This window comes from Macaca mulatta, chromosome 11 (genome assembly GCF_049350105.2).
Source record: "Macaca mulatta isolate MMU2019108-1 chromosome 11, T2T-MMU8v2.0, whole genome shotgun sequence".
In the NCBI taxonomy this organism is placed as follows: Eukaryota; Metazoa; Chordata; class Mammalia; order Primates; family Cercopithecidae; genus Macaca; species Macaca mulatta.
Window position 1 is genome coordinate 52,628,352 of NC_133416.1, and position 72,089 is coordinate 52,700,440.

Sequence of the window (72,089 nt, forward strand, 5' to 3'; positions counted from 1 at the left end):
CGAAGGTCAAACTTAATGTGGTTATCATCAGTTTTCTTGACTTCTCTAAGACTCAGTTTTTCATTTGTAAGATGAAAGATAATTGTGGTGACTACTTCACAGGGCTACTTAAAGAAGACAAAGTGTTATCCACAAAGCATAGTAAGCATTCAATTAATGCTAGCTTTCACGATAAGTCTTTTAGAATTTTGGTGACTAAGGTGTGGTCAAGTTGACCATGATGGTGTGATAAATGCTAAAGTATGATAAAAAAATAAGGTGGTCCAGGAACAAAGAGAAGGGAACTTCTCTTTCTCAGTCAACCAGGAGGAGCAGGGAAGATTTACCAGAGGAGGTGATACTTAAACTGCATCTCGAAGGATGACCAGAAATTCATTGGGCTGAAAGGCTAAGGTTGGGATGTTTCTGCTGGAGAAACGGCATGTATAATGTTACAAAAGCTTGAGAGAACTCCTGGCACTAAGATAAATGGATCTCGTTTGGGAACAAGGTAAAGAATAGAGATTATTAGGAGCTGAGGCTATGAACATTTGTTGAAGCCAAACTATAAGCCTGAGTGCCCTGCCAAAGATTTTATCAAGATTTGAGGTAGGAACCCCATTGCAATAGTTTGGGTGAGCGCTGAGCAAAATGCTGATGAGGAAGTGAAGAATTGTCTACACTCACCACCTCCAATATGTCTTCTCCCATTTGCTCTTGAACCCACTGTATCAACCACCAAAGCTAGTGATCTTCCTATTGCTATGCATTGTGAACCATGTAGGTCTTCATCTTTCTTGACCTGATAGCATCATCTCACACAGCTGATCACTCTCTTCCCTTGAAACACTTTCTTCACTTGGCTTCCAGAAGATCACACTTTCTCCTAGTTCATTGGATATTCCTTCTAAGTCTCCTTTGCTTATTTCTCCTCATTTCCACAACACTGAACATTGGAAGTACCAGTGCTCAATCCTTTGGGACTCTGGGCTTTCTTATGACTCCAAAGAGTTCAATATCATGGCTTTATGTATACACTACATGCTGATCACATCAAAACATTCAGCCCACTTCTCTAGCCTGAACTCCATATTTGTCTACCCAATAGCCCACTCATCATGTTTACTTGGATCTCTAAAGGGCTTGCTCACTTAACTTGTTCAAACCAAAATTTTTGATCTTCCATCATAAACCTCCCCGCTCTGCAGTCACCCTCATTTGAGTCATCTAGACTCCTTGGAGTCATCCATTTATTCCCTCTCTCTCACATCCCACATCCAACCTATCAGTCAATATCCTGTTGACTTTACCTTCACAGTAAGCTCAGAATACCTCCACTTCTCACCATCTCACCTGCTACCATCTTGTTTGAGCAACCACCATTTCTTTCAAGTCTCCCAACTGCCTTCTCTGCTTCCACCCAATTCCCCACAGTGCCCCACCTCCCACCCCCATCTATTCTCAAAACAACAGAGACATTCTGTTTTACACGTGAGTTAGATCAGGTCACTCAATTCAATTGTCCAGCACCTTTCCATCTTCAAGTAAAAACCAGAGACATTAAAAGTGCCTAAGTGTCCCTATGTAATCTTCCCTGTCCCTCTCCTCACCTCCTTCTCCCCTTGCTCACTCCACTACAGCCACAGTGGCTCTCTTTCCACTTCTTGAATGTGATAAGTATGCTTCTGCCTCAGGCCCTTCATACTTGCTGTTCTCACAGCCAAACATGCTTTTCCTCCCCTAGTCCCCAGTTTCTACATGGCTCACCTACTTGCCTCTCCCAGTCGTTAGTCAAATGTCACTTTCTCAGTGGAGCCTTCCCTGACCTATTTAAAATCGAACACTGTGCCCAACACACTCCCTGTCCCTTTACTTACTCATTTTTTCCCCATGGTTAACATCATTATTTAAAATTTGGTAAATATTACTCTATTTGGTCTATTATCTGTCTCCTCTCACTAGAATTTAAACTCCACGAGGTCAGGGATTTTTGTCTGCTTTTGTGCACTGCTGTATCCCCACAAGCTTCATGTACCTGGCCCATCAGAACTCAATAAACCTTTGTCAAGCAAATTAATGCACATGTTTGCTTCTTCAAGGGGGGTGAGGAAGATGGAGAAGGTGAAAAGTCATTCACATATTTATAATATTTAGTGCACATCTCCCATATGCCACATACTGTGCTAGATACTAAAGATCCAGGTGACTTAGGCAGTTGGGTATGTAGTGATGCCAGCAACCAAGACAGAGAATCTGGCAAAGGAACAGGAATGCTGAGAACACTTGTTGAGTTCCGAGGCCTATGGGACATCCAGGTGTAGATTCCAATCATAAGCTGGAACCAATTCCAAAATCCACACTGATCCACCATGCAGGAGCCAGACTGAAAGGGGAGGTTAGAGGGCCTCCCTGGAGCGTTGAGCCACAGTGCACACCTGGGTAGTAATTCCATCCTCCTCACTGTCTTCAACTACAAAGAATAAAGTAAACATTCATAATACTTGCTTCTTAGCATTAATTGACCTCATATGTGTAGAGCCCTCAGCTTCCCAGATGAAAGGTGTTACAGAACTACAAAGTTAATCTTGCTGACTCAGTGGGAAGGCTGGCGCCCCGAGTTATCATGGCCCTGACTAGAGGCATCTGGGTATCTGTCTTGATGTTCCTCTCCAAGAGTTGACCCAGCCTCTGCCTAATCTCCCTGTGAGATCTAAAATACTCTCAGAAAGGAAACCAAGCATGCTTAATAAAGAATAAGAATTTGATATAACTATGAACCTCTGGGGGAGAAAAATTACTTCGAATACATTAGTCAAGAAAGAAAGTTCTTTTATTAAAAAAAAAAAGTTTTGGATGATTTCCAGCAATGCAAGACTTCAAAAAAGGAGTAAGGGAGAGGGCAAGGAAGCCTGTTTTCTCCCATTCCAGTGGGCATTGTGGTGAAGGAGGTGAATAGTTCTCACAGAGGACTAAGGATAGCTTGTCAACAGATGGCTTACCTACTCAAAGAAAGACTTATCTTCGAGGAGCAAATATAAAAGAAGCAAATGTGTTGACTCATCCATACTGACAAAGAATGTAACTTTGAGGATATGTTTCTCAGACCTTAAAGGCTATTTGCAGCAGGGAAGCTTATTGCAGAGGGGTGGGGTTGCACTGAGGGTGGGTGTAGGGAAGAGAAGGTGTCTAAATTCTGGAACCTTTTATTAAAGCTTGTTTTCCTTGTCTGAATCTTTTGGTTCCTGTATCTGTGACAGTATTCATAACTCAGCCCCAGTGTGCCAACAAACCCCATATGTTTCAGTTCTCTCCTTATCTTTTAAGCCAAGATAAGGTTGAAATGAGTGTATTGCAAGAGATTTGTGACAGAATACACACACAAACACACACGGTGGCGGAGGGTGCGGACCGTGTCTTACTCATCTTTGTTTCCTTCACTGCAAATAACTCAAGACTTACACAAAGAAAACACTCAATAAATTTCTCAATTAAATGTGCATATTCTTAAGACAAAAAAAGAAGAGAGTTCTCTGTGGAGAAGGTCTTTCTTTATAGTTTGAGGGAAGTAGCTGTGGGTCAGATAACAAGACTCAGTGAGCACAAAAACCAACTCTAGCCATATTCAGAAAGAACGTATTCTGTCCCCACTCCACTTCTCATTCATTTACTCATCTAACAGCCTTTCAATCAATATATACACTTGAGTGGCTACCATCTGCCAGGCTTTGAATGCTGGGAACATAACGATGAACAAGACAAGGTCCTGCCACTAAATCAATAGCGTAGTGGGGAGAAAGAGATTAACAGAAACAATATTCAATATCAGGTACTACAATGAACTCTTTTGCCAGGATTGTTTCATTCAGTCTACTTCTTCTCACATTTTAACATACCTGCAAGTCATCTGGAAATTTCTTAAAAATGCAGATTCTGTTTCAGTCTTTCTGGGATAGGGCCTGGGATTCTGCATTTCTACCAAGCTACCAGGTGATACCTATGCCAAAGGTTCTAAAACCACGCGTTGAGTATTAAGGATTTAAACATTCCAGCAATTCTGTGTGGAAGGAGCTATCATTCTCTCCATTAAAGAGAAGAAAACCAGGGCTTGGTGAAATTACATGATTCATTTATAGCATCATGAACAAGGTGTTATGTGACCCACCAAGCCAAGAAGCCGGGCATGCACAGCAGCACTCCATCATCAGATAGAAGTGGTATATGTGCAATCAGGCCCAAGCAGGTCCTTAAGGCAAAAGTGAGCTACATGAAGTGGTCCAAATGCTCATTGTCCCCTCTTCTGCAATGCTGCCTTCTCTCTCCCAGCCTGCATCTATGGCCTCATGGAGCATTCCCTATGATCAGCTGACAGAGGAATAGAAAACATGGGCTTTGTTTTTAGATCTGCATGATATGCAGGCACCGCCCAAAAGTGTACAGCTGCAGTACTAAAGTCCCTCTCTGGGACATCCCTGAAAGACAATAGTGAAGGAAAAATCTTCTAATTGGGCAGAACTTTGGGTAGTGTACCTACCTGTGCACTTTCCTTGAAAGTAGAAATGGCCAAGTGTGAAATTATAAATCAATTTGTGGGCTCTAGCCAATGGTTGGTCAAGATGGTCAGGAACTTGGAAGGAATGTGATAGGAAAATTTGTGATGAAGAAATTTGAGGAAAAGATATGTGGACAGACTCTCTGAATGAGCAAAAAAATGTGAAGATATTTGTGTCTCATGTGAATGTTCGCCAAAGGCTGACCTCAGTAAAGGAGAATTTTAATAATCAAGTGGATACGCTGACTTGTTCTGTGGATACCAGTCAGCCTGTTTCTGCAGCCATCTGAGTCATCCCCCAATGGGCTCATGAACAAAGTGGCCACGGTGGCAGTGATGGAGGTTACACATGGGCTCAGCAATATGCACTTCACTCACTAAGGCTGATCTGGCTATGACCACCACTAAGTGTCCAATCTGACAGCAGCAGAAACCACCACTAAGCCTCCATATGCAACCATTCCCCAGGGTAATCAGCTGGGTACCTGGTGGCAGATTGATTACACTGGACCACTTTCATCATGGAAAGGGCAGCATTTTGTCCCTACTGGAATAGACGCTTACTGTGGATATGGATTTGCCTTCCCTGAATGCAACACTTCTGCCAAGACTACCATGTGTGGACTTACGGAAGCCTATCCACTGTCGTGCTATTCCATGCAGCATTGCTTCTGATCAAGGAACTCACTTCACAGTGACAGAAGTATGGCAATAAGCCCATGCTCATGGATTCACGGTTCTTACCATGTTCCCCACCATCCTGAAGCAGCCTTCTTGATAGAACAGTGAATGGCCTTTTAAAGACTTGGTTATAGCGCCTGCTAGGTGGCAGATATCTTGCAGGTATCTGGGGCACATATCTCCATAAAGCTGTGTATGCTCTGAATCAGCATCCAGCTATATGGTACTGTTTCTCTCAAAGCCATAATTCATGGGTCCAGGAATCAAGGGATGAAAGTGAGAGTGGCGTCACTCAGTATTACCCCCAGTGATTCACAAGCAAGATTCTTGCTTCCTGTTCCTAAGATTCTATGCTCTGCTGGTCTAAAGGTCTTAGTTCCAGAGAGAGAAATGCTTTCACCAGTAATACCACAACAAGGATTCGACTGAACTGGAAGTTAAGGTTGCCACCCAGTCACTGTGGACTTCATGTGCCTCTGAGTCAATAGGCCAAGAGGGCAGTTCTGGTGTTGGCTGGGATGATTGATCCAAATTACTAAGGGGAAATTCAACTGCTATTTCACAATGCAAATAAGGAAGAATATGTCTAAAATACAGGAGATCCCTTAGGGTGTCTCTTAATATTATTAATACTGTGCTCTTTGATTAAGGTCAATGGGAAACTACAATAATCTAACCCAGGCATACTATGAATGGCCCAGACCCTTCAGGAATAAAGGTTGGGTCCCACCCCACCAGGTAAAGACCTATGACTAGCTGAAGTGCTACTGAAGGCAAAGGGAATACAGAATGGGTAGTAGAAGAAAGTGGTTATAAATACCAGGTATGACCATGTGACCAGTTACAGAAACAAGGACTGTAATTGTCATGAGTATTTCCTCCCTATTGTGTTATGAATATGTTCGTGTGTGTGTGTGTGTGTGTGTATATATATATATATACACACACACATAGATATACACGTATATTAAGTAAATATCTTTCTTTTCTTTCCTCTTTCATTCTCTTATCGTGTAACAGCATAAGATGTATTGAGTCTATATCGACATTTAAGTATTATTAATTTTACATCACAGTATTTAAGTTACAGGATATCAAAGAGAAAGTAAACATCATTCAAGAACTTCACTTTCTCTTCAGGGGAAGAGATTAATGCATTTCTTGGTTGTATGCAGGAGAGTTGTCTCATATTCGATGGAATCATGACCTTGTCTTTATTTGGAGATTAAGTTTGGTTTAAGGAGATGTGCTTGTGTGGCAAGTTGACAAGAGGTGGATTTGCAATGGTTAATTTTAGGTGTCAACTTGACTGGGTTAAGGGTTGCTCAGATAGCTGGTAAAACATGATTTGTGGGTGTGTTTGTGAGGGTGCTTCTGGAAGAGACTGGCATTTGAATCAGTGGACTGAGTAAAGAAGATTCATGCTTACCAGTGTGGGTGGGTAACATACAATCTGTTGAGGGCCTGGATAGAACTAAAAGGCAGAGGAAGGGCTCTCTTCATTCTCTATTCTGGAACTAGAATATCCATCTTCTGTCTGCGGGCCTCAGCACTCCAGGTTCTTGGGCCTTTGGACTCTGGAACTTATACCAGAGGGTACCCCTGCCACCCAGTTCTCAGGCCCTTGGCCTCAGATTGAGTTACAACACCAGCTTTCTGGCTCTCCAGTGGTCAGACAGCATATCCTGGGACTTCTTGGCCTCCACAATCACATGAGCCAATTCCCATAAAAATTCTCCTCTTATGTATCTCTATAGATCCTGTTGGTTCTGTTTATCTGGAGAACTCTGACTAGTACAGTCACACAGCTAGTAAATGCTGGAAACGGGTACAAATGCAAATCTATTATATTAACCACCTCTCCCCATACTGCCTCTAAGACAACTAGTAGAATGGGCCATGGGACTGGAAAAGCTACTCCTTATACACAGGGATAAAAGTGAATGGGGGGTTCAGAGAAGACCTCCTAAAGGAGAAGACAGAAACAACATGGGACTTAATTATGTAATATGGAGTCTAGTGCAGTGTTGCTTCCCTTATTTTTGAGTATTGCTCTCCTTCCAGCCTTTTTAGACTTTTTTCCCTCATCTCTACCTTCCATGAAATTTTAATACCGCAGATATGCTGTCTATTTGTTTATGTACTCTGGTCCTTTGGAGAGCCACAAATAACTGCAATATCTAAGGTTTTCTTCACCTTCTTCTCTTCCAACCACCTCTCCAGAACCCATTTTTATGTCACTGGGGGCTATATTGCCCCAGTGAGAATGCATGATCGGCATACTTTGCTCACCTTGTAGGATGTATCACTGATTTCACAGAATCACAAAATGTCAGGGTTGAAAATAACTTGAAGTCCATTTACTCTTTTGCAAGAACCTTAACAAGCGACAATCTATCCTGTGCTTGGACACTTATAGCAATGGAGAACTCACTACTTGACATGGCAGCCCCATTCATCTCTGAAGGGCTCCTTATTAGAAGCGTTCTCTTATTTTGAGCCCAAATCTAGCATGTCAAACTCTACTTCACTAGTCAGTTATTTCCTTTGTTGCTGAACAGAAAGTGCAAAGTTAGGTACAACAGACGGTAGAAACATGCCGAATATTTGGTTTCTAGGGATCAGATGGTAATTGTATGTGTTTGTATTACGGAAATTCTCTTGTGGTTCACCTATTTCAAACCTTATGTCTCTAGACTTTGTATCTCTGATAATACAGTGTGAAGTTTCTCTAGCATTTTGAAGGAGCCATATCATACTTTGTCATCTTACTATCAACAAAAATTTCTCAGTATTGGTATTTAGAGATGATAGAACTGGTACAATAAAAAGGAATGGAATAGAGGTAAGAAGATCAGGTTATAATTTTTAAAATGGGGGGCTACATTTTTTTATTTAAAATAACAGTGGTAATCAGTTGTAGAACTAAAAGTGCTAATATAACTATAAAACACGAGTGGAGAGGAGAGAACATGAGATGAGTGACAGTGAGCTGAGGATGAGCTAAGCCCTCATCTTTCACAATGGGAGTCAATAGCACTGTCTAAAAGTGATAAATTGAGAAGTAGAGAAACAGACATATTTTGAGTAATGAAAATAGCTATGAAACTCTAAAGCCAGAAGCAGAAAGAGGAGTGGGATAGAGGACGGTTGAAAGATTCTTGTTTTTCTTTATACCTTCTTTTAAACCATCTGACTTTTAACCAAACACATATACACATTAATTAAAATTAAGAACAATTAAAAACCACAGTAGTGCTCTGTCACCGTCTGTTGGCCTGATTGGAATAAGTCACTTAATCCTGGATTTAAATTTCTCATCTGTAAAGTGAGAAATGGGCTACATCAGTGGTTTTTCAATGTTTTGAAAATAAAATATTAGGCCAGGTGTGGTGGCTGACGCCTGTAATCTCAACACTTTGGAAGGCCAAGGCAGGTGGATCACTGGGGCTTAAGAGTACGAGACCAGTCTGCACAACACGGCAAAACCCCATCTCTACGAAAAATGCAAAAATTAGCCAAACATGGTGGCACACACCTCTAGTCTCAGCTACTCAGGAGGCTGAGGTGGGAGAATCACTGGAGCCCAGGAGGCAAATGTTGCAATGAGCCAAGATTGTGCCACTGCACTCCAGTCTGGGTGACAGAGGGAGACCCTATCTCAAAACAAATAAACAAAAAAATAAAAATAATATTACACAGAACCCCAATATATTAAAACAATTTTAAGGAGGCTGTTCTGATTGGGATGGGAGAACACCAGGAGTTTAACCCACTGTGCCTCTCTCCCTTAGCCCTTCCTTCCCTTCACTTCCTCACCCTCACCCCTATCACAGGCAACCTTATGACACTTCATCACAGAATTCCAAGAATTAAGTTTGAAAACCACAAGCCTACATCAATTTTTCAAATTATGATTGTAACCCATAAATGTAATGGCTTTGGACTAGTACAGTATTTTTTGAATTGAATAGAAAAACCAGAATGCAGTCCATTGTACTGATGTGTATAACTCTTATTTCCATGGTATATGTGTGTGTGTGTGTATGTGTGTGTGTGTACTGAATAAAGACAGAAAGTGTGTTTCTTGTTATCAGTCACAATGGAAACACTGACATTTTTTCCAACTCTAACATTCTCTGATTCTGTCACTTCTCTGAATCATCTACTCTCTCTCTTAGGATCCTTTTATATAGCAGCCCAAATTGTAATAGAGTTTTTACTTTCTGCTAGAAAATCTTTATATTTTCACAAGGCATCAAAAAGACTGCTGACTGGTCTGGAACTCTGAGTCCCATTAGGAGAATTCTTGTATACTCAGGTCTTGGGTGGAAGAACAAGAGAAGGCATAAATGAAAATCCCTCTGGGTGATTCTAATACATACTCCTCTCCTCCCACCCACTCATCCACAAGACAAAGAGTAGAAACAAGCTGGCAATGCAAATAGTAACATATATTTGGGAGGAATCTAAATTACTAAGCCTCATTTATTGAAAAGAATGGCCAATGGTTCTTCTTAATTAGTGAATTTTTAGGCAGCAGAGTTCCAAAGTGGTAAAAAATGTTCTAGACATTTTTCATTTTCATGAATGCCAAAATAAATATGGTATTCTATATCATATTACCACCTGCTCAGGCAAGGACTGCATTCTCATAATTGGAAGAAAACTAGAATAGATCCATAGGGGAGAGGAAAGGGTTGGGTCTTCCTATCCCTGGAGCTTCATGAACTCCTTGAAACTGTACAAAATTTTGTTTGAATTTTGTTTGTTTTCTAGGATAAAAGGTCAATAACTTTTGGCAGCTTCTCAAAAGAATGTGATCACTAAAAATGGTTAAAAATCACGGGGTTAGAGGATCACGTTCATGACAAAGGCAATAGGAACCACCATCTCCAGGTGAAAAAAAAAAAAATTTTGACTTTACCCTAGTCAATAGAAGCCTTTGTTGTTGTTTTTTTTTCCTTTTGAAGGGGACTTTAAAAAAAAGTGCATATCTGCTTTCACTGAGGATTCATCAGTTCAAAGGCAGACAGCCTTAGATGACATATGGCCAGCACAGGGAGGCCTCAGCAATCGGTTACACTTGTACCGCCTGGCAGTGAGCCCCCAAATGGGTACCTATGACAACACCCTCCACAGATCATGCACAGACTTGATAGGGGTAGCAGGGCACAGTGAGAGAGCAACAGAGTTACCTTTATGATGCAGGACCATTTGCTGACTATTTCATAGGGAAGGGACATAAAGTTCATACTAAGTATTCCCTTCCCCCAGTTAAGGAAGTATAGATAGTGCATTTATTTTATTTCTTACACTTTACAGTAATGCTGAGACAAAAACGCCTCCATGGTGTAAAACTGACACGCTAGGTTTTTTACTACTGAAAACTTCCAGTGCATCTAGAAATAGACCTCTCCGGAGTGTGGTCAAAGCTTTTTTTCCATCTCAAAGCATTTGATAAAAACACTTTTCTACCACTTATTAGGAAAGATGTTCAATACATCACCTCCTATGGCCAGAAAAGAAGCAGCCTACATTTCAAGAAACAGAGAATTCAAAGGAAGGAAGGATATAAACAACCGTTAGATACTGAGTGCCTTGAAGGTCTGTAATATGGTTTTTGTTTTGTTTTTTATTTTTAAGCATCTGATACAGAACTGCATCTAATATGAAATCAAATAATCCTGTATTCTTTGGAATAATGCAGATGTGAATCTTGGTTCCACAGCATCCTAGCTTACCCAGCCTCTGGGAGTTTCACTGCCTTCATCTGTAAAATAACATAATTATATCCATTGCCTTGTGCAGGCACTGTGAACATTTTTTAAATCAAAAGATATAAAACTCCCAGCAAGCGTCACTGCTCAGTACATGTTGGCCCCTTGCTCCCATCTCTCACAGCCACCTCACTCCTCACAGTGGACTTCTAAATCCCGATTTCCAGGAATGACAAACCTTTGGTCCTTCAGTAAAGTATCCGGAGGATACAGACGGAGGGGTGGGCAATTCCCCTCTAAGATATTCTGTTTTTCTAATACTTTACAGTGTTTCAGGAGCCTCTTGACAAGTATTTCAAGCTTATTTCCATGCTTGCCCCAAAACAGGAGGCAGGCAGGAGGACTCAGGTATGGCCCGTACACTACACCCAAAGGGAAGATGGTACTGGGAACCAGCCTGGCTCACATGAGAGGCGTGATCAGACTGGAGAAGCTTTTGAAGTCTGGTAGCTTCTTTTTAGGCAAATGGTTGGCATAGTAGCCATCACGAAGTAGCTGCCACACCTTTATGATGCACAGAGACTAGGTGCCCAGCATCTATGAGTCTACCCAAGGGCAGTAGAGGGCTCATCTGAAGATGAGGCTTCAAGGATAGCTACAGGGATGGCTTGAGTCCTCATGGCGGAACTGGGCACTGGACTTTAAGAAGCCTGCTTCTCTAAACATGGGTCAGAATGGAGAAGATACCATTCAAGAGGCCTATTGGATGGATCAGGAGCCCTGCAGGGTTTGTAAAGTGAAATATACATCAGGCAGTAAGAGGCAGTGAGGCCTGGGGACTCTCGGGGCACAGTGGTAGAATCCAGCAGTCATTCTGCACACCAGGAGAGTCACATCTGCATTCTGCACACCAGGGAAGGGAGATCGTACTCCCTCCCCTCTGGAAGTGAGAGAGGGGGAAGAAGGGCAAGCTTCATCCCTCCTACCTAGACCTGCAGAGTGGAGGGGGACAGGGCTATAGCTGGAGATTGAGGGGGAGGACAAGTGGGAGGCAGCGCTGCAACGGGGAGGTAGAAGGAGAAGTCTCTCTTCCAGAGCACATTTTCACCAACAGGGATCTTCTGCAGCCCTTTTATTGAAAGGTAACTAGTGGCCATGATGGTTGTCTAGACCGTAATGAGAAGATATTAGAAGAAAGCGTAGAAAATGTACATCATAACACCAGCCAATCAGGAAGGCTATGCATATGTGGGGACATGGGATATATGAGAAATCTCTGTACTTTCCTCTCTATTTTGCTGTGCAAAATAAAGCTCCTCTTTAAAGAAAGTCGATTTAAAAAAAAAAAAACAGTCAACAGACTCTGGGCTCATTGGCTCATTTCCTCACTACCCATGGAGCGGTTCCCTCCCCAGACACACTGCCCAGCCCCTTCCCTTGGGATCTGACCACATCTCCAGTTCAGGTTTCAACTATGCCCCGGTAGACAAAACACCCACAAAACACCCTAAGCACTAAAGTCTGTTCTTGCATTCCAAAAAAGCATCAGCTGTTTCATCCCAGGCACACATCCACAAATTGCAGAATGTCAGAAAGAGAGCGACCTCCAAAGTAATCAGGAGGAAACCATGAAGATTAAATTAGCTTACTTGGGGTTTGAACAAATTTTTCTCACTGACACTTTTTACAAACTAACATTTAGTTATATACTAACATTTAGTTATACACACACACACACACACTCACACACAAACTTAGTTCTAATTGGGGTTCTCTCAAGAAACAGAACCAATTGCATATATATTTGAGAGTAAGATAGAGATATAAAGAGATTTATCATACAGAATTCGCTCATGTGATTATGGAGGCTGAGAAGTCCCAAGATCTGCAAGCAGCAAGCTGGAGACCCAGGAGAGCTGGTGGTGTAGTCCTAGTCCAAGGGCAGGAAAGACTGATGGCCTCGCTCAAGCAAACAGACAGAGTTGCCTGTTATGGAGCCTTTTTATTCTTTAATTGATTGGATGAGACCCACCCACTTTAGGGAATGCTATCTACTTAGTCTAGCAATTTAAAATGTTAATCTCATCCAGAAACACCTCACAGACACATCCAGAGATAATGTTTTAGCTCATGTCTGGGCACCCCATGGCCCAGTCAAGTTGATACATGAAGTTAACCATCACCCAAGGGCTTGAATTGCACCTTAAAAAAATAAATCCTTACTGCCATCATCTGATGTAGGTAACCATGAATAGAAGAAAGGCAAAGTAATATCAGTGGTGGGGGTAGGCAAGCCAGGCTACAGACTTGATCATCCTCCCCAGGAATCCGAGAATTTCCCTATCTGTCCATGTATAAATATACTTTCCTTTTTTGGAGGAGGAAAAGAAAATAACTGGAGTACAGGTTTTAAATGACTAGATTTTATTACTTTAATTTCTTTTGCTCGGTTCAAAAATTTTGTAGAAAATAAATCCCATAAACGTAACACACCAACTATTCACAGCATTCCTTTTCTCTGCTGTACTTGGCCAAGATAGAGATCCACATTTTACAAAGGGTTCTGCTCTGTTTTGCTTAACCTTGTTAAGGTGCCTGGTGAAAGGCATGGACTTGGGGTCAGAGGCCAGGCTCTGAATCCAAACTCTGCCACTGTGCAGCCTTCAACAAATTGTTTTACCATGCCAAGCCTTCATTTTCCCCACTTGCAAAATCAGGAGGAGCATGCATTTTCCCCTTTACAAGATTGCTGTGAGGATCAAATGCACTAATGCATGTTGAAAGTATTTTGTATACTCTAAACCTTTATATAAATGTTGAACCACATACTTGTCATTTTATTGGTGACTCTGACTTCTGTCATAATAATGGGTTCATGGTGTGTGTATTCGTTTCCTAATGCTGCTGTAACAAATTACCATCAACTTAGTGCCTTAAAACAACACAAAAGTATTAACTTACAGTTCTAAAGGTCAAAAGTCTAAAATGGTACTCCTTGGGCAAAAATCAAGCTGTTAACAGGCTATCATTTTTCTGGAGGCTTTAGGGGAGAATCAATTATCTTGCCTTTTTAGCTTCTACGGGAGGTTACCCACATTCTTTAGCTTGTGGCACCATTTCTCCATCTTGCAAGCCAACAATGTCAGGCCAAGTCCTTCTCACATTGCCATTTCTCTGGTTCTCTCTCTCTTCTGCCTCTATCTTCTACTTACAAGGACCCTTGTGATTACACTGGGCCCACCTGGGAAATCCTGGTTAATCTCCCCACCTCAACATCAGCTGATTAGGACACCTTAATTCCATCTGCAACCTTGATTCCCCTTTGCAATGAAACCTTACATATTCACAGGTTCTCAGGATTAGGACATGAACTTCTTTGGAGGGACATTATTATGCCCTCCATACTTTATTTACTCATCCTCCTCAACATAAATTCAGTTTTTTAAATACTGTACCTCTACACATTTATTATATCTACTGTCACCGATGAGTTTGAAGTTAACAGAAAACCTAACAGCCATTTTTCCAGGTCTACTTTCCAGTCCAAAAGTACTCATTCCTATTTTTTTTTTTTAAAAAACTATTTAGAAAATTTTAAAATTCAATTAAAAATTAAAGGAAGAAAAACATATATCATCCAAACACACACAGCAATTGTCATATTTTGGCACGTTTCCTCCAAGCATTGTTTTGCAGTTTTCTTTCACATAATTGAGAGCATACCATATATAAAAATGTTTATGCTGTTTAATACAATTGCATCAACATTTCAAATGTACAAACCCTTTGTGAACATAAATTGTAATGGCTGCATAATATTTCATTGCCTCGAGATAACATAATTTACCTGTATGTTATTGTTAAGCATTTAGTTTCTTTACTATTTTAATTATTGAAGATAATAAATGTTAAGTCTCTTTTATATTCATATTTATTTACATGTACAGTTATATTCTTCTTAGGTGAGATTTTCAGAATTTATGGACCAAAAGGAATGAATATATTTTAAGCTCTTGATAAATATTGTCAAATCACTTTCTTCAAATAATAGTCTATTTACACTCCTTCCAGCACTATGCCAGGTCAACACACCCTGACCAATAGTAGGCATTGTCATTCTTCTTAATCTTGGCTAGTTGAAATGGACATCTCATTGCATATGTATCTCCTTTGATCATGTGTGAGTCTGAACCTTTTTTCATGTGTTTATTTAGCACTTGTTTTTCTCCATTTGTGTTTCGTCTACATATGAAGGTCATTTATTCTTTTCTAACCTTGTTATGCTTGCAGGGGTTCACGGCAAGAATGCATCACTTCAACAGTAACTTGGAAATTCTTTCTCTGTCCTTACTCTGCTTGAAGGATCTGAGCCCTAATCAGATTCTCTGAGGACTACTATTGCCAGTTTTCCTCAGAACAGGCTTTCTTTACTCGTCTCAAGCTGCTCTGTAGGTTTCTGATGGTATTTCTTCACTGCTCAGTTGTCAGGTCTGGCTTTAGCTGGCAAACCTTCCAAGAAATCCAGATGTTTCTCTCCTGTCTGTTACCTTCCCACCTCAACCTCATCTTCCTGTTTTCCTTCCAGCACCTTCCTAATGCCCTAATACCTGATATTCTAGTTCAGTTCCTGGAAAAAACAAATCTCCAGTCACCTGCCAGGGTAGGGAAGAGGTAGCTGACCAGCTAAACCAGGTAGAAAACAGGAACAGGGGTCTCATTACTTCTTAGGTAAACATTCACCACTCCTCCTGGTTCAGTCTTACGCTTCACCTCCATTTCCACGGTATCTGGTGCCTCAGGTTCCAAGACTTGCCCTGGTTCTATGATGTGAACTGCCCATTTCTTTCAGTTATCCCCCTCGAGGAAAAGGTAGGTTTCAGTTATCCCTCATCTGCTAAATTAGTTACAACATGTCTACTTACTTTTCAAACTCTAAAATTTTATTGATAAATCTGATCTGCTCTTGTCTCCTCTTCTGTTCTCTTTGTCCTCATGGGTTTACACATTTTGTAATTCCTTTACTGACATTTTGACGGGGCTTGGGGAGCATGTGCTCAATACACTGTGTATTTCTTTACTCTCTGCCCTGGAGACTGTGTTCTTTGTTACCTCTATCCTCAAAAATACTCATTTTCTTATCTTTTTGCCCTCCAAAGCATCTTGTCTCTCTCCTCTTCATCCAGTATTTCCAGAACAATGTCTTAAATAAGCTTAGACTTTTACAAAAGATGAGAAGTAGCATGACTCCAGGCAGTGTCCACGTTATCCTGTCCTATCCCACTTCTGCCTATCCTACAACAATCACTGAAGTTAGATAACCCTGAGGGCCAGGCTGCCCATTGAAAGCAGGGGACAAGGACAATATTGGAGATCAAGAAATGTAAATTTATATTTAAGTATGGAGATAGGCTTTATTTACTTACTGCCCATTTTCTAAACACAATAAAATCTACAGAGCACCTGGTTGCACTGGAATGTGAAGCTTCAGCTAGGCTCCTAATGCTGGCATTGCAAAAAGTCTCACTGCACTTCTTATATCCCAGAGTATGGTTCATTTTATTTGCTAGGGATAGGACATGGCATCTTAATAAGAAAACCCTTCATTTATAATTCACAGGTGATTGGTTCAGATCATAGTTAAGAAACATCAGGCCGGGCGCGGTGGCTCACGCCTGTAATCCCAGCACTTTGGGAGGCTGAGGCAGGTGGATCACAAGGTCAGGGGTTTGAGACCAACCTGGCCAATATGGTGAAACGCCATCTCTACTAAAAATACAAAAATTACCTGGGCGTGGTGGCGGACCCCTGTAGTCCCAGCTACTCAGGAGGCTGAGGCAGGAGAATTGCTTGAACCCAGGAGGCAGAAGTTGCAGTCAGCCAAGATCGTGCCATTGCACTCCAGTCTGGGAGACAGAGCGAGACTCTGTCTCAAAAACAAAGAAAAAAGAAACATCAAAGATACCCAAAATCTGCTTCCCAGACTGCATGTCACTTACAGAGCATTTCAGTCCCACAACTGTGCTGACCTCAATTATTAACCATTACTGTTTTTTTCTAAAATACTTATCTTGATTATTAAGTTATTGTGTTTAAGGGTTAGAAGTAGGTGCCAAGAAAGAAGATTACAACTAGTATCTTGACATTTCAGATAATTTAATCTCAAAAAGGGGATACTTAAACTGATTTTCCCATTTCCAGATTAACTGTTGACATCAAATCAGAGACATCTCAACTTTCTTAGAGGCTCCTAGTCCCAGTGTTAACATAAACAACAATAAAATCACTCTGCTTGCAGAGTCTAAAATAACCTCAGCAGAGTTTTCATTTCAAACTTTTCTTTTTTTTTTTTTTTTTTTTTTTTTTTGGAGACAGGGTCTCGCTCTCGCTCTGTCACCCAGGCTGGAATACAATGGCGTGATCATGGTTCACTGAAGCCTTGACCTTCAGGTTCAAGTGATCTTTGCGCCTCAGCCTCCCAAGTAGCTGGGACCACAGTCATATGCTACCACCCCCAGCTAATTTTTAATTTTTCTGTAGAGATGAGGTCTCACTATGTTGCCCGGGCTTGTCTTAAGCATCTGGGCTCAAGTGACACTCTCACTTTAGCCTCTCAAAGTTCTGGAATTATAGGCATGAGACACTGCGCCCAATCTATTCTAACCATTATAAGCCACCTTGTGAGATGTTGAATACAGTCAAGGAATGTGCCCAGATTGTTCCCATGTATCCTACAAATTTACTTTAAAGAATAAAATTTGGAGTTAAGGTCACACAAATCAGCTTAAAAATGACCAAAACTCTTTGATCTTGGAAGGAAGTAAATAACTGAAAAAAAAAAAAAAAAATACTATATATGGCATGATGGGAGACAAAGCCATATAAATGAGGGAAGGAAATCCTAAAACTCATGCATGTGTTAGAGAATCACATTAGAAAGTATATTAGAATATATGCCAGGCACGGTGGCTCACACCTGTAATCCTAACACTTTGGGAGGCCCAGGTGGGAGGACCGCTTGAGTCCGGGAGTTTAAGTCAAGCCTGGGCAACATAGTGAGGCCCTGTCTCTAGAAAAAATTTAAAAATTATCTGGGTGTGGTGGCATGTGCCTTTGGTCCCAGCTACACAGAAAGCTGAGGCATCAGGATCACTTGAGCCTGAAGGTCAAGGCTGCAGCGAGCCACGATCATGCCATTGCACTCCAGCCTGGGCGACAGAGCAAGACCCTGTTCCAAAAAAAAAAAAAAAAATCATTCATATATATATATATATATATATATGATTACCTCCAACATTAGTCACAAGCACAAAATATAAATACAGTTCTTCCTTGTTCTTGTAACCTGATGGTTTCTCAGTCTATATAGTCACCTTTTCAGTCAAGTTTCAAAATGTAAAAAAATTCATTCAAGAGGAAAAGAAAAGGAGGTTGTTACTATCACCAGTACAGGCAATATGAACAACTTCATATAACTGTCATAATTTCTAAACTGAACATAATTTCTAAAGTCTAAACCTTAATGCTGTTCATAACTGTTTACGTAAATTGAGTCTGACTATATTTTAAAATACCTCCCTCACAATTCCACTTGCAAGTAGTAAAAATAAATCTCACTAGCATCTGAATTTCTCACCAGGGCTCCATCTGTTTCCTCCAACATAGACCTGTTTTCTTCCCATTGAACCTCAGAAGCTGATCCCCAAACCACCTCTTGCAGAATGGGATACAAGTTTAAAAACCAGTATTATTTTCATCCTTTTTCTTATAAAACTTATAAAATAGATATGCTAAGGCTGATGATGAACCCCTCCATCTGGGTACCAAGCTGTTTCCTTCCATTTCATTTGAATGGAATAATGTAAAACTGCATAATCTCTAAAGTTCTTTAAAGCTGAGAAATCGAATATATCTATGATATCACTTATCATGAACAGATTTAAGTAGAGTTGGTAGGTATGTATCTCCTAGCCATCAAAATTATCTGACATCTCACCTTAAATGTTAAACATCCTAATTGATCTAGTATCGAGGCATGAGGCTGAGTTTATCAGTGGCTCTCCGTCACTGTGTAATAGCTCAGTGAAAAAATATTAGCTCTATTATTAATGATGATTGTTAAAGTGTCCCTTGAGAAAAACAAGCTGCTGGCAAGGTCTATACAACCAGCAGTAGGAACCCTTGCTCTCAAGTTTGTGAATGGCAATACAGTAGGTGTGCCTGCCTACTGCCTCCCAAAATGCACATCAAGAAGAGAAAGGAAGAGAAGAAAAGAGATTTCCATTCAGTTTTTACCTCTAAAAGCATTGCCAGCTTTGAAGGACTAACCAATGGCAGAGGAGTTTGTTGTACACCAAGGCATGCATCTCAGACAAGGCCATTGATGGTTCCCTCACCTCCAGGCAGGAACAATTCCCTGAGGATGAGGAAGATTAAGTTCATACACACGCACACATACATATGCATGGCACTCCACAATGTGCGAAAAGACTTCTCTGATGTGAGGAGGGAAAATATTATTTTCTCACTGCCACGTTCCCTCTGCTTCAGAATTTCTAGTCATTACAGGGTAGTGACAATGAAAATTATTTTCTGTCTTGATAATTCATTAAATAAATATTTATTGAGTGCTATTATATGCTAATAATCTTAACATTCTCCTGAAAAATGTTTCCTTCTTAAAAATAATAAAAGAAAATAATGTCATATCTTCTGCAAATATGTCTTCTGCTCAAAGAACATATGCAGTACTAACAAAGTGTCTTATTTCAGCATCCAAGCTTGTCACTCAGAAATGGCCAAGTGATATAACATGGTCTGCTTCTAAGCCACAAGATGATTTATAATACCAACTAGTTATACCTCTTTAGGATATTATAGCTACTATAAAAACAGACATTTCTATAATATCTCAGGTGACGGCTAAGTCAAGACACAGTCTGTTGTATCTTAGCATAGTTCTGAGAGAAAGTTCTTCCATCTCTATATTAAAATAACTAGTGTTTCCCATAATTTCCACACATTGTTGCTAGTGTTGCCTTTTGAGGCTGTAGAAAGTTCAAGTCTTCCATTATTGGAATCATAATTACAGTTGGTGTTTATTGGGTGTTTACTAGGTATAGTGCCCCGTGCTAAATTCTTTACAGACGTTATGTTGTCTCCCCTTGTAAACACAGACCTGCACCATCCCCTTTTCCAGGCAACATAAACCAAGATCTTCCAGCTGTTTTTTGTGTGATTGTTTCCAGACCTTTCAACATTCTGATCACCCTCCATTGGTCAGCTCCGCTTTGTCAATGTCCCTGTTAAAATGTGGCATCCCTATCTAGTCACGATCATCCAGATGGAAGTTAACTGATTCCAAATACAGAAGAACTATTATTTCCTTGGACTGAACAGGGTATTCCTCTCAGTCTGGCCTAAGAAGAAAGGATCTTTGTTTGTTTTGGGGGGTGTTTTTATGGCAAATCACATGACTTGCTCATGTTGCCCTTGCTCTCAATGAAAACCCTGAGTCCTTTCTGCATATAAACTAATTAAGCCAAATCTCTACCATTCTATGCAACTAATTTTTAATGTAAGAAAAATGTTCACTTTGCATTTATTCCTCCCTATTAAATTTACTCTTTTCCATTCACAGCTCCTTCAAAGCTATAAAGATATTTTCAGGTCTTATTTATTTTTGTTTTATTTCAGATGGGGTCTCGCTCTGTCACCAAGGCCAAGGTACAGTGGCACAACCATGGCTCACTGTAGCCTTGACCTCCCAGACTCAAGCAATTCTCCCGTGTCAACTTCCCTACTGGCTAAGACTACATGGATGTGCCACCACGCCTGACTAATTTTTGCATTTTTAGTAGAGACAGGTTTTCGCCATGTTACCCAGGCTGGTCTTGAACTCCTGGTCTCAAGTGATCCTCCCACCTCAGCCTCTAAAAGTGCTGGAATTACAGGTGCGAACCACAGTGCCCAGCCCTTATTTATTTATTTTTTTAAGAGACATAGTCTCGCTTTGTTGCCCAGCCTGGACTCAAACTCCATAGTTCAAGTGATCCTCCCACCTTGGCCTCCCAACTAGCTAGGACTACAGGCACAGGCCACCACACCTGGCCTTTTCAGATCTCATTTTGTCACTCAACACATTAACTCTCTTTACAGCATCTCAAAATGAAGTAAGCAGGTCTTCATCTAAGCAGATAATTTAAGAAGTTGAATGGACCCATGCAGCATGCCAGCTAAAGCTTTGTCATCTAGTTGATAATAGTTCATTAGTGGAAGATCCTGAGATACAAGCCTTCAACCAGTTAGGAATCTACCTAATTATTTTATCTTCTTGTCCCTTTTCTTCATCTTGTTCTCAGTGATACCCAGAAACTTCATCATCTGTTTTGTTAGAATCATGATACATTCCTTCAACCTACCAGTTTGGTAACATGAACAAAAAGAATAAAATTTGGAGTTAAGGTCACTGTTTTAAGGTGCTCTTGGTGAAGTCCTGTTGGCTGCTGGTAACTGCAACTTTCTTTCTTCACCTAACAAATAATCTACCTCAAAATTCTTGCCAAAGAATTGCCAAAGATCAACGAATTTTAGGTTTTTTCTCCTGGAATTCATCTTCTTTCTTGCCTCTACCCATATATACTTTATGAATATTGGGACACTATTTGCTGCTGCTGCTGCTGCTACTGCTTCTTTTTCTTTTTCTTCTTCTTTTTTTTTCTTTCTTCTTCTTTCTTCTTTTTTCGCCTTCCTCCTCCTCCCTCCTCCTCCCTACTCCTCCCTCCTCTCCTTGCTCCTCCTCCTTCTTCTTCTTCTTCCTCTTCTTCTTTCCTTCTTCCTTCTTCTTTCTTATTCTTTTTTTTTTGAAACAAAGTCTCACTCTGTTGCCCAGGCTGCCAGGCTGGAGTGCAGTGGCATGCTCTCAGTTCACTGCAACCTCCACCTCCTGGGTTCAAGCGATTCTCGTGTCTTAGCCTCCCGAGTAGCTGAGACTACAGGTGTGCACTACCACACCCAGTTAATTTCTGTATTTTTTAGTAAAGACAGGGTTTCGCCATGTTGGCCAGGCTGGTCTCAAACTCCTGACCTCAAGTGATCTGTTCGCCTTGGCCTCCCAAAGTACTAGGGTTACACGTATGAGCCACCCTGCCTGGCTTCATCTTCATTCTTAATGCCTCTCTTTCAGTCCTCAAGATTGTTGACATGGAGGCTGGATTTTTTGCAGTCAAGTATGCCGGAATGAAATCCAACTTTTACTCCTGAAGTCATTTAAAGCAGGCAGGTACTTTTTCCCATCCCCTTACCTCCAGAGAAGTCTTTCTTAATATTATTTTATCTAACATTTCCAATGTGACTGTAAGTATCAACTAAAGGAGGCAAGTGGGTAAACTATTTTTATCCTCCTTTCTTTAGAAATCACTGGGACACAAAGAGATTAATTGAGTAGTTAAGGAGTGGCAAAGTTAGAACTGAACCCACTTGTCTTACCTCCAAATCCAGCACTTCCTAAACTACATTTGGTGTCTCCTTTTCTTAACTTCCAGGAAAAATGTTGCTTTTGTAAGTGAATCTGTGTGCTCTGTGCTTCCAAAAATTAAAAATTAAAAATAAAAGCTGGCCAGGCGCAGTGGCTCATGCCTGTAATCCCAGGACTTTGGGAGGCTAGGCGGGTGGATTGCTTGAGGTCAAGAGCTTGAGACCAACCTGGCCAACATTGTAAAACCCCGTCTCTACTAAAAATGCAAAACAAAATCAGCTGGCCATGGTAGCGCATGACTGTAATCCCAGCTACTCGGGAGGCTAAGGCAGGAGAATTGCTTGAGCCTGGGAGGCAGAAGTTGCAGTGAGCCGAGATTGCACCACTGCACTCCAGCCTGCGTGAAAGAAGGAGACTCCATCTCTAAATAAATAAATAAATAAATAACTGCTATATAATCTTATGTTTATTCCTCTTTATTTTTTATTGCCAGAATTCCTGAATCCAAATACATTGTCTGGTGCCTCAGCTTTGTTAAGTCAAATTTAGCCTAAAGGTGCCTCCTTACTTATTTTAACTTCAGCCTAAAGGTTTTTCTGTACATCGTGAACTATACCAAGTGGAGGTATAACCAGACCATAGTCTACATTTGTGCCAATCACCGAGTTTTGGTCAATCAAATGTAGCCAACTGTTCAAACTGTGTTCAAATAAGGCAAACGCCGAGCTGTAACCAATCCAGCTGTTTCTGTACCTCATTTCTGTTTTCTGTACATCACTCTCCTTTTTGTGTCCATAAATCTTTCACTACTTGGCTGCACTGGAGTCTCCGAGCCTACTCAGTTCAGGAGGCTGCCCAATTTGCCAATTGTTCATTGCCCAGTTGAATCTTTTTAAATTTAATTTGGTGGAAGATTTCTTTTTATCAGCTCTGATCCAGAAAAGTATCTACTGTTTATTGTTTTTCCTGTTACGTTTTTGCTTTTAGATGTCTTATAATTTCAATCTCTTTAGTTTTAGAAATAGTCTATAAACAAATCTTAAGTAATTCATTTAGATGGTCTTTTTCTCTCAGGGAGTTCCACTACAGATAGTGAAAGAATGTCTCCTTTGATAGCTTCTTCCTTCCTGTCACCGCAGAGAGAAATTCTGTAACTATTCCTTACATAGTTATCCCTATCCTTACATAGGGATACTGGAATTGTTACCTTAATACTCAAGCAGCTAATGTAGTTAGCACACGAATCTGCCTCTGCCATTTTCACTAGAAGAAAAAAATTTACCATCCCTAATAAAAGCAAAGAAATTTACCTACAAAAATAAAAGACTTTCCAAAGATAGAACTGATCAGATACAAAATCCCAAAAGAAGATGAATTTTACAGGTAGTGGAAATGTCTAAAATTCTAAGAAAGATTTTCATGTGTGTAAATATGTGGAAAGGATTTATGTTTTTAAAAATAAAGTATCTTTAGTTTTCATCGGTATGTCTTTGTTGTACGCGGATTAGAGTTTGTTTTTGTATTTTTACTCCTTGTGGTTCCCAGGTCTTCTTGAATCTGTTGCTTGATTGCTTTCATTCATTTTGGAAAGTTCTCAGCCATTATCTTTTCAAATATTATTTTTGGCTCATGCTCTTTCTTCTCTCTTCAATCTTCTGAATCTCCCATAATACATATGTTGACTCTTCTCATGGTATCCCATGTAGCTATTAACCATTCTTATTTTTCTACATGATTATTTTGGATATTTTCTTCTGACTTATCTTCCAATTTTCTAATTCTCTCTTCACATTTGTCTACTGTACACGTTTATTATAGTCTTAAAAATTTGTGTTTTTTGTATTGCGTCATACAGTTTCCAATTTTATGCTTAAATTCTCAATTTTGTATTATCTCCTTGAACATAGTAAGCATATATATTTTGAATTCTGTGTCTGGTAACTGTAATATCCAGAGTCCCTGTAAGTCTTTTTCTGTTACCTGTTGTTTTTGGTGGGTTTTGTTCATAAAGTTTTATCATCTTGTGTGCCTGGTTATTCTGTTATTTTTCGCTGCACACTGAATTTACTGACTTGTTCATAGAAACAATTTGCAGCCAAGAAAATTGCTGCTTTTCTTTCACCAGAGAGGTTTTATGTATGCTTCTATCAGTCAGCTAGAGGCACTAGCAATTTGAGATAGCCTGAATCCAATTACAGTGACTGAAATGATTTGAAACTAAACAACTTTCTAAGAGTTCCTATCAACATTGGGTTTATCTTTGTATTTTGAGTATTAACTTTCAATATACAACCTAAATTGAGTCAGCTTCACCAGGAACAACAGTGACTTAGCAAGCCCTGGACTCTAATCCCTACCCTAGTCCCATGAAGCTGTCAAAAGCACGGATCAGCCTCTCAGACACTCAGTATCTCCCCAAGAGCTGACAAATGCCCCCAAGGGAAACCACCCCTAGGTGCTGGGCTCACCTCCCTGTGCCTCCATTTTCCTGCATATCCTAGACAATAATTCTTTACTACCTTGTTAGCAATCTGATGTTTTCAAAAGGATTGTTTAAAAAATTCGTCCAGCATTTTCCATTGCCCTTAGCAGAAAGTTGATTCACATTACCCAGTCTTGCCATTACTGGAAACAGAAGTCTTTAGGACGTTGTTTGCTCATAGATCACTTTAGCCACATCTGTAGCCAAAAATCAGCAATCAGGCTCATCTTTGAACTGATCAGTTGGCCTTTCCTTTGTTGATGCAACTGCAGTAATAGAAAAAGTACTATTAAGGTGCACTAATTCCAGCATAATTGCCTTATGCGTGGCTTTAGTTCACCTTATTTCAGATTGGAGTTCCTAACTTTCATTTCAATTGGCTTTACTTGACAAAGCCTCCTCATTTACTAATGACACAAGGAAATACTATTCAAGGCAAGATGATGTAGTGGAAAGAATACTGGAACTGGATTTAGCAAGCTCAGATTTCAATCCATTTTCATCATGTGTTTACTGCTTGTGTCCCACAGTTCCTCTCACCATGGACCATGCCCTCTACTAAGCATGTAGACTACATGGTGAATGAGATTCAGTCTTGTCTTCTTTTCAGTTTCTGTAAGCATTAACATGTTTATCCATGAGTTAGAAATTACGACAGCATACCTCACATTGTTGTTGTATGGATTAACTAGGGAAATTTACATTAAAGCATGAAATTCACGACCACTGACACATAGGAGGAACTCAATTACTCTTTGTTGAATGGCTTAAATTTCAGACAGTATTTTAGAAAACAGTTTTGTTTTTAAAAATTTCATAAATCAAATTATACCTTGTATGTTTGTTGGTTTGTTTGTTTGTTTTGAGATGGAGTCTCACTCTGTCGCTCAGTCTGGAGTGCAGTGGCACAATCTCTGCTCACTGCGACCTCTGCCTCCCAGGTGCAGTGGCACAATCTCTACTCACTGCAACCTTTGCCTCCCAGGTTCAGGCAATTCTCCTGCCTCAGCCTCCCAAGTAGCTGGGACTACAGGCACATGCCACGCCTGGCTAATTTTTGTATTTTTTTAGTAGAGATGGAGTTTCACCACGTTGGCCAGGCTGGTCTCGAACTCCTGACCTCAAATGATCCACCCACCTCAGCCTCCCAAAAGTGCTGGGATTACCAATGTGAGCCAACACGCCTGGCCAAAGTATCCCTTTTTTTTTTTTTTTTTTTTTTTTTTTTAGACAGGGTCTCACTCTGTTGTCCAGGCTGGAGAGCAGTGATACCATCAGGGCTCACTGCAGCCTCAACTTCTCTGGGCTCAGGTGATCCTCCCCTCTCAGCCTCCTGAGTAGCTGGGCCTACAGGCGCACACCACCATGCCCAGCTAAGTTTTCTATTTTTTTGTAGAAATGGGTTTTCACCATGTTGCCCAGGCTGATTTTGAATTCCTAGGCTCAAGTGATCTGCCTGCCGTGGCCTCCCAAAGTGTGGGATTATGGGTATGAGCCACCACACACAGCCCTCAACTCATATTTTAAATGCACGAAGGGAGTTAAGTTTTGAAAGGAAATATATTGTGATGTGGGGAGAATCCTTCCATAGAGTATTACATCTACTTTATTTAACCCCTTATGATCATATTGATTTTCATAAAACTAATTTGCTCAGAGTAAGTTCTATCTGCAATAAGGACACAAGCACTTCCTCTATTCAGTTGATCTTGGAGGCCCCACAGGGCTGATGGCAATCCTTGCTGGGATCGTAAACAGTGATGGTGTTCCATGTGTCCTTAACAGCAAAGTGTTGACCTGAGCTGGCCCAGACGATCTAAGTTAAATACGGAATGTATGCCATAAGCATATCATATGAGGCCATGAGGTTTAGTAAGCACTAGCAAAAAAGCCTACTATCAGTTCTCAAGGCCATAATCCCAGATATTCATTCAAACATGATTTTTTGTTGTTGTTGTTCTAAAGGGCGAAACTTTTTGTTTCATGACTTTATTGCATTTCAGGATATTTCATCATTTATTATGTTGACTGGAATTTTATCACTGTTTTCAGTAGCAGTCTTTATGACATCATTCTTTCCCTTTGGAATCTAAATCTGGGAAATGACTATGATGTTTTCAGTCTCCAGTTGTTTGTAGGTTGTCATTTTCTAAATTTTTTTTAAACTGTAACATCCTAATACAAATGTAAACACCCTGAGTGCTTGTTGATAATGTGTCGGTAGTGAGTATAAATCATAATAAATAAGTGTGGGCTCATTACCATAACTCAGCAAAAATATATTAAGTTGGAAATTCTACCTAATCTATGGCGTGGATGTAGATTTGAAACATTATACAAACTCATCACTAAAGAAGTTCTGATAATAATTAGCTTCCTAGCAACACGGATTTTTAGGGCAGAAAGGTTTATAAATGTTAAGATAAAGAAGAAGCTATTATGAAAGTCTCCCATTTGAATGTGTCATGAGCTTTATAAAATGCTTTAAAAGACCAATGTTTTATAATATCGCTATGCATAGTTACTGTCATTTCACTTTGAGATTGGTTCTAATCTACTGGTTTCTCACTGTGGGGTCTTGCAATTATGGTCATTAGTTTCCAATGGAATTCAACATGAAATGTGGTTTATTGGTAGCATAGGCGGTAGTAACAGCACAGGATGTGGAGTCAAATGCCAAGGTCCAAATCCCTGCTCCACTATTTCCGAACTGTGTTATTTGAGGCAAATAAACGAAACTCCCTTAAGATTCAATTTTGTCATCTGTAAAATGGGAAAAATAATCGTAACACCTACCTCACAGAATATTACGAGGATTGAATGATAGAAACCATATAAAGTGATTTGCATAGGGCTGACACAGAGTAAGCCCTTATTAGGTAGTAACTATAGGTAGTATATCCTAAAATATATATTAAATACATAGTTCATGTCAAGAAGAGCAGCTAAAAGAACAGCAGATGACAGTTACATATTCAGCCATCATTCTTCAGTTGTAATGCTCAATACTTGTGTGGGTCACCTAGTAAGTCCATTTTATCATCTCTGCAAACTTAGGCCTACCACTCAGCAGGAAGGTGGGACACTCATAAAGAGACTTACATTAAAAAAAGAGACAAGATAAAAGTAAAGAGGATTTGATATATGAAAATAGACCAGTCTCACAGAATGTTAAAAAAAAAAAAAAAAAAAAAAAAAAACAGTTAGAGGCCAGACATGGCGGTTCATGTCTATAATCCCAGCACTTGGGAAGCTAAGGTGGGAGGACTGCTTTTGAGGCCAGGAATTCCAGATCACCCTAGCCAACATAGTGAGACCCCCATCTCCATTAATTAAAAAATATTTTTTTTAAACACTTATACCTCTTTACATGTTTCCAACTGGTACCATAATTAAGCAACTTTTAGGAATAGAAAAATACTTCCTTAATATGATTTTTTAAAAAATATCACACACAGAGCCAACATCAACAACTGATAGAGACATTGCTATTAAACGGGGAAGAAAACAAAGCTCCTGATAAAGCCATCATTATTTAAAATTGCACAGGATATTCTCAGCAATGTAGTAAGATATGAAACAGAAATGACACGTAACAATTGGAAGAGTGAATGTATTTATCACATTGCAGATTACAATGTTAGACAATATAAGAATACACCAGGAAAACTAGAATTAACAAATTTTAGTGAAGTGCTTGAATGTACTCCATATATAAAAATCAGTATGTTTATTTAAAAATACTATAATTGTCTACCTATTCATAGTGCTGGTTATTATTTATTCTCCCACTCAAACTATCCTATCCCAGTGGCTCAATTCTTCACTGCTCCAATTATTTCTGCAACTTATGATCATTGAGTTAGGCTTTTATTTGTCTGCTTAAAATGCCAAAACACGGCCAGGAGCAGTGGCTCATGCCTATAATCCCAGCAATTTGGGAGGCAGAGGTGGGCTGATCACTTGAGTGCAGGAGTTCAAGACCAGCCTGGGCTGCATGGTGAGACCTTGTCCCTACAAAAAATTTTGAAAATTAGCTGGGTGTGGTGGTGTGTGCCTATTGTCCCAGTTATTATGAAGCTGAGGTGGGAGGACCACCTGAGCCTGGGGAAGTCGAGGCTGTGCAGTGAGCCAAGATCATACCACTGTGCTCCAGCCTGGGCAACAGGGCAAGACCCTGTCTCAAAAACAAAACAAAACAAAAAGCCAAGGCAGGAATAAGAGTAATGTAGGAGATTTTGTTAAGACACAGTCACCTAAGAAGGTATATCCTACCTTCTTCCGAGTGCTGGAAGAGAACCAGACTGAGATGAGGCTTTTATTGATTCAACAAACACTTGTGTATGCACTGACACTGTGCATATTATTTCAGGGAATACAATGGTGCTAGGACTTCTGCTGTCCTGAAGCATGCAGTCTAATGAGAGAAATTAAATAAATGAACCCAAGATAATATTTATTAAGTGCCAGTTGTGATATAAGGTCTGAGAAGAAATAACAGAAAAATAGAAAGTGATGGGGTAAGGGGGTCAAGGAAGAGAGAGAGCACGAAATTTAGAGTGAGGGATCAGACTAGTCTGTCTGAAGAAATGCCATTCAAGTTCACACCTTATGGGCCAGGAAGGGGTTGGTCAAACAAAGAGGGATGGGCAGCATCCCTAGAGCAAATAGCAAAGAGCTGGAAACAAAAGGCTAGTGAGCCAGGGGAAGAATGGTGAGAAGTAAAGTTAGAAAGACAGGCAGGGTCCACATGATGCAGTGTGTAGAAGTTGAGATGCTTTCTGCTTCTAATAATAGAAGAACAAATTAAAAAGAGCTCAAGCAGTAAGAAGTTTATCATTTAACAAAATAAACACAACACGTATTTAAATATATTATTATACACATAATAAATGCAACATGAAGCCCAATAGTAGGTGGCTCCACTCCCGCTGCAGGAGTGGGTGGGTCAGTTGCTAAACCACATCTTCAAGGGTGAAGTTTCTTGTTTCTTTCCCAGCCCCGCTGTGCCATGCCTGGGGGTTGTCCCCTTAAGCTGGATCCTCTTATGGGGTCAACATGACGATTACAGTTTTAAGGGGGTTTTTTTTGTTTTTGTTTTTTCTGAGACTGAGTTTCACTCTGTTGCCCAGGCTGGAGTGCAGTGGTGCAGTCTCGGCTCACTGTAACCTCCACCTCCCGGGTTCGAGTGATTCTCCTGCCTCAGCCTCCCAAGTAGCTGGGATTATAGGCATGTGCCACTACACCTGGCTAATTTTTTTTTTTTTTTTTTTGTATTTAGTAGAGATGAAGTTTCATCATGTTGGTCAGGCTGGTCTCGAACTTCTGACCTCAAATGATCCACCCGCCTCAGCCTCCCAAAGTGTTGGGGTTACAGGCATGAGTTACCGCGCCCGGCCGATTACGGTTCATTTTTAAAGAGTAAATAAGCCCTCCACAGAAGTGCTACTCCACTATTCCATCCCTTTCCTCTCCTCCTCTCTCCCAAGCAGGTTTATGACTTTGTTTCCTTAGCTGGCTACAGTCAATGCCTAAAACTACCACTGGCAAAAAGAGCAGTGGCTCACACCTGTAATCCCAGCACTTTGGGAGGATGAGGTAGGCAGATCATTTGAGGTCAGGAGTTCGAGACCAGCCTGGCCAACATGGTGAAACCCCGTCTCTACTAAAAATACAAAAATTAGCCATGCGTGGTGGCATGTGCCTATAATCCCAGCTACTTAGGAGGCTGAGGCAGAAGAATTGCTGGAACCTGGAGGCGGAGGCTGCAGTGAGCCGAGATCACACCATTGCACTCCAGCCTGGGTAACAGAGTGCAACTCTGTCTTAAAATTTAAAAAAAAAAAAAAAGAGTAAAAGTAGGGTAAAGCCAGAGTGGGGAACCCCTAGGGCCTTGGTGTCTGGGTTTGAAAGTATGTTCCACCCCTTACTAGAAGTAGAGCTTGGGCAAGTTACAGGACCTTAATGAGCCTTAATTTCCCCATTTGTATAATGAACATAATATCTCCATCACAGATTAGAAAATGCACAGGAAGTGCTAATAAAGTGTGTGGCACACAGTAAGTGACTAATGAACCTTTGTTATTACTAGTATCATGTGAGGAAATTATTCTAAGTACATAATAGGGTCAACTCTCCATGGCGTGCACCACCCAGTATTCGTGTCTAAAGAGATTTTCTTCTTTTGTTGACCAGCTAAGAAATTTTATTTATTAATGTGTTCAACAAATACTTACTGCGCCCATACTAAGTTTCATTCCTTGTGTTCAGTAGGGGCTTAGTTAACATCCTGTATAAACACATGATAGAATATGTTATGATGCTTCAGCTAAGGTGAACTCGTTATATTTCTACCTATTATCACAGGAAGAGCTCCAACGTCACAGCATTTAGTGGGAGAAAAAAAGTTGCTGGCAATTTATCCGCAGTAATTCCATTCTTATAAAATCACATAAACACACACGCAAAAATACTACGTATTTTGTATGGATCTCTATATATTATGTAAATGTGCAGAGGAAGTTCTAGACTGGTACCCACCAAATCGGGACGGAAACTAAGATTGGAAGTGGAGAAGCCATTTAAAAGAATATTAATCGGCCGGGAACGGTGACTCACACCTGTAATCCCAGCTCTTTGGGAGGCCGAGGCGGGTGGATCACCTGAGGTCAGGAGTTCATGATCAGCCTGGCCAACTTGGTGAAACCCCAACTCTACTAAAAATACAAAAATTAGCCAGGTGTGGTGACACGTGCCTGTAATCCCAGCGACAGCCTGGGCGACAGAGCGAGACTCCATCTAAAAAAAAAAAAAAAAAAAAAAAAAAAAAGATCATTAGCCTTATGGGCTATGTTCAAATTTTTACATGAGGATGGAATGTAATACCTAGATAATATCAAAAAAGCAATGCTATGGCTCCTGCCAGATTTCCTGGGTATAACTAACTGCCCCAACCCATTCAATTTCTGACTTCAAATAGATTCGGTTGACAACTTAAAAAAAGAAAAAAAACAGCCTAATCACACACAGAAGATCCAGTGTTGTCTCTCTTTTCTTCAATGCCTTGGGGAAAAAGGCAGAGGCATATTTATATAAGTACACCTACACGACTTCTAAATTTGCCCATTTAGAGATGTGTGCGCACACACAGCCTCCCAGGGAGACACGCGCCTCGTCGGGGCTGAGGCGGGGACTGGAGCTGGCGCTGGGGTCCGATGCAGCTGAGCGTCTTCCTCCACCCCGCCCCGGCCCGAGTCCGCACCTTCCATCCTTTCATCGGCTGGACCCTTAACAATGTCAGACTGGAGCAAGCAATTTTAAAAGTCACGAGTGACAATTTTCACTTCCAATATGCGGGATGCTGAAGATCTGAGGTCTAACCGTGCTCCTCCGCTGGTTTGCTCTGTGGTCCTGGCAAATCAGAGTAACTTTCAGGCCTGGGTCAAGCGGAGGGGATGATGCGAAATGCTGTCAATCCGTTCACAGAGGAAACTTTGAAACTGCTGAGTCCTTAGAAAGCAGAAATGGTTTTACATGGTTATAAAGCACACTCCTTAGTGAGTTTCTACACACACGCAATGTATGTATTTTGGAAACATTCAATTATATTTCTGTGTATGGCATATTCTAAATTGTATGTCAGCATAAATAATATGATGTATATCTACAGTGTTTATGTATGTGCATAATTTTGTGTATATAAACATTGTGTTTATGTAGCATGCGCATTTGAAGTGTCTATTAAATGTATATATTAATATATTTGCAAAGTTTTATCTCTTGTTCATGTCACAAATATAAACTCTACTGGGTGTTCATAATTTATAATGGTTATCAGCAAAGCCTATGTGTATAAACTGCATAAGTTATAATGATGCAGACATGAGGTATCTTTAATATAGGACTAGTAACGTATAAGGGAGAAGCAAACAAGGTGCTTAGGGTGCAAAATCTGAGGAGTCCGCCGCTCAGGTTCCTACAAGGGCCACTTGTCTCACCCTAGTACTGTTCCTGATAAAAATGCCAGTTTCTCTTACCATCTTCATCACAACAAAAAACAATTACTCATTACTAAGTGCCAGGCACTGTTTTATGCCCTTTAAATACATTAACCAAGCTAAAGAAATGTCATGACTACAAATATTATGAATTCTAAGTGAATTACAGGAAGTTGCGACTAACAAAATGTTTTGAAAGCCATAACTCAAAAGTCCCAGCTAGACATGGCCTCTAATGAAGACTTCTGCAGTGAAGTGATGAGTCCATATCTCCCAGGAAGTCATGGCACCTACACTAAATCCAGCAGTCTTTCCTGTACATTAATTGTTTTTCTTTAATACACACTGTATCAAGTGTTCTACTGATCTCTGTCCACATTGGAGCAGCGTGGCAGGATATATGCTCCAAATCTCTCTGCCTAGATGATTGACATACTTCAAAAAGAAGAATACTATGTATTTTCATTTTCTATATTACTCTTACTACTTTCAAAACTGAGATAGATAATGGAGCTTATGATAGTCTAACTGTACTTCAACAAGATAATATGTTTATATTTAAACTCATTCAGAGACCAAGGAAGGGGGATTTATACAACATATTATCTAGTATCTAGCTACAGGTGATTTACTGTTGTTCACCGAAATGCAGTTGAAGTACAAGATGGATAATAATATTATATTGTGGTATATATCCTGTTCACATCAGGCCTTCGTAATAAAAGCTGAACAGCAATCTACAGAACCTGCCTTAAATCTGCCATCTAAGATACTGATTGTAAAATAAAATGATCAAAGTGCAGGTTATCTCTTTACTGCCTTCCCCTGAGAGAGTGGTATGCAAAGAACTTCCTACTTTTTATTTATTTACATTCAGTCAACAGAAACATAAATTAAATTAAAAACCTCAGTGTTATGCAGACTGAATAAAGCATACCTAATATGTTGCTAAGTAGATTTTTTTTTAGATATTGCAGACTACAGCTTGTATTGTACTTTTATCCAGTGTACCTTTCACTACCTACCAAAAACAAAATATGCTGATAAAAATAATAGATTAAAATGAATTTTGCAAACCACCAATTTCACATGCTACACTCCTGCTGAGAATAAAGTTTTTACTGGCTCTTTTTATTTGACACATGAAATCAAGTATTCCTGCCAACTGATTTCATTTTAAATAATTTCCTAAGGACCCAATGGAAATAGACCACAGGGGACTTAACATTGAACAGAGAGATCACAAATGAATTTTAAGCAAACCTTTTTATCTTTACAGGCAAGTAATTGTGGAAACATTAAAGGTCAAACTTCCCTATAAAAAGGGATGTCCTTGTGTCATAGAATGTAGACGGCAGAAAAGTATGAGGTCTGGGGTAAATAATCCTCTCTTCTAAACACATATGTGTACTTAGACTCAAGTTAAAGTGAAGGTCAAGAGAATCCTTGGAGGGGAAAAGAATTTCCAGTACTTCTCACATTTCTGTTATACCCAGGATTTAGCTACCGTCTTCTCCATGCTGCTGTGGCCCCTCACACAAACCCCTATTGCGACAGTCATCTTAATGAATTATAATAACTTGTTTTTTATGTGTTTTTGATGTGGGTGTGTCTACTTGTTGTCTTTCCAATGAACCACAAACTCCTTGAGAAGAGAAATTGTCTTATTCATCTTGGGTCCCCAGCACCTAGCCCAATACTTGGCACTGAGTAGGTGTTCTGTAAATGCCTAGTGAATTCAAATGGATATTGAAAACACTAACATATGATTTAAAAGGATGACAGAGGAACTTGGAAGGGGGAAAGGACAATACAGTCACATTTGATTGATGTTGTAGAACTAAGAGCTGGTTTTAGGTAGAGTCAACACATGGAAATTTTTAAGGTCAACTATTGAACCACCTCCTTTTCCCATTTGGGCCAGTTAATTCCTCCATTTATTCATTCATCCATTCAGCATATATCTGTTGAGTGTCAACTCTGTGCTAGGCAACTATTACCTACTGTAATAGCTGATACCATGAAACACAGGATCACTGTCATTTGTTAAGATCTCATTGCAAATATGCCAACAGAGTCAGAGCTGGGCTTCAAGTTTATGCTCAAGCTAAACCGTGGAGCATTTTTATTTTACCATTTAAATATATCTTGCCATTAACTAAGCAGTTTCAGTCTCTTTGGGCCTCAAAGATTTACTCTAGGATATATTTGACAGTATAACCATATCTTACGATTCTGGCTTAATTCTTCAACTTTGCTAGTGATATGCTAAGTGTCACTTATAATTATGCTGAAGTGGTCCTCATTTTCCCTAAGAGTTTCAGATTAGACTGGAGACCCATGGGCAGGATACTTATCTTTTTCTGTACTTTATTCTATGGTGAATGTCTTATTTTCCTTCAACAAATAATATGTACTTCTAATATGATCAAGGGAAACTGGGAATAAAAATTGGGTTGTCTTGCAGTCTCAGTCTTAAAATATGTTGAAAGTGGTATCATACGACCACTTATATAGTTTATAAAACCTTTTTTTTTATCTTTTCAATCAATGAGACAGAAAATTCCCATAAGTGTTTAAAAAAAAAAAAAAAAAACTAACCTTTCCACTAAAGTGAAGATAAGTAGGCAGATGTCTTTTAAAGCTGTACAAAGCCTCAGATTTCTTTCTTTTTTTCTTTCCCATTTACACATAATTTCTGGATGCAGGGCGGGGAGGCCATTCAGTAAGATGTGAGTACAGAAAATGATACTACCGTTTTGCTTAAAATAGGAATAAAAAGGAGCTTTTTGCCCCTTGTAATTTCTCCTTATTAAACTGACAAAAGCATCTATTTTAGAATTCTGTTAAAAGCAAGCTTGTTTGCTGATAGGTCAAAGAAGAGAAACAGTGAAATTATAAGTAAGAGATCCATTTGTTCTAGCCATGTTGCTGCCAGGATGGTATTATCCCTTTCAATGGGCTTTCTGATTATAATGTTATAACTGACAGTGGATTCAGCATGTACCTTAAAAATATGATTTATAATTGAGCAGTTCATCAAAATAGGTACTGGTCTTAGCACAAGTTCAATCAACATTGTTGAAAATTCAGTCTTATGTTTCCCCTCTCATTAGTTAATTCTATCCTATTTTATCCTTGCAGTTCCTTTTTTCTCCTTACATTTCTACACCTAAATATGAAGTGTAGGCATTGTCATCATTTCCAGACTGTACCATGTTGCCTTTGCATAGTTTACCATTGCTTAACCACAGGATACACTCCATAAATCTTTCTTCATGAATCAATCCTTCCCTTCCATTAATCATTTTCATTATTTATCTCTGACTTCCCTCCAAGATTGTCAACACTGCTTGTTTATTTAGGTGCTTGAAATTGAATACAGTGGTCTGGGAGTAATTCTAGCTACAGTTGTATGAGAGGCCACAGACTCCCTTCCCCTCGGGGCTTCCACACTGACTCACACAGTCCTGTTGTCTTTTTGTTGTTAATATTCACTGTAAATTTGTTCACATTTCTCCTGGTGCTCCCTCCTTCTTTAATTACTACTAATAATCCTGCTTTTCCAGATTCTCTTCTTCAACGAGTGCTTCTGGTGTGATTTTTTTTTTTTTTTTTGCCAGATATTCGTTTGCATCTTTCTGAAGACAATTTCATTTTTTTTTTAACATCCCATATTTCTGACTTGTTTTGTCTTCTGAACCATACTGCTGTCCATATCCTGGCCATTTATCAAAGCTTGTAACACCTCCCAATTTAGTCTTTTCAACAACTGCCATGAGCATTCTGTTCATTCTCTTTTTTGGATTGTTAACACATACATAAAATACAAACCATGGTGACTTTCTAAGAGACGGACCCTCGGAACTGCATAGAACGCCACTGTTGTTACCTTTTACAGATGGCACCTTCAGCCTCCTTCAATCTGCCTGGCTGTGTTATTATCAAAGCTATGTGGAACAAAGGTGTCCGGGGAAATTGTACAGCATGTCGAATTCAATGTTTTGTTCAAGTCTGAATATGATGCAGATACCCTACTATGTTCCAATCACTAGCTCATCTCTTCTCTGTGAATAAACAAACCTCTGTAAAATCTGACCTTGCTTAATGGGGGTTTGGTTTGGTTTTATTTTATAGTTTGGTTCAGTTTGAGGTTTGTTTTGGTTAAGTTCTTGAGCACCACTCCCTCAGAGAATTTTTTTACTTCAGGTGATGTATTTTGATGTGTCAAATGCACATCCAGGGGAGCTCAAAAGAATGTCATAAATATTTCAAAAATGTGTAGCAGTAGGTGCGTATTCTGAAAGCTCTGCTGGTGCCTATGGTCCTGAGGTTGGGGTCTCCTTCAACTGACAGATCAGAAAGTTCCCTGCCCAGCCCTGGGGGTGAGAGTTTAATCCTGTGGCCTTTCTAAATGCTTATTTCCAACCAATTCCACTTCCAGGGTTTGCTTTAAGGTTTCTGTTGTTGCCTTTGCTGTTGTTGTTGTTGTTGTTGTTAATTCAGACTTTATCTCCACACTGTCATAAAAACTGGGCAACTACTTGGAGGGAGAAAGCTTTGTAACTGACTGTCAAGAGCCATGCATCCATCTCCAGGGGCATGATTCACATTGTATTTCTGTGATTGGTGCCCCTCACTCCCAGCACATTGTGAATGGCGCCGCAGGGGTTAGGCAATCTGGAGGTGCTCTGGTTCTTTGGCTGTTTATAACCTTAATTATGAGAACTAAATGAGATAATTGATGTAAATGTATAATATGAATTTAATATTTTAAAAGTAAAGAGAAAAAGATGGCTATTTGTCCTAATTTTCCTTTTCTTTTTAGCAATTTATGTTACATGGGCGAGAATGTTGTTTTTCCCAGCTCCTACTAATCTTTAATCCTTCCTTGAACAAAAGAATTAAATAACTATTCCTCAATATATGCTGTAATTGATTTGTGTATTCCTTGACAGAATCCCTAATATTTAAATATTCTGTAACTCCTTATTTAAAGCTCTTTGTGTTTGTGCTTTTCACTTTTCTGTTTGCCGTTGGCTTCTTCCCTCCATTTCTTGCCATTCTTGCACATCACTTTAGTTATTTCTAGGCCATGTTCCAAGCCATGAGACAATCACACCTATTAGGAACACAGACAAGAACCACAAACTAATAAAGCTAAAAGGTCTAAGCAGCTGAAGGAGATATTACAAAATCCATCCATTAAAATGCATGTATGCTATTTAAAGTGAGGCCCAACTCAGAGCCCATGAACACTTTGCATACTCTTCTCTTAAAAATGTTATTAGCTGACATATTAGGCCAATGAATTGGAAGTGAAACAGAGAGTTCCTTCCTCCAAGTCAGCATTCTGAGTGTTGTCAACAATGTAATCTGTAAAGGAAGCCAGAAAAACAAAACTACTAAAAACTGCAGGATGAAGTCATTACATTGAGAACAAATAGCCCTATGTACCTCAAATGACTCTAATGATAGTACCATGACATGCCACTGTTTAGTTAGTAACTGCAGTTCATAATAATGGTAGGTCCATTGTATTCATAGCATTTCCTGGTGAAGTAGTGAAGTATATAGTACATTTTAGATGGATTTCTATCTAAAATTATTTTTGATTTTTGTAGCTAAAAATAGCTGCTAATTTTTAAAGACTATTTAGAACAACTCAACCTGCAAAAGATAGCCTAGCTTTTCTATAAATGACAATATATATCTCATGACCTCTTTAACATATGCATATTCATTCCCATCCTTTTGAGAATATAAATTCTTTTTTTTTTTTTAGACGGTGTCTCGCTTTGTCACCCAGACTGGAGTGCAATGGTGTGATCTTGGCTCACTGCAACCTCCACCTCCCGGATTCAAGTGATTCTCCTGCCTTGGCCTCCCAAGTAGCTGGGACTACAGGCACCTGCCACCATGGCTGACTAAATTTTGTATTTTTGTAGAGACAGGGTTTTGCCATGTTGGCCAGGCTGATCTCAAACTCCTGACCTCAAGTGATCTACCCGTCTCGGCCTCCCATAGTGCTGGGATTATAAGCATGAGCCACCGTGCCCAGCTTAGAGAATATAAACTCTTTAGCAGCAAGAACTGGTTCTTTCAACTTGACTTGAATATACAATGGTTATCTGAGCACACAAAATCAGAGTTTAAAATCCTAAACTTTCAGAATGAAAGGGATCTCGGAGATCATGGTAATCCAATCCATTTATTTTACAGAAATGTTAACTATCTGTATCAACATTTTCTCTAAGCTAATAAGGCATTTTCCTCCCAAACTGTAGAAAAATGCATGCAACAAAATGGAAGTCTCCTACCCAAACAGAATCCCTAACGCCCCAGTCTTCACGGGAAGTTACCAGTTTCTTTTGGGAAAATACTCTACACAAATACAAGTACACACTTGAGCCTTGTAAAATACAAATAATAGCATGAGAGACTTCTTTGCAACTTGATTTTTTAGGCTAAAATAATATATTTTTAAATAATAAATCTGTATTCACTGAAAAATGTAGACACTAGAATTAAGCTCCCTCATAATATTACCTGAAGTTTAGTACTAATGAGTCACTAATACACAAAATATACACTTACAGATTTACTTCAGGCTATACAAGTGCCTCCTTTCCATTTTGAGGATGTGATGAACCCCAGAAGGAAGTGAAAGACGTGCAAAAAGCAAATGTTTTCCCTACAAGAATACCCCTAAATACATGGTCGTTCAGCACTTTAAGATGAGGCATGGAGAGCAGCGATCAATCGTCAACGTTGTATTTTCTTTTTTTTTTTTTTTTTGGGGGGTGGGGTGGCCAGAGTCTCACTCTGTCGCCCGGACTGGAGTGCAGTGGCACGAACTCGGCTCACTGCAAGCTCTGCCCCCCGGATTCACGCCATTCTCCTGCCTCAGCCTCCAGAGTAGCCGGGACTACAGGTGCCCACCACCACGCCAGGCTAATTTTTTTTTTTGTATTTTTTAGTAGAGACAGGGTTTCACAGTGTTAGCCAGGGCGGTCTCGATCTCCTGACCTCGTGATCCACCCGCCTCAGCCTCCCAAAGTGCTGGGATTACAGGCGTGAGCCACCGCGCCTGGCCTGTATTCTTAATATTCTAATTATTCAACATTTTTATAGTATTAGAACTAAAAAAGAGACCCCAAGATCCATTTAATATGGTGTTTTCAAACTGCAGGTCAGACGTGAGAAGTGGGTCCTAACATCAATCTAATGGATTACAGTCAGTATTTTTTTAGAAACCATTTTTGAAACAGTATTTTTTTAATAAAATGAAAATATCATAATGCATCCCATTTAACAAGGGTAAAACTGTTTCATATTAATTTTTATTTGTGTGCATCTACACTGGGTTGTGATATAAAATGTCCATCTTGCTATGGATCATGGGCACGAACTTGAAAGTGACTGATTTAATCTAGCCTCTGGCTTCTAATGAGGTAAAACTATAAGTGTTCTCAGAGAAAGAGGTGTCTGTGCGTTCATGAGGACAAGCCTCTCACAAAGAACCATCTTCATTCTGGCTCATTATTTGAAGTACAATGTCACGTTCTCTTTTCATCAAGATTATTGGGGTACAGGCTTAATTCCAAACTTACTCTTTTTGCAACATAACTTTACCCAGTCAACTAATTGATTAAAACCCAGTAGAAATCCATCTTAGTCATTAGCCATCATTATTATTATTTCAATTATAGAAGCACAGGGATAACAGGAAAACTTAGCTACATCTGCAAATGGCTTTCACATTCTTTGAGCTAGCTCCTTTCCTCCTCAGAATCAGTAAGGCAGAAGGCTGCTGACCCAGCGACAAACCCTGAGGCACATCCAGAGAACTGACAGTCTTGATCTGGTCAAACCAAAAGAAGTAGTACAATTGTACTGAAAGGCTTAATGAAGGCTGTATCTCTCTTTACCACCATCTTTCCTCTATCTGATGGAATTGAGTGCAGAAATCACAATGGGAAGAAAGAAGTTACGTCCAAAACTTTGTGTTTTACTGGAGGCAACAATGGGGTAGAGTGTGGGTGTGGGGGTCAAGAAATGTGTGTTCTGTTTTGAATCTGAGTTTGGTGACAAGGCTTTCAAGTCTTCCAATTGCCCCAGCATTCCATGTCTTCATTTCTAAAACGAGGGACTGTGCCACAGCAGTTTAGCCATGAATTATCATCATAGCTGCACTTGCATGGCCCTTGCTATGTCACAGGCTCAAGCATTTTACATAATTGGCTGATTTAATCCTCCCCATGACACTAACAGGCGGGAAAATTTCCCTTATATTACAGATGGATTTGCACAGATGAGTAGCCGAGAGGTCAAGTAACTTGCCCAAAATGACCCAGTTAGCAAGTGGCTCCAGATGCTGCGCTCTCAACATCATCCAATGTTGCCCCAGCTGAGATCTTTTTAAAAATCACTTGTCCTATCCCCAACTACTCTCCAAAGCCTATGTTACTGAAGATATTTTCTACTAAATAAGCTGTATTTGCTAAATTTCATTTTCCATTTTATTAATCAAAGATGTATCATATGGTCAGAGTTTCTGATCGCATAAAATAAGTTACCACACACATTTACATAATTCCTGCCCAATTAGTATTTAGTGTTTAGTTCTTGTAGGGAAAATTTAGTGTTTTGGTTAACCTAGTAGTTATATCATGTATGATTTCTGTTAGCCCAGGAATCTCAATTAAGACTTAGGGGCCAGGCGCAGTGGCTCACGCCTATAATTCCAAAATTTTGGGAGGTGGAGGCAGTCGGATCACCTGAGGTCAGGAGTTCGAGACCAGCCTGGCCCACATGGTGAAACACTGACTCTACTAAAAATACAAAAATAAAAATAAAAATTAGCCAGGTGTGGTGGCGGGCATCTGTAATCCCAGTTACTCGGAAGGCTGAGCCAGGAGAATCTCTTGAACCTGGGAGGCGGAGGTTGTAGTGAGCAGAGATTGCACCATTGCACTCCAGCCTGGGCAACAGAGCAAGCCTCCGTCTCAAAAAAAAAAAAAAAAAAAAAAAAGACTTGGGGACTTCTTATGTCTGGAACATTGTATTTCCCTTTTAGTTCTTCTAGCAGCTGGTCTCAAGGGCAGGAAGGATACCATCGTAGGAGAGGGAACCTAGAAATCAGGCGGAGGCATTCTGGGTTGTCACAGTGACTGGAGGGAGGAGATGCTGCAGGGGTTGTTGGATACTAGCATTTAATAGGCCAAGGCCAGGGACAGTCCCACCCAAGGAAGAATTTCTCAACCAAGTGCCAAGAGCACTCCTGCTAAGAAACCCCCAAGGGCTGCTTAATGGAGGATGGCAGAGGAAAAGGAGAGACATGGAAGCTCCATTCCTACCATTACCCCCAACTCTGCCATGTTTCACTGGAAGAACTTCCCTCTCCTGGTGTCTTGTGAGGTCCAGGCAAGCCCCTCTTACACCTTTCCATTAATGTTTCCAGTATTTCTACATTGTAATGCTCCTGCACATACAGCAAGACACCATCTGGGGAAAGCCACTGTCTTTGTGCAATGATAGAGCTTGTTGTACACAGTCAGAGCCTGAAGGACACATCTGTGCCAGGGCAAACCCGCTACCAGTCCACTACGTTTCAAAGAATTGCCTTTGATCTTTCCTTTGTTCTGGGAGAACTCAGCGAGACATCCTCACAGGATAACCAGAGAGTGGCAGAGCAAAACCTCATGACACATGTCGAATAAGGTTTTTGATCCACATTCATTGGCTCTTTTAAAAATATGTATCAAAAAATCATTATGAAATACCACTTTACATCCTCAAGGATAGCTAAAATTGAAAAGACAGATAATACCAAGTGTTGGTGAAAATGTGGAGAAATCAGAGCCCCCATACACTGCTGGTGGGAATGTAAAATGGTACAGTCACTTTGGAAGACACCTAGGACTTCCTCAAAAATTTGAACAGAGAGTTACCATATGACCCAGCAGTGCCACTCCTAGCTACACACCCAAGAGAATTAAAAACTTGTCTACACAAAAACCTGTAGATAAATGTTCATAACAACATCATGCATAACAGCCCAAAACTGAAAAAAAAAAAAAAAGTATATATCAAACTGATGAATGGATAAACAAAATGTGGTATATCCTTAAGGCAGAAAGGATTGAAGTGCTGACACATGCTACAACATGGATGAACCTTAAAAACATGCTAAAAGAAAGAAAAGTAACAAAAGGCTACCTATTATAGGATTTCATTTATTTAACATGTCAAGCACAGGCAAATATATAGACAGAAAGTAGACTCGTGGTTGCCAGGGGATGGTGGTACAAGGAAATGGGGAGTGTCTGCTAATAAATAAGCTTCTTTCTCAGGTGATGAAAATATTGTGAAATTAGTGGTGACAGTTGCACGATTATGTGACTAAACTAAAAACCACTGAATTGAACACTTTTAAAGGTCTAAATTTTATGATATGTCTCAATAAAGCTATTATTAAAGAATAAATATGAATGGAGTTTCTACCTTGTGGCAGACACTTTTCCAGCCATTGCGGGGATTCCGCAATGTACAAAGAAGACAGTGCACTTGATCTCATGGAATTCGCAATTCTAGTAAATAAATAAGCAAATGAAAGTGAACTGCATGCTCCTGCATATACAACCGCTGGAGCAAGCCCAGGGCACAGTGTTCAATTCCACATTCATATGGACTCCTGCCAGACATTCTTGCCCAATGTGGCTCCGGGACACTCACATGGGCCCCCCACAGGTCTCCTCTCAGAGCCACCACACAGCAGCTCCCTGGCCAAGAGCCCATTCCAGAAACTCACCCGCGGCTCCAGGCATCCAAGTTCTTCATGGATCCAGCTTGCACTCTTCTTTCAGCCTCCCTGGTTTCTTCTACCCACTCACTTTTACCCTTATTCGTTCATTTAGCAAATTATTTAACACGTATTTACTTAGGGCTATAGTAGCTAGAATGCTTTGGGCCAAAATATATAGAAATTTGCATCCAGTTTGGACTCAAAACTGTTTAAACAATACAGACAATTATTGTTTCCCGAACAGGATGTCCACACTGCAAGCATGGGGCTCTGTTTCTCTAGTCCATTTGGTTCTACCCTCACCAGTGTGTTATCATTGTCCTCAGGCAGCCATTGAGGGCAGCAACAATGGGGGCACAGGCTTTCTTGATTAGATCTAGCAAGAAAGAGAGAGGAAAAACTATCCTTCAACCGTGGAATAGAAATCCATTTTTTCAACCTATCTGGGCCAGTCTAGATCAAGTATCTTCAGGTGCAGTGAAATGCCATGAGTCAATTGATTTCAGCCACATTCCTGGGCCAGTCACTCCTGAGGAGATGGGGTTTCCCAGGATTGATTGAGGATGAAATCCTAGAGCTGGAGGAGGAGCTAGCACTCCCTGAAGCCTGTGGGATACATAGGAAGGAGGAAGAAGGAAGGAGATCAGTCTGATTTTCTGTTCATGATAAATTATTTACCTGTCTGCTCCTTAAGCTCATGCCAGGTACTAAGTGCTTTTCTGTGTGCTAGGAATAGTTTATCTTATTTATTTATGTATTTATTTCAGAGACAGGGTCTCACTCTGCCACCCACGCTGGAGTGAAGTACTGTGATCATAGCTCACTATAGCCTGGAATTCCTGGGTTCAAGTGATCCTCCCAACTCAGCATCCTGAGTAGCTGGGACTGCAGGTGTGTGCACACCTGGCTAAGTTTTTAAAACTATTATTATTATTATTATTGTAGAGACAGGAGTCTCACTGTGTTTCCCAGGCTAGTCTCAAACTCCTTGCCTCAAACAATCCTCCCACCTTGGCCTCCCAAAATGCTGAAAATGCTGGGATTACAGATACCACTTGGTCTAGGAATAGTTTACCTTTTATTTGATGAATGACTATGTTTACAGTTTAAACTGCTACAAAATCTTCCCCAAGTAACAATGTCTTCTCTCTCCTACTTGTAGCATTTCAAAGTCAGTGACACCTGATATGGGGTGATATTTAAGAAGTACTTGACACCCCCAATGTCACATTCTATACGCAGCCACTCCTACTACATTTATGGCCAACCCTGCCCATATCCCACAAAATTCTCATGAGCAGAGGTGTGCCCTCTAGGAGAAAGTCTTCACTTGGCTCCACCCATGCAATATGCTATAAAACTGATGCCAAATTTTCTGCTAGAAAGCTCTATACTTCGCTACCAGAAAGACTGGGTCAAGCGTTGGTCAGATTATTAGCCTATGTTTAGAAAGTGATTTGGACATCTTGGAAATATCTCAGAAATATTTTGGAAATCTGAAATTGTTTAGAAATATTTGGATTCTTTGGAAATTGCTATTTGATCTGTTTTGTTTTTTAATTCCTACAATAAGGAGAATTTAAGGCATCTATAAAATATAGAGCTACCCCACTGCCACATACATACATGCCATCATTTCCCCACTTAACCAAAAATGTGATTGCAGGTGGAATCAAAGTGAATATGAGCATTAATTCTAAACTCCATGAGTGATTAATCACAATTATAACCTTGTCTATACAATCTTATAAGTGCAAGGCAAAGAGACTTGCCAATGTAACGGGAAGGAGAAAAGCCAACTGGTTGGAAGAGAGTTGCAATTAATTGATTAAATTGATAGGCAGCAAATGCAGAGATGCTGGTCTCTCAGGAAAGAAGTTTTCAAAATAATACTGAGACTTAAATTCAACTGACATTATAATTAACAATACTAACTATGAATAATACCTATTTCTACCATGCTTTATTATTTATAAAATTCTTTTACATGCATTATCTCATCTGCTATCACAACAACCTTATCAGATGGAGAGGAGGTGTTTCCATTGCATAGATGAAGAAATCAATAGGCAAGGTTAAAGGTTACCTCTCATGCCACAAAGGTAGCAAGTCCAGAAGATGAAGCTCACCCCCAAGTCTGATTGTTCCTGAACTGCACCCAGCTCTCTCACTTCCATTCTCTTGTGGGGAGCATTCATATTTATTATTATTATTATTATTATTATTATTATTATTTTAGATGGAGTCTTGCTCTGTCACCCAGGCTGCAGTGCAGTGGCACATTCTCAGCTCACTACAACCTCTACCTCCCAGGTTCAAGCGATTCTCCTGCCTCAGCCTCCCAAGTAGCTGGCATTACAGGTGCATGCCACCATGCCTGGCTAATTTTTGTATTTTTAATAGAGACAGGGTTTCGCCATATTGGCCAGGCTGGTCTCAAACTTTTGACCTCAAGTGATACGCCCACCTTGGCCTCCCAAAAGGCTGGGATTACAGCCGTGAGCCACTGCAACAGGCCGCATTCATATTTTACTGCATCCAGCACAAAGTAGAAATTCAAAAGTGATTGTCAATGGCTGAATTAGAAGGATTGCCAGCAGAAACAAATTGAGTGATCTGCAACAAGTAACAGTGAGAATCAGAATCATCATTAAGGAAATTTCCGGCTGCATTTTTAGAAACAGGGAGAGTTAACTAATGTAACTGCCTTTAAGTATTTATGGAAAATTGAATGATGGCAAAGTTAAGTAATTTTTCTCCGCGATTGAAAACATCTTTTTTGGCTATGCGCGGTGGCGCACACCTGTAATCGCAGCATTTTGGGAGACTTAGGTGGGAGGATTCATTGAGCCCAGGAGTTTGAGATAAGCCTGAGCAATATGGTGAGACCCTTATCTCTACAAAATATTTTAAAAATTAGCCAGGCGTGGTGGCATGTACCTGTGGTTCCAGTATTCGTGGGGTAGTTGGGGTAGCGAGGGATGGGAAGGGGACTGAAGTGGGAAGACTGTTTGAGCCCGTGAGGTCAAGGCTGCTTGGCGCCACTGCATTCAGCCAGCGTAAGCAACAGAGCAAGATCCTGTCTCAAAAGGAAAAAAAAATTTATCTTTTTCAAAATGTGCACTATAAACGTTGATTGTTGCTGTCATCTAAAAAGATCTTTAATATGTCCATGATGTTTATTAATAGGTTCCATTTGTTGTGTTTACTCAGGCACTCTGTATATAGATTATGTGGTTTAACCCTCACGATCATCGTATAAGTGGGAATTATTAACTGCATTTCATAGATAAGGAAGCTGCAGCTTGGAAGGGTTAACTGTCGTTTCTCAGCTCCCACAGGAGGAAGTCATAGAACTGGGATTAGAAGAGAGCATTCTCTTAATGTCTTTCTGCTGGGCCAGGTTTAGGGGATGCGGGTGGGGAACATGTTCCTCAGAAACTTCTTCTAAAGAGCAGACACAAAAATTATGGTTCTTAGTAGCAATAGCATTGACCACAATTCTTAGAAATATCTGAAATGTATTTAGCAAACCTCAAACCTTACTTGAAATTAATAAATACAAGGTGAAAGAATAAGATACACCTGGACAATTTCATCTTTTCCCTGTTCATTTAAAGCAATTGAATATGTGTGAGTTTAGTCCAAACTCTTGTAATTAATACTGAAAGTATTTAAGGTACCAGAATTTTAATTACATGTTCCCAGAATACCAATAAGTGTTGCAAATATTTTGTTATAAAAATGCATGCACCTTCCCTGGTAAATGTGCTTGTTTTTCCTGATGTGTAAAACTTAGAGGAACACCTAGATTTTTAATATTACGTTTATTGCATTGGTAACCCTTTAAAATCTATTGTTTGTGTTATTGGTATCTTCCTTAAAAAGATACGATCAATGAAGTAATTTGGGTGTAGGAAGAATTAACATTCTTCGATAAAATTGTTCAAGACCAATCCAGAGTCATCATCTCAAATATTGCTCAAGACTGAGCATAAAAGTATTCCAGGTGTTCTACAGCCACAAGAAAATATATAGAAGTGCATAGCCCTGCCCTCTAAAAGTTTAAATTTGAAAATAGAAAAGGAAAGCAGACCTAGCCATATGTTTAGCAGATCATTAGCCAGGCTCCAGAGAATGGGGTGGCATCAGGAAGACGAACAGGTTACTATGAAAACTTTGAAACCCAGATTCCTTGAGAGGTAAATGCTGCCTGCCCCCTGTAGCCTGGTTAGTGAGCTCTTCAGCAGATGGCGGATTTACCTTTCTCATTTCACTCTTGCATTTAACCCAAAACAGGGAGAATTCTCAATTTCCAAACCAGATGTGCATGACTGTTTAGCTCCAGGAAAAAACACAAAGAAATAGCTGGTGACTTTCTCGTTAGGAGGCACTGTTACGAGATGACGACTGGGGTTTCTTTTTGTAGCTAATGTGACTTTTATTCCATTTAAAAGCATTGAAGATTCCTAACTTCGCTAAGGAAGAAAAGACCTTCCTTAGCAAAGACTTCCCTTTCCTCCCGTGGAAAATTCTGCCAATCCTCCCCACCCCCTCTCAATTCACCTATAACACTTGTTACTAGAAAGAGCTGTGAGTTGGGGCCAACTCAGAGTGTGGTGCTTTTTTCTTATGAATATGATCTGCCTCGGGAAATTTGCATAGCTTGCCTTCAAAGGAAGAGGAGGAATAATACATTTAATTAGCTCACTGCACTTCTTGAAATGTATCTGAAAGCAGATGACAGATCTCCATAATCAAACTACCACCTACACTTGAATTTTACACTATTTTCTCAAAAGTGGTATGTACTGGTTTATAACTGTAGTTACTTATAAATACGTGAAGTTATTTTTACATTGTTTTCTATGCTGGAGGTAGTTTTTGCCTATACATAAATTAGAAAGGGAGGTCACCTTTGGAAGGGAAAATTCATAATTCATTGCTGGTGAATTCTATACTAATTGTACAGAATAAATGTATTTGTGTACTATCAACACCAAGAAGGGCTTCCACTGGTCCAGCACATATAGCATTTTTACTTTTTTACTTCAATTAACAGACTTCAATGTGTAATCCTTAGAAATAATGACTAATTCTTCTGACTGCAAACTTATGAAAATATTTTAAGGATGGTTTGAGTCTAGCATCCCACCATGTAAAATGTAACACTATACACTGTGCTTCAAATACAGGATATCATACTAAAAATGTTACCTTCATTCATTTTACTTGCTATTTAAATTGACTGGTTTCCCCTCACAGTACTTTGTTAAGATTATTATTCTTTCAGAAATAATAGCTACTATGTGCCAGAAACCAGAGATACAAAATACACAAGGCATAATTCCTACTCCTAACACAGCAAAATCTAGTCAGGGATACAGACATATAAATAATTACAGAGAGCTCTGAGATCCCAGAGGGAAAAGTGAGATATTCTTCTAGGGAGATGTTGAGAAGCCTTCCTGGGGACTACCATCCAAGTGCGGTCCTGAAGATAAAGCAAAAATTCAACAGAAAAAAGATAGGAAGAAAGTTATCACTGGGATTTTCTGGAATTGCTGTCTCTGTGAGGTTGGAACATGGGGTGAAGATGGGTGTTTATTAACATCACTTTGGATGTAGTTTTTAAAACAGAACTGGCATCCATTGGCCAAGTGTGGTGGCTCATTCCCGTAATCCCAGCACTTTGGGAGGCTAAGGTGGGAGGATGACTTGAGCCTAGGAGTTTGAGACCAGCTTGGGTAACATATGCTGTCTCTAATAAATAAAATAAATAAATAACAAAAATAGAAAATTTAGCTGGGCAAGATGGCACGTGCCTGTGGTCCCAGCTACTTGGGAGCCTGGGGCAGGAGGATTGCCTGAGCCCAGGAAGTCGAGGGTGCAGTGAGCTGTGATCATACCACTGTACTCCAGCCCAGGTGACAGAGTGAGACCCTGTCTCAAAAACAAACAAAAAGAACTGCCATCCATAGTCTACTAAATGTTACTTATGACTTGACTATGCCTTCATTTTTTAAATAGACTTTAATAATTCATATGATTAAAATAAGAACTGTAACATCATTAATAGGCAAAAGGCAGTGAAGAATAATTCCAAAAAATAAGCATTCAATTGAATAAATGTTAATGGGCAGTTAGTATTTTTATTTGTTTATAATAGATAAACTTTATATACATGTGTATAATATTTAAATATATTATGTTTAATTTATTTTAAATATATTTAATTCATAATTTATAATTTATAAACACTCATAATTTATATATACATAATTGTTTTATGCATAATATACCAAAATATATTGTAAAATAATATACAATATGTAATAATAAAATACAATAAATATATTATAAATAATATATAATAAATAAATAAAAGCTAGGTCTTCTTTATTTGGCACCTACTGTATTCTAGGGTATGTTCTAGTCATCAGGGAAACAGAGGTAAACAGGGCAGATAAAATCCCTGCCTTCAGGGGACTTACATTACAGAGGGATGTGGGCAACAAATAAATGTAATATAAAATAGGCTGGGCATGGTGGCTCAGGCCTGTAATCCCAGCACTTTGGGAGGCCAAGGAGGGTGGATCACCTGAGGTCAGGAGTTCAAGATCAGCCTGGCCAACATGGTGAAACCCTGTCTCTACTAAAAATATAAAAATTAGCCAGGCATGGTGGGCGCCTGTAATCCCAGCTACTCAGGAGGCCGAAGCAGGAAAATTGCTCGATCCTGGGAGGCGGAGGTTGCAGTGAGTCAAGATCAAGCCATTGCACTCCAGTTCCATCTCCCCCAAAAAAAACAGTAATATAAAATAAAATAATGTAAAGCTTAAGAGACTTGGGGAGATATTGAAGCATTAATTACAATAAATAGTGTGTGTGTGTGTGTGTGTGTGTGTGTGTGTGTGTGTGTGTGTTTCTGTTTCCTGGTGCTAGCTTGCCGTCTAGAATCACCTTAATCATTATAATGCTTATAAGCATTATAAAGCTTATAAGCTTTAAAAATATTGTGTATGATAGATTTATCATCTCTCTAGCTTTCCTAATAAATGCACTTTCCTGTGTTTATTATGTAAAATGGAAATTTGAATAGCAGTATTAATGGTTTCCTTAAAAAGAGACAGACAGTAAACTGCCATGGTGGTGAAGAGTAAAGATTCTAGAAACAAACTTCCTGGGCTAAGCTCTCATAGTGGAGTGATTTGGAGCAACTTAACCTCTCTGCATCTCAAGTTCCTCATCTGCAAATAATAATAATACCCACCCACCTCATGGGGTTGTTCTAGTATTAAATAACTTAATATGTCAATTACTTAGAACAGTACTAAGTACATAATAAGCACGCAAAAATACCACCTATTGTTATTATTAAAATGTTAACAAACTTGCACATTAACAAGCCAGTGTTTGAAGTAAGTTCAAAAAAAAGTCATGAAAAACTATGACTTTCTCAGCCAGGAGTTTGAAGTAAGTTCAAAAAAATGTCATGAAAAACTATGACTTTCTACAGAGGCTGAGGTGGGAGGATCACTTAAGCCCAGGAGGTGGAGGCTGCAGTGAGCCATGGTCATGCCATTGCATTCCAGCCTGTGCGACAGAGCAAGACCCTGTCTAAGAAAAAAAAAAGAAAAGGAAAAAAAAAAAGAAACTGTGACTTTCCCTTGATCCACAATAGATACTACAAGTGACATGATGTTAAAAAATGAAGAAAAGAAAAGAGAAAGGAAGGAAGGAAGGAAGAGGAGAAAGGAGGAAGGGATGAGGAAGAGGAGAGGAGAAAATGGGAGGAAGAGAGACAGAAAACTTCCCAGAAGTAGGAAAGGGATATATCTGCCCCCGCAGAGATTTAGAGGCTAGTCAACTTAGAGTTTGGGAGTTCTTGCCACAGTTACAACATGCCACTCTTCCTGCGCAAATGAGTAAGATCATTCATCTTGAAGGTAATAGGCAAAGCAAACTATTTCCCACTTCCATCCACCCTGCAGATTTTCAAATGCATTTCAACTAGCCCTTTGCAATTAGCAATTGTTTCTCTAGTGGTTTCAAAGCTACTTGATCCTCTTATAGCACTTTATTTCTGTACATTATTCATACATACGTTGAGAAGCTAACATAATAAGGTGGTTGCTCAATGAAGTTTTCACTTAGTGAACGTTATTCATTCTAGTCAACAACTATGTAGTTTTTTCTCATCCTAAGAGAGTTGAGAAGGCTTCACAGAGGACATGATATTTGAGTTGGGTCTTGAGAGACAAGAGCATGTCCATGAAGGGTAGAATATGCAAGTTCAGGAAGTGGTGATAAGTTTTAGGGGATAACATCTACATGTTTGATATCATATTTCACTCATAACTGAATGGTATTAATACACAGGTCAACTTTTGTTAGCTGTTGCTACTGTAGATACATTTTCTTCCCTTCTTGCCACTACCTCCCACACAGGCATGTACAAATAGATATTCACACACATTCATAAGCATGAGAGCTATGTTTTAAGTTCAAGTAGAGAAGCAGTGTTTAGTGAGGAAGAGACAAAACGTAAGGAAGAGAAAAGCTTTTAAGAATCTAATTATTATTAAACTAGTTTTGTACCCTTGGTAGAAAGAGGGGAAGACAGCAAACAGCTATCTGTTCAAGAGTGACCTGTGAGATTTCTGTGAAATGCTTAGTGTCACACTAAGCTCCTGCAATGAAGAAAGTCTGATGAAGAAAACAGCCCATGTAGCACCCTGGCATAGGCAGACATTGCTCTTCTCCAAAGGGCCATGTTAGCCATGAAGCTTCTCCAAGTGGTTTCAGGTAAGCAAGGACTGGAACAGAAGAACAGATGAGATGCTAAGTGGTGACCACTGCAGGCAGATTAACCTATATGGTGTGAGCACTTATGAAGCACCACGTTGGAAACTCCTAGAAATGGGCCGCGTGTGATGGCTCACACCTGTAATCCCAGCACTTTGGGAGGCCAAGGCATGTGGATCACTTGAGTTGGGGAATTCAACACCAGCCTGGGCAATATGGCAAAACCCTGTCTCCACCGAAAATACAAAAATTAGTCAGGCATGGTGAGCGCCCCCACGGTCCCAGCTACTTGGGGGGCTAAAGTGGGAGGATGGTATGAGCCCAGGAGGCAGAGGTTACAGTGAGCTGAGATCACATTACTCCAACCTGGGTGACAGAGTGAAACCCTGTCTCAAAAAAAGAAATTTCTAGAAATGGACAGGGGTGCACTTTTACAAGTTTTTAAATACAATGGCTAATTAAGAGCTTGTACTAAGAGTAGAAAGAATATTGGTTCTGGCCTTTATTCAACACAGCTGCATGGTCCGTCACGTGCTCAGCACTGGCAGTACAGAGCAAAACAAATATCCCTGTCCTCAAGAAGCTTATATCAGAGCAGATAACAGATATAGTAAATAGGTAAATTATAAGATATGCTAGAAGATGATAAATAGTAGAGTAAAAAAAATAATAAAGCAGAATAAAGAGAATGAGAAATGCATGTCTCGGAATGGGAGTTGAAATTTTAAATGAAGTAGCCAAGTGACCTATGAGCAAAGACTTGAAGGAGGTAAGAAGCGAGCCCTGCCAAGAACTGAGGGAAGAACACATCAGTCAGGGGAGCAGCCGCAGAAAAAGCTCTGAGGTGGAATGTGGCCAAAAGGCACTGTCTGGGTGTCTAAAGAAAAGCAAGGAGACCAGCGTGGCTGAAGAAGAATAAGCTGGCAGGGAGTTGGAGGGTTGTGGCAAGGAGAGGCTACTACTCTTGTTCTCTTTTGCTTACATTATTGGTATCTGTCAATATTTTAAGTTACTTAAATATTTTATAATGTTTGCTTTAACTAAATGTTGATCCTACACCCTATGTAATCCACTTACCCAGGCATACATAAATTGCAATACTTTGCAATAAGCCAAAAATAAACAAAGAATGAGGATGCCAATGCCACTGTCATTCCCTTCTGCACTGGGGAGTTATCATTCTTCCTTCAGGATCTATCACATTTTATATACATCAGAATCAGTCACATATTATGTATGATGACCATCTGACATCACATGGAGTGTGGGTGATGGCATCAATTTATAAATTGATATTAACAACACTTAATTTCTTATTTTTTATTAGAATAAAATATAAATATTAATACAAGTTCAAGTATGTTCCTCCAGCCCCCATTCCTCTCCCCCTAGAGATGTTGTGCACTCCTGAGGAAGATTAACTTCCTCGGGAACATCTGGACTAGAGAAGCCAAGGCTGAGGTCTTCAGCTTAGGATGGGTTGTGGGTTCTGGGAAACCTCTCTGGACTCCATCAAGGGAGGGACTTTTCTATGAGTTGCAGAGAATGAGGGCCAGGAAAGTGATCCAAAAGGCACTGTCTGAGGAGGAAATTAATACAAAATGGAACCATGTGCTCCAAGGAAACTGTGGGTTCAAAAGAACAGGGCAAACGTGGAAAAATCCAGGAAGAGATAATGAAATAGAAACTGAAAATAGGATTCAATTCTTTCTTGTGAGTTTTGAAAAAAAATCTAATCCCCGAAAGGTTCAGAGTGTAAAGGTTTTGCCAGAAACGAAAGGTTTTGAGGAATCCTTGCTCAATCCGTGCCAGTTTCTACCCCGCTCCCTCTCATCCCCACTCCCATTCCCAGATCAGCAGACCAACTTGTGCCTGTGTGCTCCAAGTTTTCCCAGTTCTAGCAATGAAAACCTCACATCCTGGGAAATCTCTCAGTCTCAGGAAAACCATGACAATTGGTCACTCTACTCCCAGATTGAACAGTCCACAGTTTTGGAATACGGGGAGTGTCAGAAGAGAAGCAAAAGAGTTTGATGCTGATTAGGGTTTTGAAGTCTTTGCCTAGGAACTGACTGGGACAACTCTGAATTGTCTGAGATTTCTTTCCCCATCATTTAGCATAATGGGACTCAAATTACGAATTAAATTCAATCATAGAAAAATGCACTTACATTTCCTGCACACGTGAGTCTGTGGCCTAAATTTCTCTGTCTCTCTCTCTTAATTACACACACACACATACACACACAAACGCAAACACACATACACACACAAATCTGGAGGAAGTTAGTTGATATTGAGGACAATAACTTTTTATTCCTATGTCTCTGAATTATTTAAATTTTTAACACGATGAATTTATTTATCACTTGTCCCATTTAAAAATAAAAGGAAGAAAATATGTTTTTCCTGCAAGTCAGGAGGGCATATACCTATTTTATAGTGGACAGGTCACCAAAAGACAAATAGACAGAATGAAACTATGAAAAAGACTCAACTTGAGAGAAGGGGAAAACCCAAGGAAAAGTGATCATTAGAATGTGGCATGAACTAGAGAGGTAGAAAAAAGATGAGTTTTTTTGTTTGTTTAGGTAAAGTTTCTGTAGGCTGATGGACTAGAAAGAAAACATCAACAACTTTTACAGTAGAGAAAAACTTGAGGTTTGAAAAGCAGAGAATAATGTGACTCAAAGACAACCTCCCATGCCCCTGACCAGCCTTGTGCTCAGCAACCCTGGGGCAGCACTGGATGCTGGACCAGCCCCTCCCTGAGCAGCCCCTCTCCGGACTTGCTTACTCAGTTTGTTATGCCCTTTTCTCTCCGGGCTCTTGCCTTTGGCAGCTTCCAAGCGGCCCCACGGGTTTAATTAGCACTTTCATGCAGACAGTTTCCAAAGCGCATCCATCTCCAGAGGTGACCCTCTCTCCTGGGTCACATTCTTCATTTCTAATTCCCTGCTAGTATCCTGTCCTAATATGTCAAAAACAGAACCCATAATCCCCCTCATCTTCCTGTTTCCATTTGTTGTTAGTGATAGTACTATCATGCCCCAGCCATATAATTTTGGGTCAGAATCTCTTTTCTCCTCCTCATCCCTTTCCCTGTTTTGTGCAATCAGTTGCTTGTATCTGTTGAATCTTCCTTGTGTGTATCTTTCAATTCTGCATTTGAGCTGAGCCTGAAATAGTCCCTATAACCTTTCACCTAAACTGCTTCAATAGTAGGTTAGGTTCCTCTCTGAGGACAACCCGAATTCATTTCACACACTGCTGGAAATCTCTTGGAAACAAATTTATCCATTCAACACAAATATACTGAGCACCTGTTCACATACCAGGCACTGTTCTAGGCCTTCTAGGCCCAGGTGAATCAGAATTAAATAAGACAAGATCTCAGCTCTCCTAGAGCTTACATTCTAGTGAGCTGTGACAGACAATTAACAAGAGACCACAGAGGTAAATAAAACTTCAGAAAATAAGTGCCTTGAAAGAACAGTAGATGGGTAATTGCATTGGTAGCGGGTGAGTAGAACTGACAGCTTTTGATAGCGTGGTCAAGAAAGGCTTCTCTGAAGAAAGAGCCCAGGGCTGAGACCTGACTGAGCTGAGCCTTGCATCTCAGGGCTAAACATGTCAGGAAGAAAAGCTAGAAAGGGAGAAAGGCCTAGGCAGGGGCGGCCCCCAGAGTGCCTTGTAGGAGTCTGGATTTTGTCCTTACTGTGAAGCAAACACATTAGAGGGTTTTAAGCAGTGATCAGATCTAAGCCAATTTAATATGTTAAAAGATTACTCCAGAACTATGTGGAGAATGGCTTGTTTGGGGCTGGGGTATGGAAAAGATGATAGCGAAGAGAAACTTAGGAGCTACTGAAGTTGTTCAAGTGAGAGATGATGGTAACTTGAACTGGGGAGGCACCAAAAATATGTTGAGAGGTGATTTGGAGTGTTGAGTTAAGAGGAATTGATTGATAGGTTTATTGTGGGGCATGAAGGAAATCATCCATGCTGATATAGTTTAGGGATGTGTCCCTTCTGAATCTCATGTTGAGATGAAATACCTATTGTTGGAGGCGGGGCCATGTGGGAGGTGATTGGATCATGGGGGCAGATCCTTTAGGGCTTGGTGCTATCCTTGTGATAGTGAGTGAGTTCCCCCAAGCTCTGGTTAAGTGTGTGGCTCCTCCCCTTCACTCTCTTTCTCTTGCTCCTGCTCTCACCATGTGACACACTGGCTCCCACTTTGCCTTCCACCATGAGTAAAAGCTCCCTGAGTCCTCCCCAGAAACCAAGCAGATGCCGATGCTATGCTTCCTGTACAGCCTGCAGAAAGTTGAGCCAATTAAACATCTTTTTCTTATAAATTACCCAATCTTGGGTATTTCTTTATAGCAACACAAAAACAGCGTAATTCAGATGCCTTCACAGTTTTGGCCTGAGCAACCATGTGATAAAAGTCTATTAACTAAGATGATAAATATTGGGTAACGAGTAGGTTTGGAGGGCAAGGACCAAGACATGTTAAGTTTGAGATGCCTATTAGATATTTGTTGTAGGATGATATTTTAAGCATTTTTCTTGCATAATTTCTTGCTTTTTATTTTGAAAAAACCCAAGCATATACAAAAAAAGAAAGAACAAAATAATAGACTCCCATGTATCCATCATCCAGCTTCAACAATTACCAGTATTTCGCAAATCATGTTTCATTTCTACCCACTCATGTACAGTTGCCCTCACCCCACACAGCTGGTGTATTTTAGAGTAATTTCCAGACATTATGGCATTTTACTCACAAATTCTTTTTTTCTAATAGTTGGACATCCTTTTATAACATATTCGCAAAGCTATGATCAAATCTAACAAAACTACCATCAATTTCTTCATAGCATCATCTACCCCACACCCGTTGTTTAAAATTTTCTAATTGCTGGAATGTAATTAAGAGCTTAGAAACAAACCCTTGAATATGCTGTCAAAGGACTTTTGACAAGCATGACAAGACCATCCAATGTAGAAAAGATGGTTTTCAACAGATGGTGCTGGGAAAACACGCAAAAGAATGAAATGGGACCCTCACCTAAGACTGTACGCAAAAAAAAAAAAATCAAAATAGATCAAAAATCTAACAGCTACATTACAAATATCTTAGAAAAAAACATGAATATATATCTTCATTACATTAGATTTGGCAATGATTTCTTGGATTTGACAGTGAAAGACAGATCAACTGGGGTTCATCAAAATGTAAACCATTTGCACATCAAAGGATATTATCAACCAAGTGAAAAGGCAACTCATGAAATATCATAAAATATTTGTAAATTACATATCTAATAAGGAGTTAATATCCAAAATATATAATGAACTCCGACAGCCCAACAACAACAACAACAACAAAAAATTTTAAGTGGGCAAAGGACTTGAATAGACCTTTCTCCAAAGAAGATGTACAAAAGCCAATAAGCACATTAAATGATGCTCAACATCACTAGTCACTAGGTAAATACAAATAAAAACCACAATTAGATACTACCCAACACCCATTAGGATGGCCATTATAAAAAAAAACAAACAAACAAAAAACCCAGAGAATTAGTGTTGGTGAGGATGTGGAGAAATTGAAACCCACATTGCCGGTGGAAATATAAAATGGTACAACCACTGTGGAAAACAGTATGGTGATTCCTCCAAAAATTCAAAATAGGCTACCATATGATCCAGCAATTCCCCTTCTGAATATACACCCAAAAAAATTGAAAGCAGAGACTCAACAGATATTTGTACACCCATTTTCATACAGCATTATTCACAATAGCCAAAAGGTAGAAGCAATCCAAGGGCTCCTGGACATATGAATGAATAAACAAAATGTGGTATATACATACCAGAGAATATTATTCAGCTTCTAAAAGGAAGGAAATTCTAACATATGCTACAGCATGGATGAAACTTAAAGACATTTGGTAAGTGAAATAAGTCATTCACAAAAGGACAAAGAGCTGTTTGATTCCATTCATATGAAGTACTTAACAGTAGTCAAATTTACAAACACAAAAATAGAATGGAGGTTGCCAGTAGAGGGGTTAAGAGGAATGGGGAAAGGACAGTATTTTTTTTCATGTGTATACAGTTTCAGTTTTGCAAAATAAAATCAGTTCTGGATATTGATTGCACAAAAATGTGAATGGACTTAACACTACTGAACTATATGCTTAAAATGGTTAATATGGTAAACTTATGTTACATATATGTTACCATAACAAAAAACATTTCCACTTGCATCATAAATGTCTTTCTACAATTGGTTTGTTTGAATAGGGATTCAAACAAAGTCCACACATTGCATTTGGTGTTTTGGTTTCTTAATTCTCTATTAACTGATAGCAATTCTATGTCACCCAAACCCCTTTTTATCTTTCATTGTTGAAGAAACCAAGTTGTTTGGTTCATTAAATTTCCACATTCTGGATTGGCTGATTGCATTCTTATGATATCATTTAACATGTTCTATTTCCTATCCTTGGTAGCTAAGTCTAAAGGGTTGATTAGATTCAGGTTCCAAGTTTCAGTAATGATATTTCCTAGGCAACACTGTGTACTTTCTATTGTATCACATCAGGGAGCACTTGCTGTGCCACTCTTTTTCTGATGTTAAGATTGATGCCTGAATGCAGGCAAGTGTTGTCAGCCTCATCTATCTATTATAAAGTTCTCCATCAACTTTTCACCCAACAGTTCTAGCAGCCATAGATGACCATTGATTATCTACATCCATTATTTCCTTATGGGATCCAAAAAGGAGATTTTTCTAATTCTGTCATTCTCTCAGCACTCATTAGTTGGAATTCTTTTATAAAAATGACTTTTTCATCAGAACTATTTGATAACTCTAAAGTTTGTTCAAGAAGTCAGGAAAAATGTTTTATTCTTTCCCTTAGTCATTAGTTTTCAGAATAATGGGCTAATGCATAGCAACTTTCTTTTTTTCTTTTATTATTATTATACTTTAAGTTCTGGGGTACATGTGCATAACGTGCAGGTTTGTTACATAAGTATACTTGTGCCATGTTGCTGTGCTGCATCCATCAACTCATCAGCACCCATCAACTCCTCATTTACATCAGGTATAACTCCCAATGCAATCCCTTCCCCTTCCCCTTCCCCATAATAGGCCCCGGTGTGTGATGTTCCCCTTCCCGAGTCCAAGTGATCTCATTGTTCAGTTCCCACCTATGAGTGAGAACATGCGGTGTTTGGTTTTCTGTTCTTGCAATAGTTTGCTGAGAATGATGGTTTCCAGCTGCATCCATGTCCCTACAAAGGACACAAACTCATACTTTTTTATGGCTGCATAGTATTCCATGGTATATATGTGCCACATTTTCTTAATCCAGTCTGTCACTGATGGACATTTGGGTTGATTCCAAGTCTTTGCTATTGTGAATAGTGCCGCAGTAAACATACGTGTGCATGTGTCTTTATAGCAGCATGATTTATAGTCCTTTGGGTATATACCCAGTAATGGGATGGGTGGGTCATATGGTACTTCTAGTTCTAGATCCTTGAGGAATCGCCATACTGTTTTCCATAATGGTTGAACTAGTTTACAATCCCACCAACAGTGTAAAAGTGTTCCTATTTCTCCACATCCTCTCCAGCACCTGTTGTTTCCTGACTTTTTAATGATTGCCATTCTAACTGGTATGAGATGGTATCTCATTGTGGTTTTGATTTGCATTTCTCTGATGGCCAGTGATGACGAGCATTTTTTCATGTGTCTGTTGGCTGTATGAATGTCCTCTTTTTAGAAATGTCTGTTCATATGCTTTGCCCACTTTTTGATGGGGTTGTTTTTTTTTTCTTGTAAATTTGTTTGAGTTCTTTGTAGGTTCTGGATATTAGCCCTTTGTCAGATGAGTAGATTGCAAAAATTTTCTCCCATTCTGTAGGTTGCCTGTTCACTCTGATGGTAGTTTCTTTTGCTGTGCAGAAGCTCTTTAGTTTACAGGTGTGCACCACCACCAGGCCCAGCTAATTTTTATATTTTTAGTAGAGATGCGGTTTCACCATGTTGGCCAGGCTGGTCTTGAACTCCTGACCTCAGGTGATTCACCTGCCTCGGACTCCCAAAGTGCTGGGATTACAGTTGTGAGCCACCACTCCAAGCTGTTTTTAAATTTTAATGAGATAAATATCTTAGTCTTTCTTGAAGATAATGACTTCTTATGCTAAAAAGAGCCTTCCTTGCTCTTTAATATTATAAATATATTGATGTATTTTCTTCTTTTAAAAAATTTTATATTTAAATTTCTTACTCACCTGGAATTTGCTTAGTATGACATGAGGTAAAAAATAATAATTTTTTTGTTTTGCACTAATGATTTATTCCAGAATTAATTATTGAAAATGCTATTCTTTCTTCATGTGTATATGAAATACTAGCTTTTTATATCAGAGAATTCTCTGTTCTATTGATTCAGCTCTTCATTTTGTTTTAAATATTGTATCTTTTAATATATTATATTTTAAGTTGCTCTTTTTATTGAAAAGTCATCAAGCACATTCTTTTTTTTAAATTTATTTATTTTATATTTTTTATTTTTTTAAGATTTTTTTTATTATACTTTAAGTTCTAGGGTACATGTGCATAACGTGCAGGTTTGTTACATATGTACACATGTGCCATGTTGGTGTGCTGCACCCATCAACTCGTCAGCACCCATCAACTCATCATTTACATCAGGTATAACTCCCAATGCAATCCCTCCCTCTCCCCCTCCCCATGATAGGCCCCGGTGTGTGATGTTCCCCTTCCCGAGTCCAAGTGATCTCATTGTTCAGTTCCCACCTATGAGTGAGAACATGCGGTGTTTGGTTTTCTGTTCTTGCAATAGTTTGCTGAGAATGATGGTTTCCAGCTGCATCCACGTCCCTACAAAGGACACAAACTCATCTTTTTTTAAGGCTGCATAGTATTCCATGGTGTACATGTGCCACATTTTCTTAATCCAGTCTGTCACTGATGGACATTTGGGTTGATTCCAAGTCTTTGCTATTGTGAATAGTGCCACAATAAGCATACATGTGCATGTGTCTTTATAGCAGCATGATTTATAGTCCTTTGGGTATATACCCAGTAATGGGATGGGTGGGTCATATGGTACTTCTAGTTCTAGATCCTTGAGGAATCGCCATACTGTTTTCCATAATGGTTGAACTAGTTTACAATCCCACCAACAGTGTAAAAGTGTTTCTATTTCTCCACATCCTGTCCAGCACCTGTTGTTTCCTGACTTTTTAATGATTGCCATTCTAACTGGTGTGAGATGGTATCTCATTGTGGTTTTGATTTGCATTTCTCTGATGGCCAGTGATGACGAGCATTTTTTCATGTGTCTGTTGGCTGTATGCATGTCTTCTTTTGAGAAATGTCTGTTCGTATTTTTGCCCACTTTTTGATGGGGTTGTTTATTTTTTTCTTGTAAATTTGTTTGAGCTCTTCATAGGTTCTGGATATTAGCCCTTTGTCAGATGAGTAGATTGCAAAAATTTTCTCCCATTCTGTAGGTTGCCTGTTCACTCTGATGGTAGTTTCTTTTGCTGTGCAGAAGCTCTTTCGTTTAATTAGATCCCATTTGTCAATTTTGGCTTTTGTTGCCATTGCTTTTGGTGTTTTAGACATGAATTCCTTGCCCATGCCTATGTCCTGAATGGTATTACCTAGGTTTTCTTCTAGGGTTTTTATGGTATTAGGTCTAACATTTAAGTCTCTAATCCATCTTGAATTAATTTTCGTATAAGGAGTAAGGAAAGGATCCAGTTTCAGCTTTCTACATATGGCTAGCCAGTTTTCCCAGCACCATTTATTAAATAGGGAATCCTTTCCCCATTTCTTATTTTTGTCAGGTTTGTCAAAGATCAGATTGTTGTAGATGTGTGGTGTTATTTCTGAGGCCTCTATTCTGTTCCATTGGTCTATATCTCTGCTTTGGTACCAGTACCATGCTGTTTTGGTTACTGTAGCCTTGTAGTATAGTTTGAAGTCAGGTAGCGTGATGCCTCCAGCTTTGTTCTTTTGACTTAGGATTGTCTTGGAGATGCGGGCTCTTTTTTGGTTCCATATGAACTTTAAAGCAGTTTTTTCCAATTCTGTGAAGAAACTCATTGGTAGCTTGATGGGGATGGCATTGAATCTATAAATTACCTTGGGCAGTATGGCCATTTTCACGATATTGATTCTTCCTATCCATGAGCATGGTATGTTCTTCCATTTGTTTATGTCCTCTTTTATTTCACTGAGCAGTGGTTTGTAGTTCTCCTTGAAGAGGTCCTTTACATCCCTTGTAAGTTGGATTCCTAGGTATTTTATTCTCTTTGAAGCAATTGTGAATGGAAGTTCATTCATGATTTGGCTCTCTGTTTGTCTGTTATTGGTATATAAGAATGCTTGTGATTTTTGCACGTTAATTTTGTATACTGAGACTTTGCTGAAGTTTCTTATCAGCTTAAGGAGATTTTGGGCTGAGACGATGGGGTTTTCTAAATATACAATCATGTCATCTGCAAACAGGGACAATTTGACTTCTTCTTTTCCTAACTGAATACCCTTGATTTCTTTCTCTTGCCTGATTGCCCTAGCCAGAACTTCCAACACTATGTTGAATAAGAGTGGTGAGAGAGGGCATCCCTGTCTTGTGCCAGTTTTCAAAGGGAATGCTTCCAGTTTTTGCCCATTCAGGATGATATTGGCTGTGGGTTTGTCATAAATAGCTCTTATGATTTTGAGATACATTCCATCAATACCTAGTTTATTGACAGTTTTTAGCATGAAGTGCTGTTGAATTTTGTCAAAGACCTTTTCTGCATCTATTGAGATAATCATGTGGTTTTTGTCTTTGGTTCTGTTTATATGCTGGATTACATTTATGGATTTGTATATGTTGAACGAGCCTTGCATCCCAGGGATGAAGCCCACTTGATCATGGTGGATAAGCTTTTTGATGTGCTGCTGGATTTGGTTTGCCAGTATTTTATTGAGGATTTTTGCATCGATGTTCATCAGGGATATTGGTCTAAAATTCTCTTTTTTTGTTGTATCTCTGTCAGGCTTTGGTATCAGGATGATGTTGGCCTCATAAAATGAGTTGGGGAGGATTCCCTCTTTTTCTATTGATTGGAATAGTTTCAGAAGGAATGGTACGAGCTCCTCCTTGTACCTCTGGTAGAATTCAGCTGTGAATCCATCTGGTCCTGGAGTTTTTTTGGTTGGTAGGCTATTAATTATTGCCTCAATTTCAGAGCCTGCTATTGGTCTATTCAGGGATTCAACTTCTTCCTGGTTTAGTCTTGGGAGAGTGTAAGTGTCCAGGAAATTGTCCATTTCTTCTAGGTTTTCTAGTTTATTTGCATAGAGGTGTTTATAGTATTCTCTGATGGTAGTCTTTATTTCTGTGGGATTGGTGGTGATATCCCCTTTATCACTTTTTATTGCATCTATTTGATTCTTCTCTCTTTTCTTCTTTATTAGTCTTGCTAGCGGTCCATCAATTTTGTTGATCTTTTCAAAAAACCAATCCTGGATTCATTGATTTTTTGGAGGGTTTTTTGTGTCTCTATCTCTTTCAATTCTGCTCTGATCTTAGTTATTTCTTGCCTTCTGCTAGCTTTTGAATGTGTTTGCTCTTGCTTCTCTAGTTCTTTTAATCATGATGGTAGGGTGTCAATTTTAGATCTTTCCACCTTTCTCTTGTGGGCATTTAGTGCTATAAATTTCCCTCTACACACTGCTTTAAATGTGTCCCAGAGATTCTGGTATGTTGTATCTTTGTTCTCATTGGTTTCAAAGAACATCTTTATTTCTGCCTTCATTTCGTATGTACCCAGTAGTCATTCAGGAGCAGGTTGTTCAGTTTCCATGTAGTTGAGCGATTTTGATTGAGTTTCTTAGTCCTGAGTTCTAGTTTGATTGCACTGTGGTCTGAGAGACAGTTTGTTATAATTTCTGTTCTTTTCCATTTGCTGAGGAGTGCTTTACTTCCAATTATTTGGTCAATTTTGGAATAAGTGTGATGTGGTGCTGAGAAGAATGTATATTCTGTTGATTTGGGGTGGAGAGTTCTGTAGATGTCTATTAGGTCCACTTGGTGCAGAGTTGAGTTCAATTCCTGGATATCTTTGTTAACTTTCTGTCTTATTGATCTGTCTAATGTTGACAGTGGGGTGTTGAAGTCTCCCATTATTATTGTATGGGAGTCTAAGTCTCTCTGTAAGTCTCTAAGGACTTGCTTTATGAATCTGGGTGCTCCTGTATTGGGTGCATACATATTTAGGATAGTTAGCTCTTCTTGTTGAATGGATCCCTTTACCATTATGTGATGGCCTTCTTTGTCTCTTTTGATCTTTGATGGTTTAAAGTCTGTTTTATCAGAGACTAGGATTGCAACCCCTGCTTTTTTTTGTTCTCCATTTGCTTGGTAGATCTTCCTCCATCCCTTTATTTTGAGCCTAGGTGTGTCTCTGCATGTGAGATGGGTCTCCTGAATACAGCAAACTGATGGGTCTTGACTCTTTATCCAGTTTGACAATCTGTGTATTTTAATTGGAGCATTTAGTCCATTTACATTTAAGGTTAATATTGTTATGTGTGAACTTGATCCTGTCATTACGATATTAACTGGTTATTTTGCTCGTTAGTTGATGCAGTTTCTTCCTAGCATCAATGGTCTTTACATTTTGGCATGTTTTTGCAATGGCTGGTACTGGTTGTTCCTTTCCATGTTTAGTGCTTCCTTCAGGGTCTCTTGTAAGGCAGGCCTGGTGGTGACAAAATCTCTAAGCATTTGCTTATCTGTAAAGGATTTTATTTCTCCTTCACTTATGAAACTTAGTTTGGCTGGATATGAAATTCTGGGTTTAAAATTCTTTTCTTTAAGAATGTTGAATATCGGCCCCCACTCTCTTCTGGATTGTAGAGTTTCTGCCGAGAGATCTGCTATTAGTCTGATGGGCTTCCCTTTGTGGGTAACCCGACCTTTCTCTCTGGCTGCCCTTAACAGTTTTTCCTTGATTTCAACTTTGGTGAATCTGACAATTATGTGTCTTGGAGTTGCTCTTCTTGAGGAGTATCTTTGTGGCGTTCTCTGTATTTCCTGAATTTGAATGTTGGCCTGCCTTACTAGGTTGGGGAAGTTCTCCTGGATGATATCCTGAAGAGTGTTTTCCAACTTGGTTCCATTTTCCCCCTCACTTTCAGGCACCCCAATCAGACGTAGATTTGGTCTTTTTACATAATCCCATACTTCTTGCTGGCTTTGTTCATTTCTTTTTCTTCTTTTTTCTTTTGGTTTCTCTTCTCGCTTCATTTCATTCATTTGATCCTCAATCGCTGATACTCTTTCTTCCAGTTAATCGAGTCGGTTACTGAAGCTTGTGCATTTGTCACGTATTTCTCGTGTCATGGTTTTCATCTCTTTCATTTCGTTTATGACCTTCTCTGCATTAATTACTCTAGCCATCAATTCTTCCACTTTTTTTTCAAGATTTTTAGTTTCTTTGCGCTGGGTACGTAATTCCTCCTTTAGCTCTGAGAAATTTGATGGACTGAAGCCTTCTTCTCTCATCTCGTCAAAGTCATTCTCCGTCCAGCTTTGATCCATTGCTGGCGATGAGCTGCGCTCCTTTGCAGGGGGAGATGCGCTCTTATTTTTTGAATTTCCAGCTTTTCTGCCCTGCTTTTTCCCCATCTTTGTGGTTTTATCTGCCTTTGGTCTTTGATGATGGTGACGTACTGATAGGGTTTTGGTGTGGGTGTCCTTCCTGTTTGTTAGTTTTCCTTCTAACAGTCAGGACCCTCAGCTGTAGATCTGTTGGCGATTGCTTGAGGTCCACTCCAGATCCTGTTTGCCTGGGTATCAGCAGCAGAGGCTGCAGAAGATAGAATATTGCTGAACAGCGAGTGTACCTGTCTGATTCTTGCTTTGGAAGCTTCGTCGCAGGGGTGTACCCTGCCGTGTGAGGTGTGGGGTGTCATTCTGCCCCTAGTGGGGGATGTCTCCCAGTTAGGCTACTCAGGGGTCAGGGACCCACTTGAGCAGGCAGTCTGTCCGTTCTCAGATCTCAGCCTCTGTGTTGGGAGATCCACTGCTCTCTTCAAAGCTGTCAGACAGGGTCGTTTCCGTCTGCAGAGGTTTCTGCTGCTTTTTGTTGTTGTTGTTTAGCTGTGCTCTGGCCCCAGAGGTGAAGTCTACAGAGACAGGCAGGCCTCCTTGAGCTGCTGTGGGCTCCACCCAGTTTGAGCTTCCCAGCAGCTTTGTTTACCTACTTAAGCCTCAGCAATGGCAGGCGCCCCTCCCCCAGCCTCGCTGCTGCTTTGCCATTAGATTGCAGACTGCTGTGCTAGCAATGAGGGAGGCTCCGTGGGCGTGGGACCCTCCCCGCCAGGTGTGGGATATAATCTCCTGGTGTGCCATTTGCTAAGACCCTTGGTAAAGCACAGTATTGGGGTGAGAGTTACCCAATTTTCCAGGTGTTGTGTGTCTCAGTTCTCCTGGCTAGGAAAAGGGATTCCCTTCCCCCTTGTGCTTCCCAGATGAGGCGAGGCGCCCTGCTTCAGCTCTCGCTGGTCGGGCTGCAGCAGCTGACCAGCACTGATTGTCCGGCACTCCCTAGTGAGATGAACCTGGTACCTCAGTTGAAAATGCAGAAATCACCCGTCTTCTGTGTCGCTTGCTCTGGGAGCTAGAGACTGGAGCTGTTCCTATTTGGCCATCTTGCTCCGCCCCCTCTCTTTTTTTCTTTCTTTCTTTTTTTTTTTTTTTTTTTTTGAGATGGAGTTTCACTCTGGCACCCAAGCTGGAGTACAGTGGCATGATCTCAGTTCACTGCAATGTCCACCTCCTGGGCTCAAGCAATTGTCATGCCTCAGCCTCCTGAGTAGCTGGGATTATAGGCAACCACCACAACACCCAGTTAATTTTTGTATTTTTAGTAGAGACAGGGTTTCCCCGTGTTGGTCAAACTGGTCTTGAGTTCCTAACCTCAAGTGATCTGCCCACCTCAGCCTCCCAAAGTGCTGGGATTACAGGCATAAGCCACCTAGCAACTTTCAAAGTTTACCAATTACTCTTCTGCTTGTTTTGTTTGTAAACATGGGTTTTTTATATATTTATTTCCAACTCATTGCATTGCATTCTTTTTTTTTTTTTTTTTTTTTTTTGAGACAGTCACACTCTGTTGCCCAGGCTGGAGTGCAGTGGCATGATCAGCGCTCACCGTAGCCTCAACCTCCTAGACAGAAGCAACCCTTCCACCTCAGTAGCTGGGGCTACAGGCATATGCCACCATGTTCAACTAATTTTTTTAATTTTTGTAGAGATTGGGGTCTCCCCATGTTGCCCAGGCTAGTCTTGAACTCCTGGACTCAAGCAATCCTCCCACTTTGATCTCCCATACTGTTGGGATTATAGGCCTGAGCCACCATACCCAACCTCAGTATTCTTTTTGATGCTCAGTTGGTCCCATCTGTGGCCAGTGGGGGTCTCAAGTTGGATCCTGAGTCCTTTTAATAAAACCTCAGTAGTCTTTATTAGCTTATTTGCTTTCTGTTACCACATGGTTTTCCAGAATTATCTTGTATATTTCCTGCTTCAGACCTGGAATCAGCAATTTCTGCCAGGAGCCTTAGGAAATGGTACTTAGAAACAACAATCCAGGAGGTAGGGATATTAATTGCTACTGAGACATCATTGCTTCTAGGTCTTTTCAATATCCACAGTAAGAAAATAAGTTTTGTTGTTGCTTTGTGTATTAGTTCATTTTCATGCTGCTGATAAAGGCATACCCAAGACTGGGCAATTTACAGAAGAAAGAGGTTTAATGGACTTACAGTTCCACATGGCTGGGGAGGCCTCACAATCATGGCAGAAGGTGAAAGGGACATCTCACATGGCAGTAGACAAGAGAAGAGAGCTTGTGCAGAGAGACTCCCATTTTTAAAACCATCAGATCTCATGAGACTTATTCACTATCACAAGAACAGTATGGGGTAAACTGCCCCCATGATTCAATTATCTCCCACTGGTCCCTTCCATAACATGTAAGAATTTTGGGAGCTACAATTCAAGATGAGATTTGGGTGGGGACACACACCCAAACTATATTACTTTGTGTTTTGTTTTATTTTGTTTTTGAGACAGTCTTGCTCTGTCACCCAGGCTGGAGTGCAGTGGTGCAATCTTGGCTCACTGCAACTTCCGCCTCCCAGGTTTAAGCAATTCTCATGCCTCAGCCTCCCAAGTAGCTGGGATTACAGGTGCACACCACCATGCCCAGCTAATTTTTGTATTTTTAGTAGAGACGGGGTTTCACCATGTTGGCCAGGCTGGTCTCAAACTCCTGGCCTCATGTGATCTGCCTGCCTCAGCCTCCCAAAGTACTGGGATCACAGGCATGAGTCACAACACCTGGCCGTTGCTTTGTGTTTTGTTTGTTTGTTTGTTTGTTTTTGGTTGTTGTTGTTTTGAGACAGAGTCTCACTGTATCACTCAGGTTGAAGTACAGTGGCAAGATCCCGGCTTGCTGCAACCTCGACCTCCTGGGCTCAAGTGATCCTCCCTCCTCAACCTCCCAAGGAGCTGGGACTACAAGCATGTGCCACCATGCCTAGCTAATTTTTAACTTTTTGTGGAGATAGAGTCTTATGATGTTGCCCAGGCAGATCTCAAACTCTTGGGCTCAAGTGAACTTCTGCCTCAGCTTCCCAAAGTGCAAGGATTGCAGGCATCAGCCACCATGCCCGGCCTGCTTTGTTGTTTTTCTTTTTTTAGGAGAAAAAATCATGAGTTCATATTATATTTCCAGAATATAGTGTTTTAACTTAACTTCTTTAATTTTTATATATGTATCTCTTTATCCTGAAAATCTTGGTTCCCAGTGATATGACATAATTATTTATTTACTCTATCCTATTATATACATATTATGATTTCAAAATAATGCCAATATAAAAACTAACAATATGATATCTAAGTACAGTTTAAGATTTATTTCCAGTTCTTTGTGTCCTTAGAATATATTTCACTAAGAATGCATTTCCAAAATTCGTTGTGTCTTAAAGTCACATGTGTGCCTAAGACACAAATACACAAATATAAAATACATTTGTTTTATTTTGCCTCATTTTGTTTCCAGTTCTTAGAGATTGCATTATTTGTTGTTGTTTTCTTTATTTTTATCTAATTTTATTTTAAAACTGGGTAAAAACATTCACATGGTTCCAAGGTGAAACTAAGTACACTTATCAAACAAAGTATGTTTAGAAAAGTCTAGTATCCATTTTTATCCCTGCCACTCTGTTACCTCCCTCCTTACTCTCTACCAAATAACCATTTTCACTAGTTTTTGCATTATCCTTCCATTATTGTATTAATATATGCAAATATAAATATGTATTTCTATTTATACTCCTTTATTAGGTAAAAGGTAGCATATAACAGACACTATTCTGCCCTTACATTTTTTCACCTAATGCTATACATAGCAGGATAGCAAGATATGGAGATTTCTTCATTTCTTTTAACCCCTGTGTGGTCATCCATTGTGTGAATATACCGTATTTTGTTTCAATTAGTCTCTCATTGCTGGACATTCAGGTTGTTTTCTATTTTGCTGTTATAAATGGTGTTATCATGAATTGCTTTGTACATGTCATTTCATATTTTTCCCAGTGAATCTTTGGGAAAGATTCCTGTAAGTGGGATTGCTGGGTCAAAGTAAAAATGTGTATATAATATTGATAGATATGGACAAGCTCACTTCACCAGAGCTGTACTCCCATCAGTAAGGTATGGAAGTACCAATTTCTTCAAAGCCTTGCCAACAGAATCCAACTGTTAAACTCTTGGATTTTTGCCAATCTGAGAAGTGAGAAATGGCATTTTAATGTAGTTTTAATTTTCATCTCTCTAATGATAAACAAGATTGAGCATCTTTTCATACTGTAAGTGGCATTTGTGTTTCTTTTCCTGTGAATTGTGTGCATATTTCTTGTCCAGTTTCATAAGGTTGTTTGTTTTGCTTCTCAATTTGTAGAAGTTCTTTAGATCTTAATCCTTTTTCTGTGAGAGAAATTGCAAATATTTCTCCAGGTGTCATTTGTATTTTTTCTTTGTTAGTTTCTCAAGACAGAGTCTTGCTCTGTCACCCTGGCTGGAGTACAGTGGAGTGATCATAGCTCACTGCAGCCTCGATCTCCTGGGCTCAAGAGATCCTTCTGCCTCAGCCTCATAACTAGCTGGAACCACAGACATGTGCCACTATACCCGGCTATTTTTTTATTTTATTTATTTTTTGTAGAGACGGGGTCTCCCTATGTTACCTAGGCTGATCTCTAACTCCTAGGCTCAAAGGATCCACCTGCCTTGGCCTCCCAAAGTGCTGGGATTACAGGTGTGAGCCATTGCACTCAGCATCATTTGTATTTTTACTTTGCTTTTAGGGGGTTTTGCCATGCAGAACTTTAAAACATGAAACCAAAGTTATCAAACTTTTCTCTTCGTTTTTGGAAATTTTCACTCACATATGGTAAAGGAATTCACCCATGTTTTCTTCTAGTATTTGTACAGTTTTGTTTTTAACCCATTCAGAATTTATACTGGTATATACTATACAGAATAAATCCATTTTTATCTTTTTCATATGCCTATCCATTTGTGCCAACACTGCTTATTTAAAAGTCTATTTTTCCCCACTGATTTCAGATGCTGCTTTTATCATGGTCTAAATTTCCATGTGCAGTTAGGTTTATTTCTGGATATTCTATTCGGTTCCATCAGTTGTCTGTTCATTCACTTGCCAATACAATTTTCTTCTAATTATAGAGACTTTGTAATATGTTTTAACATCTGGTTTAAGATCAAGCCTCCCTCTCATTGTTTTCCTTTTTTAGAGTTCTCCAGGCTATTTCTGTTTAGTTGCTTTTCCAAATGAAATATATAATCAATTTGTTTAGCTTCAAAAAAAAAACTGATAATATTTGTATTATCACAATAGATATCTTTATAATACTGAGTCTTCCTATCTAAACTTATGGCCTACAATCTGTTCATATCTACTTTTGTGTCTTTCAGGAGTGTTTTATTCATGTATGTTTTGGTCATTTCTTATTATTTATGCCTAGGTACTTTTGTTGGTTTTGCTGCAATTATAAAAGGAGTCTTTAAATCTTCCAACCAGTTGTTGTTTTTATATATGGAAGCTATTCCTGGCTGGGCGTGGTGGCTCACACCTGTAATGGCAGAACTCGGAGAGGCCAAGGCAGGATCGCTTGAGGTCAGGAATTCAAGACCAGCCTGGGCAAGACTCTATCTCTATTTTAATTTTTTTAACCTATGGCTTTCTATATATTGATTTTATAACTTGCACTTTACTGAATTCTATTAAGTGTTTGGCAGTTTTTCCAATTTTTTTTTTTTTTTTTTTTTTTTTTAGTTTTCCTATATATAATAAATAATCTGTAAACAGAAATAATTTTATCTCTTTGTCTCTAATTCATATGCCTCTCTCTACTGGCACTGGATGATAATTTCAAACTGGTTT